Here is a 72,089-nt window from a genome sequence, read left to right as displayed (position 1 = left end):
TTATATTGTCTTGGCCAATGTATCTCAGTACCTAACAGAATTATCCACACTATTGTACAATAAATATAAATTGATCAATAAATGAATAAGTTAATAATTGTTTCAAGTGATATCACTGGTAATCTGTTGTACCTATAAAAGTATGATTTTTGCACTTTTTTTGCAGAGTGTCTTTACTAGAAGGTGGGGTAACACCTTTCTTTTGTGCTGTTTAAATTGAGCCATTTCATGTCTACCTTGGCTTTAAACTTTAATTGCATTACCAAAAATACTATCTCTTAAAGTGAGGTGAGTTTTACCAGTTCTGTTTAAAAAGTAAGGAAAAAAAAATAAAGGATACTAAATAATTTGTCTCCCAATTCAAAATTTGCAGAGTGTCTTTACTAGAAGGTGGGGTAACACCTTTCTTTTGTGGGGAAGGGGACAAGGTGATGGAAAGGTGGGAGGAGTACACAGCAGTGTTGAAGCCAGCTGTTGGTAGCTGTGCCAGCCAAGATTTTTAGAACTGTGTTCTAAAGGGTTGTGTGGGACACAGGCCCTTGGCCCCTGGCTGGTCCCTTCATGGCTGAGAGATCAAAGTTCCCATGCTCCAGCCTGCTCTCGCTCAGCCTCCATCCATGTTGGAGGCTTTCAAGATGATGAAGTGAAAGTTTGTGGATTCTACCAGCTCAAAGAAAACTGCTTTGGTTTTTTTTGTTTGTTTTCTGTGAATACTTATCACACCAAAATTGAATGATCTAGAAATCTAGCACCTACATCAAGGGCATATTTAGGAATTTCCTATTTATTTATTACCTTTGTTCTTTACCTCGAGACCCACCAGTTTGAACTATGCATTTATTAATGTCATATTTGCTCAAGTGTTATACATGTAAGCCTCAATTTGCTGTACATTTTCACAAGTTATGTTGACCCACTGCTCATTATTTTGAAAATATTAATATTGTCATAGTTAAATTGATGAGCACATACTATAAGTATTCTTTAAAACAAGTAAGGAACATCTTTAAAACACTTTATTTTTAAAAGGAGGAGAGAAATTGAGCCGTTTAATGTCTACCTTGGCTTTAAACTATAATTGCATTACCAAAAATACTATCTCTTAAAGTGAGGTGAGTTTTACCAGTTCTGTTTAAAAAGTAAGGAGAAAAAAATAAAGGATACTAAATAATTTGTCTCCCAATTCAAAATTTTAGGATTTAGTATTAAATACCACCACATATTATAAATCAGAGTATATTAATCATTTAAATCAGCCTCTTTATTTTTTGTACCATATAAGATCTAAATATATACAAGTATGTTGGTAATATGGGACATAATATATTTAGTTTATATACTTTTAACCTAATTTTCTTTTTCCTCATGTTCACTTAAACATATTATGAATCCCTTGAGTTCAGCACAGTAACATTTGTCTTGTTCAAAGATATATATATATATATATTTTAATTAGTTAATTAGTTTTTTGAGACAAAATCTCAAGCTATTGGCCCTAGCCAGAGTGCCATGCTGTCCTCATAGTTCACAACAACCTCCAACTCTTGGGCCCAAGTGATCATTTTGCCTTAATTCTTTTCTATTTTTAGTAGAAACAGGGGTCTCACTTTTTCTCAGGATGGTCTCAAACTCGTGAGCTCAAGCCATCCACCTGCCTCAGTCTCCAAGAGTGCTAGGATTACAGGAGTAAGACACTGTGCCTGGCTGAAGATATAATATTTTGACTATCAGTCTATGGGTATGTGATGCCCCAGAAAGCTGCTCGTAATTCTACAAATAGGACTATAATTTAAACTCCCATGTGTACTGATTCTAGGTTGTACCTTTTAACTCAACAAGTAAAATTTGTGTACATTGTACAACCTGATGCTCTGCAATACATATGCATTGTAGAACGGCTCACTCAAACTAATTAACATAAGCTTACCTCAATTATTCTCCAGGTATTTGTGGCGAGAACACTAAAATCTATTCTTTCTGCACTCTTCAAATATATAATATACTGTTATTAACTGTAGTCACTATAAGAGATAACAGGTCTCTTGAACTTATGCCTCCTGCCTAACCAAAATTTTGTCTCTTTTGACCAGTCTCTCCCATCTACCTTCTTCCTCCAGCTTCTGTTAACTTCTATGAACATCTGTGCTTCTATGAGTCCAGCCTTTTAGTTCTACATACAAGTGAGACTAAACTCTATTCATTTATCTTTTTCTGGTTTAGTTAGTACATTTTCCTCCATCTTCATCCATGCTATTGAAAACGATAGTATTTTTTTTTCTTTTCTAAGGCCACACTTTCCTCCACTGTGTAGATATACCACATTTTCTCTGTCCATTCATCTATCTCTAAACACAAAAACTGATTCCATGTCTTGGCTATCATGAATAGTGCTGCCATGAACATGGGAGTGAAAATGTCTTCAGACTGATTTCATTCCCTTTGTGTGTATACCCAGTAATGGATTTGCTGAATAATATTGCAATTCTATTTTTAATGTTTTGAGGAGCATCCGTGTTACTTTCCCTAATGACTATAGTAATTTATATTATGAAGAATAGTGGGCAAGAGTTCCCTTTTCCCCACAACTTTATTAAAACTTATTAACTTTTGCCTTTTTGACAATAGCCATTCTGAAATGATATCTCTTTATGACTTAAATTTGCATTTCCCAAATGATTGGTTCTATTGAACATTTTTTCAAGTAACATTGGATATTTGTACATTTTCTTTGAATTAATATACAATTCTCATTATTCAGTCCTTTGCTCATTTTTTTAAATCAGGTTATGTTTCTGCTATTGAATTGAATTTCTTTTACATTATGGATAATTAAGCACTTATCAGATGCATCGTTTCCAAATATTTTCTCCAAATTTGTAGGTTGTTTCTATATTTGTTGTTTCCTCTGTTGATCACAAATTTAAGATGAAATAAAGTGTAATAATACAGGGACATGGAGACAAACCACTCTGAGATATCACCTAACTCCAGTAAGACTAGCCTACATCACTAAGTCCCAAATCTGCAGATGCTGATGGGGATGTGAAGAGAAGGGAACAGTTTTACATTGCTGGTGGGTTGTAAACTAATACAACCTTTATGGAAAGAAGCAAAGAGAATTCTTACAGAATTAAAAGTCTACCTTGCATTTGATCCTGCATTCCATTAGTAGGCATTCACTCAGAAGAACAAAAATAATTTTACCACAAAGATATTTGAAGAATGTTTATTGCAGTTCAGTTCATAATTGCCAAATGGAGGAAGCAATCTAAATGCTCATCAACCTGTGCATATATTAAAAAACTGTGGAATATTTATACCATGGAATACTATTCAGCCATAAGACAGATGGATATTTTATATCTTTTATGTTTATCTGTATGGAGTTGAAACATATTCTTCTTAGTAAGTATCTAAGTATCTCAAGAATGGGGAAAAAAGTATCCAATGTACTCAAGACTAATATGAAACAAATATATAAATAATTACATGCCCACATGAGCTATAAAACACAAATATAGTCTAGCATGGGGAGGAGAGAGGAGGAAGAAGGGATTAGGGAAGAGAGAGAGGGTGATTGTTGGGGGGAGAAAGGGGAAATTGCAAGATTTCACCTAATGTACACAATGTGAGGGCATTCTGGGTAAAGAACTCTTCTATAACTTGAACTTTACCTTAGAAGGGAGAACACCTTAGAAGGGAGAACGATGTAACCTGAAACTTTGTATCTCATATTAATTTGACATAAAAAATAGAAAAAAAAAAACTTCTGGAAACTATTTTAATAGAAATATTTTGGTATTTTGTTAGGAATTGACTTATTAGGGCTTTAAATAATGAAGAAATAAATAGTAACATACGCTTCATCAAAATTCATCAAATGTTAAGAAAATTCTGCTCTTTGAGAAACATGATTTTTAAAAATGAAGACAAACTACATACTGAAAGAAAATATTTCCTTGAGATCAACCAAAATAAATTTAATTCAGAAAATATAATTAAAGACATAATATCATAACAAAATGGTAGGTATACCATAAGCAATGGTGTTATGGTTGCTATTTATATTGTTGTTGTTATTTTTATGAATTTACTTTCCAAATTAATTGAAACACTAGACTAATAAGCCAAATTATTTTCTGCTATTTTTTTCTATCTTACATAGTTTTACATGTAGGAATAACACCTTAAGCTACCCAGAATGAAAACTAGCATGAGTTAAATAAAAATAAATGATGGTTAATGTGTTAACTTGTATTTAAATTGATCTGGCTGAACTAAAGTCTGTATTTTTGCATTTTCTTAAATACATGACTGTGTTTTCATGTATTTCGGAAGTACGATGAGATTGCCCTTTTTAAAGAAGATACTTGAAGTACAAATTTTTTAACTCAAAACAAAATCTAGTCTCTTGTTTTCACACTCTTCCAACCATTCACACACAGAGACATAACCTAACTCAGACACAGTGCCGAATCTCAAGATGCATCTCGATATTTCCATTGAATAGAAGACTTTTTCTGTATTGGGAGAATGAAGGGACATTTATTGAGCTTTTCTTCTCACTTTTAGTTTCCCAATCTTATTCTCTCAGAGATTCTCTTATCTCCCAAGACATTTCAAAGCCTCTTCACTCCTCCAGGGATGTGGAATAGACAAATGGCCTATTAACTGCCTTTCACATTTTCAACCTGGAGAAGGGATAAATGTTCCAGCACTACCTCTGTTCCTGTCACATGCTACTATCTTCCTAAATGTCTTGGCCACAAATGTAAACTAGGACATTTCTAACTAGAATTTACAACGAAGGCCTGAAAGCAGTAAGTTGTTACAACTCAGAGAAGTTCTTGGAAGATGGGCATAGACTGGATAAAGCTGGCAGTTAAAACACTATTATAGTGGCTGAAATTGAGGTAATGAAATCATCAAGACTGATTATTCCTTCACATTGTCTTTCTTTCCTTTATCAGTTTTAACTCTTACTTTTTTTTCTTTCCATACTCTGATGCACTGCTTATTCTTTTTTTTTCTTTTTTGCCATGTCCATAGGCTTCTAATCATCCATTTTATCTTTTTTCAAACATTTTTATCTTTCCTATAGTAAATTCCTTATCATGGTGGAAACTGAGTTACTTTTTTTCTGAATTGTTTAAATATTAAATGCAAAACAGATTGTTTACAAAAGTACAACTTTTCCTCTTCTATGAAAGGATAGCAGATCCTCACATATTTTATTTTGTAGGGATACTTGAGGAAAACATAAGAAATGACACTTACTTGGTAATTTAGTCTTATTGCCTCTCATGCCAGATCCATGGCATAGTTCCTGCCTATTAACAATAACGAATTAAGACCTTCCTGTCTGCACACACCCAAGAATAATTCAGAGGACTCTTTACTCTATGAATCTAACTTCTTAAATTGACTCGTAAAAATATAGGGTCCCATATTTTAGTATATTCTTTTTAGTCAGCCTTCTTCACAGCAAATATGTGATACAGTATGTATTTTCTAAAAATTCAGGTATACTTTAGAAGAGAAATTTCTAAATTTCACATTTCCTTTGTGTGCAGTGACCAAAAGAAGATTTCAAAGTGATTGTTCTCTTGTAATCCACAGCAGAAGGGCTTTCCAGAATTAGAACTTGGAAAGGGAGACACTCTCTGATAAATGGCCTGCTCTTTCCCTAAATTCTACCCAGTTTACTTTGTTTGTTCTTCCCTACTTCCAATAGTGCAAACTCTGCTGTTCTTTTTAGTTTGAAGTCTTTCTCTAGGGACTGTGGAATAGAATCCAGATTATCCCTTTGCAGAGGATACTGAGGAGCAGATGAGTTAAAGAGCTACCCTGAAATCACCATCTCATATATTAGAGAAGATTGAAAAGCAGGATTCAGATTTCGGTATCTGACTTCAGAGCTTAACCTTGCAAACTCAACAACTTGCCTTTCTTATTCTGTTATTTTATTAAAAATCCTATAACTTATATACTAGAGTTTATATTTTTCTCCTACTGGTTTCTTACTCCCATTCACTAATAGATGCCGCATTTCATTCTTGTTCTCTGTGCAATATTCTCTGACAAATACTTTTTAACAACAACTTTTCTAATCACCAAGTGCAACATGGAGGTAATAGGGTTCATAGTTCTCCAATTGTATTATAGAACATTTACTTCCATTGACTATATCTTTATATCAAAACACTTTCATTTCTTTATTTCCAGGGCATTCCACTATTCAGTTATATTTTGTTCTTAATTTCCTATGATGTATCTTCTGTTTCGTTGCTCTTTTTCCTACTCCAAATACCTAACTGTGAGCATTTCTGAGCATCATTAGCTGTATTCTTCCTTCTTACCCTTTTCATTTTTGACATCACCTCTTCTGAACTACAGTTAATACCTCCACATGAGTTATATGTCCTCTTCACCATAGCTAACTTCTACCTCTCCATGCAATATGATGCTTCCAACAATCAATAAGCCATTAGAGATAATGCTAGCCAATAGGTTAAAATGTTTTCCATATATATATATATATATATATATTCTTTTTGCTAATTTTCTTTTGAAAAACATAGCTTCTCATTTGAATTGCCTAAAATGTTCTTTCATGTCATTCCATAAATCAAGATATCAGGCTCAAAATCTTGGTGTAAAATTAGGGAATGGGAAAATCCATCTTTACCTAGTTAATTAAATCTAACTTTTATTTTCTTGACAATGATGTTGTCTGTGTCTCTTGTGGATCAAACATTCTTGTTTAGGCACTTACCCCTTGACATCTTGGTTACTATCAGAGGTTCCAAGGGATTTGTCCTGGATCCAAACTCCCTTTCATGTTAGTGGATCTGTGTTGTGATACTTGGTAGAATCTTCACTGAACCATATTCTTATTTTTCTTGGCTTTCTGGTCTCCAACAAAAGCACAAACTTCTTATTCTGTCTTACTTTACCATTCCACGTTTTTACAACTCTTCATTCCATTCAGAAGAACATCCTTAATTCCCTTCCCTGCATGAGTCTTATTCTGATTTCCATATGTTTTCTCTTATGATGGAATTCCTGCTTTTTGTTCTTGAAATTGAAGTTTTTTATCACCCAATTTCTAGCTCATGTTCCATTTTCTCCTTGAAGTATTTCATGACTGTTCATGTTTTCTTGTACTGACTTTCACTGTATGACTACTATTTATGTATATATGTTAAACATTGGTTCATTCGATTTCTTACTTGCTTTGTTTTATTTTTATTTTGGTTTTGGTACAATAAACCTTGAAGGTTATGATCAAATGAAATAATATTGGAAGGAAAAACAATTAGTAAGTTTCTGTATAGTGTCTTTCCTTGTTCATAGTTTTTAACTTCCCAAAATAACATACACTATTTGGTACTTTAGAGCAAGAATAGTAAGTTATATGTCAAATGCATCAGCCACAAATCCCATTATACTTGGTACATATTCAGTGCTGATAAAAACATGGTGACTCTATGTTTCTTAACTTACTATTCTGTCTTTTATTACATAAAGAAAGGAGTTCTGGGTTTCTACTCTTTATTTCTGCTTTTTCAATTTTGGCTATATCAATCTTCTTTTATGGTTTTGTTTATTTAGGCATTTTGCTTCTATTTTTTAAGCAGATTCATGTTGTTATATATCCACACATATATGTATATATAACTGATAAAAAAACATATATTGAATTAGGAAACACGGGCTGAAAATTGTTCTTTGCCACAAGCAATTCATTGTTAAACAAATCACTTATACAGTACTCCCTCCTTATCCACAGGGAAATGTTTCAAAATCCCCAGTGGATGCCTCAAATCTTAGAAAGTCCTGAACACTATCACTATACCATTTTTCCCTGTAGATATATAATTATGGTAAAGTTTAATTTATAAATGAGACACAGAAGAATTAAAAATAATAATATAATATAACAATTATACCAATATGCTATGATTAAAGCTATTTGAATATTCTCTCTCTCTGTCTCTCAAGCACTGTAATATGTTCAGACTTAGTTGACTTTAGGTATTTTCAACTGTAGAAAGCAAAACCATCTATAAGATGAGGATAACTTTTTACTAGACCTCCATCACTTCATTCCTAAAATGAGAGTGGATTCTGTTCTATCTTCTAAGATGATGGATAAATGTCTGTTTCCATGTTATTTATAGGGGCTTCTTATATCACAATTCATGAATTTCATTGGTAATACTTGCTTATTTGTTTTTATTGCTTACCACACTCTGAACATTGGCACATGTGTAGACAGAAATTATATAGTTCACTGTATATCTTCACCAACAGTAATGAATGTGTATGTATGTTGAACTACTTGAGAATATTTAATTCAAGTACAAGAAACGAGACAAATAGAATAGGTGAAATTCATGATATGTCCAAAGTGAATAAACTAGCATTTTATGCTTCACATGTAAAATGCATGGCATTTATTAACTATAGAAGTAAAGAATAAACAAGTAGTTTGTAAAACAAAAGCAACATTATAATTTATGGTAATTATAGATAATGGGTAAACTGTAGAACATGTTACCATGTGTGAATGGAAGGTGATGTTAAACAGAGATGCATGAAATATAGAATAGAACAAACAAAAGTATTATTTATAGATAAAAAAGAGGCTAAATAAATAATTCCTAAAATACGGTAATGCCACATGTAACATGACAGATATGGTATACTCTTGCCATACTGTGAAAGTTTTGATACAAACTGCTGTTTGCCTGGGAAGGCATAATTTGTTTACAGCTGCCCAGATTTTATGTTTTTTTGATTTTAGTGTATTCCAAAACTTTCAGAATGATCCATGTACTACATAACCATTAATGACACCACTGTGGTTTTATTCTGACCCCATGTGTTTTCAGCATAAGAAATACAGGTAAACCTCATGTCTTATTGATGAATTAGACTTGCAGCCGTGCGTATATAATGCTCTGTGTCTGACACAGCAGGTGTGAATGTTGACCCCAGATACCTTGTTGGGATCCTCTTGCTCTAACCTTGACTCTGGTGCTTCTGACCACACCATCAACATCATGACAAAGACTATGGATACTGTGTAATCCAGGGGTTGTATCCTGTGGGCTCTCTTACACACTTGCTCACTATTTTAATGTGTTGACTAATCTACTCTTTGTCTCTCTGCTTTTCACTGAGTATTTTAAGTTGACGAATGAACGATGTTATTTGTGAATCTTAATTTGTTCTTTGAGAACTTGCATTCAAAATCCTTTGGCATTATAGTACTTGGTGGCCACCATTATAACTACACAAGTTTCTACAAGATAATAGTTATAAATCACCTAAAACAATTTCTCATATAAGCTTTTTTAACTAAACTTGATTTTAATTCTATTCAATTTCCTCTGTATACAACAGATATTGTGTTTGCCTTCATCTCTAGACTCTATTTGACCACTGAATGAAATTGAATTAAATTTACTGTTTATCATTCCCATTCATGTTATTTTTTATTTAGGTTTAATCAACATGTCTGTGCTCAATGACAGCCACTACCAGCCACCCTTCTTCCTTCTTTCGGGGATCCCAGGATTTGAGGATGCTCATATCTGGATCTCCATTCCATTAAGCATCATGTATGTGATTGCCATCTTGGGGAACAGTATCATCATTCACATAATACACAAGAATCCCAGCCTTCATGAGCCTCAGTATGTATTCTTGTCTATGTTGGAAGCCACTGACACAGGCATGTCAGCCTCTACACTGCCCACTGTACTTAATGTCTTTCTTTTCAACCACCGAGAGATTGAGTTCCATGGCTGCTTGGCACAAATGTTCTTTATCCACACCTTCTCTTCCATGGAGTCAGCCATTTTGCTGGCTATGGCCTTTGACCGCTTTGTGGCCATACACAACCCACTTCGCTACACTGTGATTCTGACCCGCTCCCGCATTGCTCAGATGGGAATGGCTGCTACCGCTCGAGGAGTGGCACTGATGGCCCCCTTGCCCATCTTGCTCAAACGGCTTCCCTTCTGTAAGAACATTGTCCTGTCCCACTCTTTCTGCTTCCACCCTGATGTGATGAAGCTAGCGTGTGGGTCTATTCGCATCAATATCATCTATGGGCTGGCGTTGGTCCTCTGTTCCTTTGGTGTTGACTCTATATTTATTGTTCTGTCTTATGCTTTAATCTTGAAGACAGTCCTGGGCATTGCTTCCAGGGAAGGACGTCTTAAGGCACTCAACACGTGTGTCTCCCACGTTCTCACTGTCCTCATTTTCTATGTTCCACTCATCGCCTTAGCCCTAATCCACAGGATAGGCAGGTACCACTCCCCTCTCCCCCATGTTACCATGTCCAATATTTTCCTCTTCCTCACACCAGTGCTCAACCCATTGGTATATAGTATGAAAACAAAACAGATTAGAAGTGCACTGCATAGATTGTTTGCATTTAAGAGAGCATGAGAAAAAGAGTGGATCTCTGAGAAACAGATTCAAAGGTACTGGGAATACTGACAAAAAATAAAAAAGAAAAGGAGGAACAGACATTATTTTCCAGTGTGCTGAAGTAGTTTCTTTAGTCCATCTCTGCATAGTTTCTACTACTACCTTTCTGGATGTAGGACATTCTCTTCTAGCAGTAGATCAGGAAATATATTTATAAACATATATCTACCTTCATTTTATGCATCTTATTTCTAGAGTTCATATAACTTAGTTACCTATGGGCACCCTTTTTAATTCAAATACTCTTATAAGAATTTCTACATGAGAACTCCTCATTTATGATTACATGGATAAAAACTAATTAAAAATAACATATTTTTATATGTTACTATAGGCATTTATTACCACTGGGAAAATGAAATATGATAGAGAAGATATTTTAAGTGCAATAAAAGGGTTTTTTCTTATAGTTTTTATTTAAATCTGTTTACATTTATAGTTCTTATTATGAAACAATCCCAATGTAAGTGTAAGCCTCATCTCACATAAAAATTAAGTGAGAGATTAAATCAAAAATACAACAAAGCAATGCACCTGAAGTTACCATCTAAGCAATATGCAAATGATTTTCTCAGGTTGTATTAAAGTGGGTTTTCCATTCAGTTGAAGAATGTATTGATTAAACTGAAAGCAGGACTCTTACTTCTCCGCTATATTGCCTTGAAAAATATAGTGACCCAGGACTTGTTACTTTAATTTAGCCAGTAGTGAAAAGGGATTAATAAGGATATCTGTTTTATAAGAAAAGACTTTATAATTAAGAATTAAATTATTAATCATTAACTTTTTCATTCAATAGTCATATATTATATTTATTATTCATCTTTGATCCTTTTTCCTTCCTTCCTTCCTTTATTTATTTATTTATTCCACAGTTTTTGGCCGGGGCTGGGTTTGAACAAGTCACCTCTGGCATATGGGGCCAGTGCCCTACTCCTTTGAGCCACAGCACCGCTCCTTTAATTCTTTCTTAGTTTACAAATTTATACAACTATTCTGAGCATTAACTGTATGCCATTCTTTAGGGGACATCAACTTAGACTGAAATGCCACTAGATAGAGAGTTATGGCCTAGTGAGTGATATTTATGTTGTTGTAAAGTGGAATTAAGTAAGTGATCCAATTCATCTAAACAGAACCTTATTTCATTTATAAGTAAAAAAAAAAAAAAAAAATGAAAATATCAGACTTGGTCCAGCATCAAAGGAAGTATTTCAGGACTTAATTTTATTAATATTTTTCTCTTTTTCTTCCAAAGCAGTCTCTCCTATTTGCTTCTCTTTGGGCGATACTCATTTTCTGACAATATAAATAGTCATTAGCTTCCATGTGATTAAAAAGGTGGAATGACTATAAGTGGTTTGGTATATTCTATTTGTACTTTCTATAATACAAATAGAAAGGAAAGTTTTTTGTATTCTAGCATAAAACTATTTCTAGCATAAAGCATCAAGGTAGAAAGATTTTATTTGATTTTTAATCTCTGTAGCTGAAAGAACAGGATGCGACTTTTTAGAATATTAATATTATTGATCTCACCCATACTATAAGAGAAGTGAGGAGTTCCTCAAGGGAAAACTGTTTGCTGTCTTCAAAAAAAAAAAAAAAATGGAAATGCAATAATAGCTCCCAGTTCCCTACAGACATGTTGGGGAAGTCAGTCAAGAGGCTACTGATCAGAAGGACTCACCATAAAGAAAATGATTGCCTTAGACCTTAAAATATAGAGGAACAATTTAAGATCCAGACTTTATTTAGAAATTATATATTTTACTTTTTGAGAGTGTTCATTATACTTTGGAAGTGATATCTCACTGAGAGCAAATAACATACTTCTTAAAAAATATATTTAATACCCTTCATCATGTTAATGGATACTAGGTCACAGCTAAGATAATATTTTTTTAAATTGAGACAGTTTTTAAATTTGCATAATATTTGTTCATGGACCATTCAGTCTTCCATGTAGTACTTAGCAATCCCAGGTCTCTTTGTCTTCTCTTCCTCTATATTCATATAGAAACTCACATGAATCCCCATCCCCACTAACTATATTGTATTACATGGTTCAGTGTTCTATTATTTTCAATAGTAGAATGTAAGTTACGTGAATATTATAATTATATCTTCTGCATTACTCTTTTGCCTATTATATTTGACGGTCAGATTTTTAAAATATTATTTCTTATTAATTACTTAAGTTGCCACTTAGGAATGAATCCTTTCATAATTTTCTTAAAGTAAATTCAAATTCTTTCTACTGCTACCACATATTTATTTATAACCGGAACAGTGAATTCTTTCTCTTTTACTTTCCTCCAACTCAATCAGAGGACTCTTCATGTGCTTATGACTCTAAATTTTAAAGATTTGTCCCTGAAAGATAACAGACCAATTTATTTTTCCTCTTATTTCAGAGGTCAGTATATAACTAAATCTATTCTCAACATGAAATTGAAAACAAAACCAAGTCTGAATGAAGTAACAAATTGGGTAAGAAAAACAATTTATCAGATTCTTATATATTATTTCTTTTCAGACTTCTCCTTTATCTGTTGCAATATTCAGAATGCTCAGAATATTACCCAATATCCAACTATAAGAGATAGAAATATCAAATATACAGACATAAATTTATTATCAATTTTGAATTTTTAATGCCCCAGCTTTCACAACATTGGAAATCGAGAATCAGGTGACATCTTGATTTATCTATAAAATCAGTGCCTCATAGATACTCTACAGTCCAAAGTAAGTTCCCTCAAGGTAGTAGCTGGGGCAATGTGATTTTCATCCAGCTCAGACACCAACAACATTGAGCTCATTTTATGGGCATTTCTCCTTGTTTCTACCAAGTAACCACAATGCATGGTCACAGTTAGGATCATTTATGTAAGCATTTGGCCTCTCCTTCTCTCCATACTTATTGTGAGTGCTTCTTGAGGAAAGTACCTGATAATTTTTTTTTTATTTTTATGTTCATAGTGCCTACTATACTATGGGACACATAGTAGATCCTGAACATCATTTTTTTAAATTGATTCCACCTTCTCATTTAGACAAACAAATCTCATTCTCCAGCAACCACACGTTGCACCCATAATCGCTTGCGCAAGGCAGCCTGGATCTGCCGGGATTTGAGACTATAGACCACAGGGTTTAGCAGTGGAGTCATGAGGAGGTAGGCATTACTCATGGTGGTGTATAAAATTGGGGAGGTTTCCTGTGTGTAACGATGTAGTACTGCGAGGCTGATGAGGGGCAGGTAAAACACAAGCACTGTGCAGAGGTGACAGACACAGGTGTGCAGTGATCTCCAGTTTCTGTCTCGGATCCCCAGTTTCATAATAGTGCTCAGAATCTTTGTGTATGAAGCTAGGATGAAGACAACATCCACTGCAAATGTGCATAGCACACAGACCAATCCATAGACACTGCTGAAAGTGACATCCCCACAGGCCAGGTTCAGCATGTCTGGGTAGTAACAATAAGAGTGTGAGAGGACGTTGGTCCCACAGAAAGGAAAGGTCCTGAGGAAAAAAGGCAGAGGAATCAGTAGAGTGGCACCTCGTATGAAGGCAGCCCCACTAAGGCAGGCAACCATGTAGTGGGTCAGGATCCTGGTATAGTTGAGTGGAGCACAGATAGCGACTAAGCGGTCAAAAGCCATTGCTACCAGTACACCTGATTCTACTGAGGACAGGGTATGGATGAAGAACATTTGGGTCAGGCAGGCGTCCAGGCCAATGTGGTGGATATTGAACCAAAATATAGCTAAGACACTAGGCATTGTGGACAATGAAAGGCCTAGGTCAGTAAGGGCTAAGATGGCCAAGAAATAAAACTGGGGTTCATGGAGATTCTGTTCAGTTTTAACTAGGATGAAGAGAAGAACATTACCAACAATGGCCACGAGGTACAGGAGAAAAAAGGGGACAGAGATCCATGTATGTGCAGTCTCCAGACCAGGAATACCAATGAAAGAAAAAGTGGGCCAATAAGTAAAGGTGTTATTAAATGCCAACATGGTGAAGTGTAGGTAGGGCTTTAGTCAAGGATGCTTGCAGACCTACAAAAGAAAAATTAAATGTTAGAGGAGGTAAAAAAAAATTAGAAGTAATTATTTTGTTTATGCCTAAACTTATAAAATTAGGATATGGGGAACTCAAAATTGAATTTATACTTTTAGCTTTATAATACCTGTAGGTTCTTTTGATATTTGGACATTAATTAAGTATTTAACAAAAGGTCCAACATTTTTACTTAGTCAAAAAAAGGTAAACAAGAAGCACAGTAAATTGTCATTACAATGACTATAATTTTGAAAGAAACTGAAAATACTAGGTTTGGGTGAAGATGTGGAACAACTGCAACTCTTACACGCATATCCCTGAGAGATATTGTAGGTTTGTATGGAGACCACCACAATAAAGTATTCATCACAATAAAATGAGTCACACAAACTCTTTTGTTTCCCTGGAAAAATAAATATATATTTACTTTTAGTAATATTTTAGTCTATCAAGTATGCATTAGCATTACGTCTAAAAGATAATGGCCATGCATTAATTAAAAATACTTTATTGCCAAAAAATGTTAATGACTATCTGAGGCTTCAGTGAGTTACACATTTCTGTTGGTGAAGGGTCTTGTTGATGGCTGCTGACTGACTGGGTGGTGGTTGCTAAAGGTTAGGGTGGCTGTAGCAATTTTTTTAAAATAATGCAACAAGGAAGTTGGCTTCCCTTTCTCTGTAGTATGCATAGCTGTTAGATAGCATTTTACCCACTGTAGAACTTTTAAAATAGGATCCAATCCTCTAAAATCCTTCTGCTTTACCAAAAAAGTTTATATGATATTCTAAATCCTTTGTTGTCATTTCAACAAAGTTCACAGCATCTTCTCCAGGATTGGTTTCCTTCTCAGTGAATCCCTCTCTTTGCTAATCCATAAGAAGCAACTCCTCATCCCTTAAGTTCTATCAGGAGACTGCAGCAGTTCTGTCACACATTCAGGCTCTACATATAATTCTAGTTCTTTTGCTATTTCTACATATCTTTAGCCATATCCTGCATAGCAATCTTAAACCCCTTAAAGTCACCCTTGAAGGTTGGAATCAATTTGTTCCAAACTTCTGTTAATGTTAATATTTTCATCTCTTCTCTGAATCATGAATGTTTCTAATGGTGTTTAGAATGATTAATCCTTCCCAGAAATTTTTCAACTTACTTTTGTTCAAATCCATTAGAGAACCCACTATGCCTTATGGCAGCTATAGCCCTAAACAATTTATTTATTAAATAATAAAACATGAAAGTCAAAATTACTCCTTGATCAATGGTCTAGAAAATTAATGTTATATTAACAGGCTTATATGAAAACAGCATGAACATCCTTGTACATCTCTATCAGAGATCTTAAGTGACTAAGTGCCTTGCCAAAGCACTGTAATTTTTTAGAAGAAATAATTTTTTTCCAGAGCAGTAGGTCTCAAAAGCAGTTTTAAAATATTCAGCAAACCATGCTATAAAGAAATGTATTGTCATCTAAGTTTATTGTTCCATTTATAGAGTACAAGTATGGTAGATTTAGAATAATTATTAAAGATGCTAGAATTTTCAGGATGGCAAATGAGCATTGGCTTCCAACCTAAGGTTACCAGATGCCTTAGCTACTAAAAAGACACTCTGTCTTTTAAAGTTTTGGCTTTTTCTTTCTAGCTATGAAAGTCCTGGCTGGCATCTTCTTCCAATAAAAGGTTGTTTTACCTACACATAAAATCTGCTGTTTACTGCAACCCCCTTCATCAACACTGTTAGCTAGAACTTCCAGATAACTTACTCTAGCTTCTACCTTAGCATTTGCTACTTCAATTTACACTTTCATGCTATCAAGATGGCTTGTTTCCCGAAACACCATGAATCAACCTCTGTTAGCTTCATACTTATTCTTCAATTCTTTTGGTCTTCACAGAATTAAAAAGAGTTGGGGCCTTGCTATTGGCTTAAGGGAATGTTGTGGCTGGTTTGATCTTCTCTCCAGACCACTAAATTCTTCTCCATGTCAGAAATAATATTGTTTTATTTTCTGATCATTCAGTGTACAATAGGTTTCATTGTTAAATTTCCTCTTAGAATAATTCCTTTGAATTCACAACTTGTCTAACTGTTTGGTAAATGGTCAGATTTTGGCTATTTTTGCTTGTCATGACTTCTTCAATAAGCTGAATCTTTTATTACTTTTGATTAAAGTGAGAAATGTGTAACCCATTTTTTCACTTGAACACTTAAAGGCCATTGTAGAATTATTCATTTTGATATTGTTGTGTTTCAGGGAATTGGAAAATCCAAGGAGAGGAAGATAGATGGGGGAATGGCTGGTTTTTGGACCAGAACATGTGCAACATAGTTTGTGGTACCCAAACAATTACAATAGTGACATGAACTATCATTTATTACAGATCACCATAACAAATATAACAATAATAATAATGAAGTTTGAAACATTGTGATAATTACTAAATATGACACAGAGACATGATGTTGGCTCATGTTGTTAGAAAAATGGTGTGTCCTAGCCTTGCTTGACACAGACTTACACAAACTACACATTTACATAAAATGCATTATCCATGAAGCACAATAAAGCAAAGCACAATGAAATATGTGTGTACACTGATCATGAAATAGAACTATATAGACTCATTTGAAATAGATTGGTAGTTTGTTTTAAAGTTAAATATGGATTTATCATCATGTTGCTATTACCCAGCAAAAAATAACTTTTGTCTGAGTGATTCACTTAGTTAAGAATGATTGAAAAAAGTTTCTTGATCTCACTAAATCTTATTTTCTTTCAGATAAATTTTTAATAATAGCACTATATTTAAATGGTACCAATGAAGATTAATTCCATAAAACAATGAAACAAAAGCACATAGCATACTACCAAAAGTTAATCAATTAGCATTTGTTTCTGAGCTTTCAGTCTTCAGTTCAATACAAATATGTACCTAAGTGAATTGTAAACATTATAAAATGAAATCCCATATTAACTTCACTAGAAAACACACTATGCATTGAGAAAATTGCAAATATTTTTTAGAACAGTAAAATCTTACATTGTATAGTTCCATATCTCATTTTAAAACCATATGTATTTTTTTTAATCAGAGCATAAATTTAATAGTATTCAATATAAGCAAATTGTATAAGTATGAATGAGATTATACATACACATATGTATCTCTCTACCTATTTATCTAAGCCCTTACATGTATTATTTATGTTTTTGAGAGCACTATAAAAATGTAAAATTATATTTTATGGAGTCAATGTTCCTGGTGAATAATAGTAGCTTAAACATCTTTTTAGATATTAGAATCTGACAGCATAAATGAACTGATGTATCAAGAAGATCAGAAACAGATGGAGATACAGGAAAAAGGAAGAAGGAAAGACAGAAATGGAATGGGGGGAGATAGAAGGAGAAAGAAAAGAAAGAAGGAAAGTTGTAGGAAAAATTAATTAAAGAGCACTTTGGTGCCTGACCCATCTCCATATGTTAGTGGTGAAATCAGGATATATTTAATAGATCATAGAACTTGCATTTCTAAGAGTGAATAGATGAAACAATAGATAAAAATATTAAATAATATACATCTAAATCATATTTAAATTATGAGTATAGTATGTCTGTGTATGTGCATATTTCTATAGGTGTGTGTATGTGCATTTTTCACCCTCAAGATCCAGCTGGTAGACAAGTTCTTACACAAATTTTTGAAAAAGTGTCACTCACTTTGATTTACTACAGATTTACCTTATGCTTTTTTAAGTGATGATCCCTCTGGTAGAGGTAAATTAAAACCACATAACAAAAGTTATCACAGAAATATTCTGCATATATGCGTAAGAATAAAGATATATAAATATATAAAAGTGCACTCTCTTATATACATCAGTTATGCTTGCCTCTTAGTTAACAGTATGAAGTTTCATCTTGTAAAGATAACTTCAGTTTCAAGCATGAAAATTGAATATCATGACTTTGACTCCAGCTTATTGACACTTTTTTTTTGTCAAGTCAAAGGCAAACACCTAGCTGTGAACTCATTTTTCTGTTAACTGCTGGATGGAAGGAAAGTTCTATTTCTGCTTCTCCCTTTAGGTTGTGTTCCATTTTATGTTATGTTTTATGTTATGTTATGTTATACCCTCTTCTGCCAAATATGCAATTTTCAATGAGAAGCTTGTTTGTGTCAGGCACCATTCTAAGCACTGGAGATTCGAATTTAAGTGAGAAAAAAAAACAAACCAATATTGTGAAAGAAGACTCAATGATTATAGCTTAAATATTGGCATTACCACTTATAAAGTTACTGTATTAAGATCTAATTTAGAGGTATATAACAAATTTATATCTGTATCTTGACCACTCTATGTATTTTAATTTCAGATATAGGGGAAAGATTCACTATTAAGTTGGAACTTAAGAAAAATTCTGAGAAGCATTAGTTGGGGAAAGGCAAGTACATTTCCTATATAAAGGAACATCTATAATGCTACAGAATCTTTAAAGATGTGAATTTAAAAACATAGCTATCTAGCATTATTAATTCAAGATAGAATAGTCTCAGAATACTAGCTGAACAGTTACTCACTAAGATCAAGTCTATATTTATTTTAATTCTGAAAATTTAAATTTGTTTTTGAATGGCCATTGTTCCAAAGCACAAATCCTCATTTGAATGTCTCAGAATTTATAAAGAAGATCAAAAATATCACCAGTAGTCATAAGCTCAAGGTTTATATTGGGTAAAACTCTTTTGCTTAATGGAAAAAAAATTAAAAAATTAAAAAACCTCTCTAAAATTTCCCAAAATGTATGGTGTACTCCATGGTTCTGAAGCTAATAGTAGAATGTTCTCATTCAGTTAAATTTAATACATGTTTACAAACATATTTATGAGATTCTGATTTTAGGACTCAGGGAAAAACTATTAAAACAAAACCCACAATCTATTAAACTGGGGATCTGAAATTTAAGGGGATCTATGTTTAAATATTATATGCACTTACAGCATTAATAAATAGTCCTTAAATTGTTGGTGAATACAATAATTACTACATACAAGAGAATATGTATAAAATTAACCACTAAACTTTAAAATATTATTGCTTTGCTAACAATTTAATCTCCAAATCCCACACATCCTAATTTAGCAACACTCGACATTTATGTTAGTCCCCTCAGCCTGGGAAATTGGTTATTATTATGCCAATTTGCTTGAATGGAAGTTCTCAGGGCTACATTGGTAGTTGCTATTACTTATCTCTGAAATGCTTCACTCACTGTCTGGGGAACGGCTTTTTCACTATCAGATGTATCTGTTGGCAGGATTGTTTTTCCTCGTAAGCCAAACTCCAGGGCTCAGGGTGGAGAAATACAGTCTTAGTTCAAAGAAGTGGTTTAAGATGCTTCACGGAACAACAAAAGAGGGTCTCCCAGGTGCCTAAAAAATTCCACTGAGATTAAAACAGCCTTGAGAGTTCCCAACTATCACAGGCAAGAAGCTTAAATATATTTTAGTCCCAAGGGATCTTAAAAAGGAGGGCACATATCTTTGTCACTACCTATCTTAAGAGTGTCCTTTTATACTGGAAAGAATGTGTTACCATTTTAACACAACTAGTGGCTCTGAGGAATTTCCTTCTTTACTGGATGGAAAGCAAGCTGAAATGAAAACATATAAATAGGAGCTATACTTAGATAAAAACCAACGTTTAGAAATTATTAAGCTATTTCGCATATAAATTAACTTCAAAATAGTTAATGCAAATATATGCAAACAGTTTGTCAACACTTATAATACACAGAAATTTTTCATGTAATTTTAGGGGAAAGACACTAACAAGTTCTTTCCTTAACTGGTAATATAATAAAATTGTGTCTTGTTTTTTCTCTCTGAATAAAAGTAAAATGTATTAACATAACTTGGTACATGACATCAGACTATCATTGTCTACCTTGTGTTTTTCTCTCAAGAATTTATCAAAGGTGTTTTTCTGTGGCAATACAAAAATCGGCCCTCTTAGTTTTCCAAAGCTACTTCATATTATATAAGGCAGTCGTCCCCAAACTTTATGGCATCAGAGACCTGTTACATACAGACAATTTTTCCATGGAAGTGGAGGATGGTTTAGGGATGATTCAAGTACATTACATTTATTGTATATTTTGTTTCTATTATTATTAAATTGCAACATATGATGAAATAATTATAGAACTCACCATAATACCAAATCAGTGGGACCCCAGAGCTTTTTTTCCTGCAGGTAGATGGTCCCAGACTAGCATCACCAGTGCAGCTCCATCTCAGGTCAAGCAGGCATTAGATTCTCAGAAGTGCACTCAACCTAGATCCTTGGGAGGCACAATTTATAGTAGGGCTTGTACTACTATGAGAATCTAATGCCATTGCTGATCTGATGCAAGGCAGAGCTCGGGGTGGGGGGATGCAAGCAATGGGGAGCAGCTATAAATACAGGTGAAGCTTCCCTCACATGCCTCCTCCTCACTTCCTGCTTTGTGGCCTTGTTCCTTAACAGGCCACCAACCAATACTGTCTGCCATCCTAGGGTTGGGGACCACAAGTATAATTGGAATGTGATATAATGTATTAGCTACCCATCTGATGAGCTTTAATTTTGTTTATTTTTCCATTTGTCATTTGTGAGTGTACTTCTATAGGAGAAAGAGCGCAAATTAATTGCTAGGCCAAAATCTATTCATTTTTTCATATGTAGTTATTGTCAAAATTCCTCTCAAAACTGTTAAATAAGTTTGTATCCACAAAAGTAAAAATAACATCTTTTTCTTTCATATTTGCCAATATGAAATTTTCTAACATGCTAGACAAAATGTATAGATTGTTATTCCTTTAATCTACATTGTTATATTGATTATTAATAATGGTAAGAATGTCACCTTCTGAATTGCTGGACATTTGTTCATTTTCTTTTGCAATTATCTAACCAGACTTTTTAAAACACTCTATCAGATACTTTTAGAGTCAATCCTAACTCAGGTTTATCATGATATTGCAAAATAGAAACAAGCTAATTATTTTTCAGAAAATCTTAGATCACATAGGAACTTCATAGAGAAACATTGTTAAATCCAAACTTCTAAGATAGGACACCATTCACAATAGCCCTCAAAACCATTTTTTTCTCTTTATATTCATGTCCTGTTTCACCAGCCAGTGTGTAATATGTCTTGCATCTAAGGTTATTGTGAAGAGAACCCGATGGTAAAACTCACTTATCTCTTTTTGAGGGATAAGTTTTGAGGTTTAACTTAAATACTGTTAATCTCACCATTTTTAGTGCACAATTTTGATATTTTTAACAAATAATTATGCAAATAGATTTATCACATCTATTTGGTAAAAATTTAACAAATCTTCACATAAGAACCCCTAAAATAAAAATGTAGATGTTTTAATCACTCCCAAAATGGTCCATGGGCTGCTCCACTTACTCTAGGCCCTAGGAACAACTTTACTGCTTTCAGACCCTATAGACTTAGCTTTTAAAGAATACCATAATCACTCAATTATACAATACAGAGTTAGTGTTTTGATACCTTAATTCAGTATTATCCCCAAGAGAGTCATCCATGTTGTTGCATCATGATAAATTCATTATTTTCTTCCTACAAATTATTTATTATAAAATTTTACAAAATTTATCTATGTGTTGGCCACCTCTTTATAAAATTTTGTACTAAGTATTTTGGAAATAAAGGTACATTTAGCTACAGTTTCCCATTTCACTATATATAGCAATTTTACCAGATATGCTCGATAAGCTATCTAATAATCTATTCTAACGATAGTATATGAATTTTTATTGAAGTTTACTCATCCAATTTAAAAAGTCATACTTTTTCCTCTTTAATGTGACATATGTCTCAAACAGATAATTCTTATCATGTTGAAAGTCTCTCAAAGACACCAATGCAATTGTAAATAATGTTTGATATAATTATGTGATTTGGAAAGATAATCTCATAAATTAGAGTTATAGTATATTTACTACTGAAATGCATAAATCTCTCATGGAAGGAGCACAAACTTAGATGGAGAAAAATCAATGAGTTTCTGGAAATACTTGAGAAATAAAATTGTTTATGGTCTTGTCTTGGGTCTTTAGTGTAATTCCTCCCTATCAAAATCATAGATTCAGCAAGTTGAAATTCCTGGTAAATGTAACACTTGGAGGAAGAACTTAATTCCACAATGAAACTATTATGAGAAAAAGGAGACAGGCTAAGACAAATTTTGTTTTGTTTCTAAAGTACTAGGATTTCAGGCATGAGCCATCACATTTCCCAGCCAAGACAAGTTGTTATGCAGCTTTTATTTTTTTAATTTATTTTTTATTTCAAATTAATATGAGAGTACAAATTTTTAGGTTACATTGTTTACATTTCCTGGATAAAGTTCTATTCATAAAAGAGGCCCTCACCCAGGGGGATGTTATGCACCCTCACAATATATGCATTATGTGAGATCTCACCTCATGCCCTCCCTCCTTCTGCCAAGCGTGCACATTTAGTAGGTTGTACTCCAGTAGGTTTAGAGCTTTTAGTAGGTTACTTAAAGTAAAACTTGTCCTTATCCTGTAGAACTTCTGATTTCTCCAATCCTTGGAGCCTTTTCAAGGACATACTTGTTAGTCCCACGTTTACCTTCTTCCTTATGAAGTTATACATATATACTCACAAAGATTATCAATGACAAGATAAAGTAAGCAAATCAAAATTGTTTTTATTATGAACTAAAATAAAATCTTAAGCTCCTCATCTGACCCAATGAATACCCTCTTGACCTTTGACTGAGAACAGACCAGAAAAACCTTCAAGTTGAGTTTCTGGCCATGAGAAGGAAGGTCAGACATGCCCCTTTATGCCCATCCCTCTCCTTTCTTGGAGATGGGTACTCTCCTTGGTAACAGTAAGATGCTAAATCATTAACAGGGATAAGGTTGTTAAGACAAATCTTAAATCACACTGGCAAACCATCAATTTACTAACCATATCATATGAGTTTTGGTAAATGTCTAGCAGCTTGTCTCTGATTAACAGGCTTCCTTATATTTAGTTAAAGCTTATATTTAGACAAAGCTTTATTTCTTTAGCCAACTACAAGTCAGAGACCCTTTAAACCCATTCATATTCTGTAAGTTTCTGCATTGAGATATCCAGCCCTTTCTGACCAAAACAACATCTCTCTTCCCTACCTTGATTTAGGGTTTTATGTGTAATTCCTGTCTCCATGAATGTACAAGGTAGACATAAAATTTGTATGCAGTTTAAAATACCTCAACATAGTAAATTGTACAAAAACCTTGTGGATACCCTATATATAACTACATTATAACTGAGCTACCACAGGCACATTTTTTCAGGACCTCTTGAAGCTAGGCTCCATTACACATATTTGGCTTACAGTAAATATCTTTAATTTATTTTACAGAGTTTCAGGAGTGTTGTTGTTAACATTGTTAAGAAGATAAATTTCACCAAGAGAAAGCTTTCTAATCTAATAAATGTGAAAGTTATTAATGAGCACTTCTTGTTAGTAATGAATCATAAATAAAGTCTGCATTCAGTAAATCAAAGAAAAAATTGGAGTTTGGATCCAATGTGAGATTTGTCTCATTGTGATTACAATTACTGAGACATCTATGCAAGAGACTCAAGAGTTATAAGTCTTGAACTAGAGGGGGGAGGGTAAATATAAATTAGATCAATATTTTATCACTTGCACCAAGAAAGAAGACTCCTTTTAAAATGTTCTTAGTCATGTTTGTGATGAAGAGTATCAGGATTTGGGGATCTGGCTTCAAGTAGTTTAAGATATTTCTTTGAAGATAGAAATTGAAAGGCAATGGATAAAATTTATGGGATAAAAGGAAAGTGAAGTGAAGGTCGTCTTGATGAGAAAACTTAGTTGACAAGTGAATTAAGCTGTTTCATCATGTGAGTGATCAATTATTCATGAATAATTTTCATGCTGATTGGCTGAATAAAGTTTGCAAAAATTTAATAAAATAAATGGTACAGTTAGTTATTGTTTAAAATCATTATCTCCTTCTACCACCTTTTATCACTTCTATTCTCCTTCTATCACAAGTAGCCTTCATCCACAGTCAAGATTTAATTCATCTGAGGATCTGGGTGTTCTCACCTCTATTTCACAAAAATAGAAATAGAAGAAATTTTTGCATTTAGTGAAGGTAGGGCTTGATGGTATGTGTTATCTGGTTCAAGTCTGAAGTTGTATATAAGTTTTAGTTATTCACAAACGTCCTCAGGGATAAAATTTATGGATAAATTCTGCAATATTATTTCACATAGTCATTGTTCACTTCTGTGTTTCATGTACAAAAGAAGTTATTAATACCTAAAGTTGTTCGATACTTATTTTGAATGAATAATGTATTTTTAGATTTATAAACATCGATACATTTACTTAATGTCCTCTCTATATTAGGTCTTGATATACTTTATATACCATCGGAAGAATAAAAAACAAGAAATACTCTTTTCTTCTGGAAGTGATCAAACTATGAAGTTCAATACCTCATCCAAGATCAGCTTTCACATTGTAGAAGTTATACCTATGGGAACATCTTTGTTTTCTGTCCCCAATTTAACCTTCACTTTTCTCAAAACCCATGGGGCTTTACACCTTTAAGTAGAAAAAAAAAATTGCTTGCAGGATTTTCTCCTTCATATTAACTTTGATGAAGTTAATTACAATGTGTCTAGAAGATGCTTTATTTGAGTTGAGTTATGTTGGGGTTCTGAAACTGTCTGCTATCTGAATTTCAGTGTCTCTTGCCATGCTTGGGAAGTTCTCTTCAATTATCTCTTGGAATAGAGTATCTGTGCCTTTTGGACCATCCTCTTCTCCTTCAGGGATTCCTATGAGGTGAATGTTTGCTCTTTTGGAGTGGTCCCACAATTCTCTCAGGGAATGATCCATTTCAGTCCAGGATCCTGTATCCAGCTAAATTGAGCTTCATTTATGACAGAGAAGTTAAATACTTTAATTACATACACATGTTGAAAAAATTTGCCATAACCAAATTAGCTCTTCAGGATATCCTCAGATCCATTCCCCATAATGACCAGCATAATACTCTACCACCAAAGTAAACTCACTCTGAAATTCTTGGTCAAAACTCAATTTCCAGTGATGAAAAAATATAAAATGTCCACTGGACTTTTGAAAAACTTGACACGGAAAATGCTACCAGGCTTATGAATACTCTCAATGAAACAGCTTAAACTGTCCTCTTAAGATGCACAGGTTGGCAGACTAGATACAAAAACTCAAGCCAGATATCTGTTGCATACAAGAATCTCATCTAACCCTAAAGATAAATATAGATTCAGGGAAAAGGGATGGGCATCTATAATCCAGGCAAATGGAAACCAGAAAAAAGCAGGGGTGGTAATTTTATTTGCAGATACCCTAGGCTTTAAACTAATAAAAGTAAGGAAAGACAGGATGGTCATTTCATATTTGTTAAAGGAAACACTTAACGTGATGAGATGTCAATTATTAACATTTATGCCCCCAACCAGAATGCTCTTCAATTTATAAAGGAGACCCTAACAGACATGAGCAATTTAATATCTTCCAGTGACATAATAGTTGGAAATTTTAACACCCCTTTGGCAGGATTGGATAGATCTTCGAATAAGAAACTCAGCAAAGAAATTTTGGACTTCAACTTCACCATACAATTGAATTTAATAGATATCTACAGAATATTTCATCCTAACAAGACTGAATACACATTCTTCTCATCAGCCCATGGATCATACTCCAAAATTGATCACATCTTAGGTCACAAGTCTAACCTCAACAAATTTAAAAATACAGAAATTATTTCTTGTATTTTCTCAGATTATCATACAATGAAAGTTGAAATTTTCAATAACAAGTGTCTGTATACTCCTACAAAGATGTGGAAACTAAATAACCATATGCTGAATGATAACTGAGTCATAGATGAGATTAAGAAGGAAATTGCTAAATTTTTGGAAGAAAACAATAATGAAGAAATGAATTATCAGAACCTGTGAGATACTGCAAAGGTGGTCCTAAGAGAAAAATTTATAACATTATAAGCCTTCCTCAAGAGAATGGAAAGAGAGGAAGTCAACAACTTAATGGGACATCTTAAGCAACTGGAAAAGGAAGAACATTCCAACCCCAAACCCAGAAGAAGAAAAGAAATAACTAAAATTAGAGCAGAAGTAAATGAAATAAAAAACAAAAGAGTTATTCAAAAGATCATTGAATCAAAAAGTTGGTTTTTTGAAAAATTCAACAAAATTGATAAAGCTTTGGCTAACCTAACCAAAAAGAGAAAACTAAAGTCCATAATATCATGAATCAGAAATGACAAAGGTGAAATACCAACAGACACCTCAGAAATTCAAAAAAATCCTTGATGAATACTACAAAAAATTTTATTCTCAGAAGTATAAAAATTTGAAAGAAATTGACCAATACTTGGAAGCATGCCAACTTCCTAGACTTAATCAGAAAGAATTGGAAATGCTGAACAGATCTATATCAAGTACTGAAATAAAATCAACTATATGAAATCTCCCAAGAAAGAAGAGTCCAGGACCAGATGGCTTCACATCAGAATTCTACCAAACCGTTAAAGAAGAACTAGTACCTATATTACTTAACCTTTCTCAAAACATCGAAAGAGAAGGAATACTTCCCAACACATTCTATGAAGCAAATATTACCCTGACCCTCAAACCAGGAAAAGACCCAATAAGAAAAGAAAACTATAGACCAATATCTATAATGAACATAGATGCAAAAATATTCAATAAGATCCTAGCAAACAGAATCCAGCAACACATCAAACAAATTATATACCACAACCAAGTGGGTTTTATGCCAGGATCTCAATGGTGGTTCAACATACGTAAATCTATAAACGTAATTCATGACATAAACAAATTAAGAAACAAAGACCATATGATTCTCTCAATGGATGCATACAAAGCTTTTCACAATATCCAGCATCCTTTCATGATCAGAACACTTAAGAAAATAGGTATAGAAGGGACTTGATAGAGGCCATCTACAGCAAACCCACAGCCAATATCATAAACATTTCCACTCAGATCAGGAATCAGGCAAGGTTGCCCATTGTCTCCACTGCTTTTTAACATTGTAGTGGAAGTCTTAGCCATCAAAATCTACCAAGAGAAGATGGACAAGGGTATACCAATAGGGTCAGAGGAGATCAAGCTTTCACTCTTTGCAGATGATATGATTTTATACTTGGAAAACCCCAGGGACTCAACCACAAAACTCTAAAAAGTGATCAAGGAATACAGTAGTGTCTCAGATTACAAAATCAATACTCACAAATCAGTAGCTTTTATATATACCAATAATAGTCAAGCCAAAGAAACAGTCAAGGACTGTATTCCCTTTGCAGTTGAGCCAAAGAAGATGAAATATTTTGGAATTTACCTAACAAAGAATGTGAAAGATCTCTATAAAGAGAATTATGAAACTCTGAGAAAAGAAATAGCTGAAGATGTTAACAAATGAAAAAACATACCATGCTCATGGCTATGAAGAATCAGCATTGTTAAAATGTCCTTATTACCCAAAGCAATTTACAAATTTAATGCAATACCTATCAAAGAAACACCGTCATACTTTAAAGATCTGGAAAAAACAGTACTTAATTTTATAATGAAGAAAAAACCTTGATTAGTCAAGATATTACTCAGAAATAAAAATAAATCAGGAAGAATCACCTATCAGACTTCAAACTATACTATAAATCTACAGTAATCAAAGCAGCATGGTATTGAAACAAAAATAGAAAGGTAGATGTATGGAACAGAATTGACAAGCAAGAGATGAACCTAGACGCTTATTGTCATTTGATCTTTGATAAGCCTATCCAAAATATAAATTGGGGGAAAGATTCCCTATTTAACAAACAAATGGTGCTAGGTGAATTGGCTGGTGACTTATAGAAGACTGAAACTGGGCCCACACCTTTCACCATTAACAAAAATTGACTCTCACTGGATAAAAGATTTAAACTTAAGACACGAAACTATAAAGGTTCTTGGAGAGAGCACAGGAGAAACATTTGAAGAAATTGGCCTAGGAGAATACTTTATGAGGATGACCCCTCGGGCAATTGAAGCAACATCAAAAATACGTTACTGGGAACTGATCAAACTAAAAAGTTTCTGCACAGCCAAGAACATAGTAAGTAAAGCAAGCAGACAGCCTTCAGAATGGGAGAGGATAGCTGCAGGTTATACTTCTGACAAAGATTTGATAACCAGAATCCACAGAGAACTCAAACTTAGTAATAAGAAAAGAACAAGTAATCCCATTTCATTGTGGGTAAGGGACTTGAACAGAAGTTTCTCTGAACAAGATAGGTGTATGGCCTGTAACAGACACATGAAAAAATGCTCATCATCTTTGATCATCTGAGAAATGCAAATCAAAACCACTTTGAGATATCATCTAACTCCCATAAGACTGGCTCACATAACAAAAATCCCACAACTACAGATGTGGAGAAAAGGGAACACTTCTGCACTGCTGGTAGGAGTGCAAGCTAATACATTCCTTTTTGAAAGAAATATGGAGAATACTTAGGGATCTAAAAGTCGACCTGCTGTTTGATCATGCAAATCCCTATTAGGTATATATCCAAAAGACCAAAAATCATTTTATAACAAAGATATTTGCACCAGATAGTTTATTGCAACTCAATTCATAATAGCCAAATCATGGGAGAAGCCCAAGTGCCCATTAACCCATGAATGGATTAATAAATTGTGGTAAATGTATACCATGGAATATTATGCAGCCTTAAAGAAGATGAAGACTTTACCTCTTTTATGTTTACATGGATGGAACTGGAACACATCCTTCTTAGAAATGTATCTCAAGAATGGAAGAAAAATTATTTCATGTACTCAGTACTATTATGAAACCAACTTACAATCACTCACACTTTCATAAGGAGAATAGATCACAACTATGGCCCAAGATGAAGGAGGGAGGAGGGGGGATGGGAAAGAAGGAGGGAGGTTATATTGAGGGTGAATAATGTGATCACACCAATGGTACATAATGCAAAGGTACATGTCAGATCTATTAGTATAGAGTATAAATGTCTTAACACAATAACTAAGTCAACGAGATAAGGTATATATTAACCAGTGTGATGTAAGCATTCCTAATTCTATATAAAATTAGCACCCTGTACCCCATAAATGTGTTAATGTATCCATGATCTATGTATTTATAATTTAATAAAAAATTTTTAAATATGCTTACTTCATCCTAATCTAATCAACAAATACAACTTGATAAAATAAAGGATTACAAATGTAAAATAATTTTCAATATTACCATCTTTGAACAAACAAAAAATAACTACAACGAACAACACCCATAAAAATGGCAAGCTATTCCCTCTGTTTGGATGACATACCTTTATCTGGAGTACTCTATTTAAAATACATGAGTGGCTTTAATTTCACAATATTATCACCACATAAATATAAAAAGCCTCAGGTTGAGCACAATCAATGAAGATCGATGGTCTACCCACATTTGCAATTTAGTGATTTCCACATGATTACTTCTCCTTCACAGAGAAGAAAAATACTTTGGATCAGAGAAAAGATGTTTTACCAATAAAAGTCAAACCCACAATGAGGTCAGATGCTCCCACCTGTAATGCTAGCACTCAGGGAGGCTGAGGTGCGTGGATTACTTGAGCTCACATGTTTGAGACCAGCCTGAGCTAGAGCAAGATCCTATCTCTAAAAATATCCAGGAGTTGTGGCAGGCACCTGTAGTTCCTTCTACTTGGGAGGCTGAGGCAAAAGAAATGCTTGAGCAGAAGAGTTTGAGGTTGCTGTGAGATATGACACCAAGGCCCTCTACCAAGGGCCACAAAGTGAGACTTTGCCTCAAGAAAAAAAAAAAGTCACACACACACACACAAATTATAAATTTGATGTTGCTTTGCCATGTATTTTGATGGGAGAATATACTAGTCAGGGTTCTCCAGAGGAACAGAAACAATAGGACACATATAGATATATCTAAGAAGAAATTTGTTTATTTTCTGAGTTGCGAATGACCTTTGAATTCTAGATTGCTTACATATTACTGATCTGACATGGAGTTCATAAAATTTCAGTTTTATCAAGGAAAACTAAAATTTATCTGGGTTGATGTCAGAAAAAATATGATTTTATTTGTGAAAAAGTAAATAATGACATATACATGAAAGTGATTTTCATATTCCCAAGCATGAGTCACCATCAGGGGTGACAACATTCCTTACTGCTTATTGAATTTTGACCACTCCTGGGAATGTAGATGAATTTGTGGACTTGGCTAACCTAAAAGATCATGTTCATTTTTTATTTGAAACTAAATGACAAGAAAGGTCCCTTGATATACAGGTATGTACGTATGTCTGATAAATTGAATATTATGTGTTGTGAATATAGTGGGAAAGGATAAGAGTAAAGCAGATATGGTTTATTATTTCCAGTTCTAAGGAAATTTCTACATGCATTTGGTAGTGATTGATATCTGAAATAAATAATAGTAACTCAATAACAGAATACAAAGGTATGCATGTGAAGCAGTGAACTTATGAATTCCTGAGATACATTTTATAAAATAGGTTTAATCCTGTGTCAACAAAAAATAATTGAAAATATTGACTTGAGAGTAAATTAGGATGACATCAAGATTTAACGGGTGAATCTGAAGTCACCCGTTGCAGAGCAGTATCTGGTACTTGGACCACTTATGGATCACTTCTAGAAAGAAATAAAAGGTACACTTCAAATGATAAAGAGAAAGAGAAAGCAGCTTTCCAAAGGATTACAATTCTCAAGAGAGAGCTGCATGAATAATAAGGAAGCAAAGACCACATCATAGGCATTCTTGATTTTGAACATGGAAGAGAAAGCTTCCCCTTTCTCTGTGGGACTTTAGCAAACCCTCTGCCTTAAAATGCCAGGTGAGAAAGAAAACACAGTTCTTTTGGAAAAGAACTAAGATCGAAGAGACTTCAGAAAATTGATAGAGACAGTCTAGCTTGTAATTTGAACCATCAAAGGCATCTAGAGGATCTTTCTTTCTGTGAAACTATTCCTAACTTATCATCCTCAAAAATTTGAGGTATAATGTTATTGAAGGAAATAAAAGAAAGTGAGGTTAATGTTCACCTGGCTTGGAAAAGTACAGAACTATCCTTGCCTGTGGAGACACTGACTAGGAAGTTTACCCTCATTCTTGTTAAGAGATAACCTTTGACACCAAAGAGTATAGATTCTGAAAATGGGTAAAATCCCATGAATGAGAAAACATATTGAGCAGAAACCTGGAAACAAAACCTTAACACTAGAAGACCCTGTGATTTGGACTAAGGTGAAGGTATTTTTATCACACAGGCAGTAAGTTTTCTAGACACCCTCCCCTCTTCTCAGTTCTTAAAACCAAATTCAAGAATTTTTTTTAAAGCCAAAAAATGTTCAGAGGCAAATATCAATTTTTAAAATCTCTTTTCATTTCTTTTGAAAGTCTCATCCAAATTGTTTCTCTCTGAAATTTTGAAAAATTTAAAACCTGCTGAGTGAAATCAGAAATGGGTAGACAGAGTCCTTAATTATTTAGTTCAGAATATCAGGTCAAAACAGAATGAATGTAAAGGGAGTCTTTCATTGTTGTTATTATTGTTTTTATTATTATTATTACGGCCTTTCTCTAACAATCTTCTAGTGAACCAAGATGAGACTAAGGTAGAATTTAAATAGGAGGAATTGGGAAATACTCACGCTACCACAACTAGGGTCTACATGCCCCAAGCAGGGAATACAGGTTTTTAGGTCATATCTTTATAAAGGTCTACTAACAATACCATGACTGATAACAGTAAGTAAAGAGGTGAGGAATTGGACTGCTTAATATTTGCAGACATTTGATGGCTTACTTTTTATGAGGATGACTGCATATGGATATGCAGAGTATTTATGTAGCACCTGTTTAGTTTCATAAATACAGAATGTGGTTGAGGGATAGACTCAGAAAAAAAAAAAATGTGTCCCCTGTTATTTGTGGTTAGGACACTATGTATCTTCAGCTGATTTTATCTGGATAGATAATTTTTGGTAACATATTGAGTGAAATTGTTTTACATCTCACATAGAGTCCATTTTAATTAATTATTTGGCAGGCATCTTACCTCTTCAATTAAAGCAGCTAATGTATTAGCTTAAATCTTTGCTACAATAAGAAACAGTTTAGAGCCAGACACATATAGAACCATAATTAATACTCAATGAATAGTTAGATAAATAAATAAATGAATGCCCTTAAATTAAATAAATAATATTGGCATTATAGGTTTATTAGAAATTAATGACAGGTCAACACAAATACACATACACACATTACAAAGTAAATTTATGAAAGATCCATATATCAGGTGGCACCTGTGGCTCAGTGAGTAGGGAGCCAGCCACATGTACTGAGGATGGAGAGTTCAGGCCCAGCCCAGCCAAACTGCAACAAAAAAATAGCAGGGCGTTGTGGCAGGCACCTGTGGTCCCAGATGCTTGGGAGTAGAGTGAGACTCTGTCTCTACAAAAAACAAAACAAAACAAAACAAAAAAACAGCTAAAAGATCCATATGTCATATTCAAATTAAAAACATTTATCCTTAATCACAAATAGAGCTTTTAATAATATAAAATCTCTATTCAGTGTTTTAGTATATTTTTTAAGTATAAAGAACAACATTTTTTTTTCAGATTATATATTGGTACAAACAATTAGGTCACATTATTTGTGTTTCTTAGGTAAAGTCCAAGTTGCAGCTGTGCCCTTCAATAGCCAGTGTGCCACATACACCTACACTGTGCCCCTTAGGTGGGAGCTTAGCAAATCCCCCCATACCTCTCCTCTCTTTTTATCTAAAATTTTAAAAAACTATGTTTACATTCAAAAATGAATCATTATCAAATAATGCTGCATAAAGTATGTGGTAAAGGGTCATTAACACTTTTTAATCTATCATGAAATACATTTTTCAAATAGCAAAATTATTTTTGACAAAAATGAAAAACCCCAAATACAATTGCATATTACAGACTAAGAGAAACTATTAGGTGAAAAAAGGTGCAGAGTAAGAGTAGCTCAAATTAGAATAAACCATTCTATATGTTCATTTTCAATTTCTGTATTCACTTCAAGTAGAAAATTAAGCATATTAAGATGTGTCCATGAACCCCATTTTGAGGAGCATTATCTAATAGGTATTATTTTAGGCCACTGCAGTAAGAAAAACATTGGTCATGATCTACTGCTATATTTACCATAATTACAGATTTTTCATTTGAAAATATCCTTCTATCAATTAAATGACAGGTAAATGAATATGAAGGCTTGAATTTTTTAAATTTTATTTCCATAAATCACAGTATATGACTCTGATAAACAGAGAAGGTCGTGTTTTCCACTCTAAATGATCAGATGGGAAACAGCATTCAATCTCATGTTAGATAAATATCATGGACAGTTCTAAAAAAGGGTATGATGATTAGTCAATTAAATGCCCAAGTCAAATTTTATCATCTGTGTCTAACAAAATTCAATTTGTTCTAGGAAAAGTATGCAGCCCTGGCACCTTGTCTCTTGTCAACAACAGCAGCTCATTCTTCTCCACCTTCCTGGTGACAGGCATTCCTGGGCTGGAGGCTGTGCACATCTGGATCTCCATACCCTTCTGTACCATGTTTTTCATTACCTTGGTGGGTAATGTGACCATCCTGACAGTTATCTGGAGGGAGCAGACCCTCCATGTGCCCATGTACCTCTTCCTGGCCATGCTAGCTGCCTCTGACCTGGGGCTGTCCCTTTTCACCTTCCCCACAATGCTGAGGATCTTCTGGCTGGATGCTCGAGAGCTGACCTCTTCTGCTTGCTTCACACAAATGTTCTTTATACACACCTTTCAGGATTTTGAGTCAGCCATTATACTGGCAATGGCCTTTGACCGCTATGTGGCCATTTCTCGTCCATTGCACTATTCTTCCATCCTCACTAATAGTGTGATTGCCAGAATAGGTTTGGCCATTGTTGTGCGAGCCATTATTGCCCAGGTGCCCCTGCCCATTCTCCTGAGGAGACTGTGCTTCTGTCGCTCCAATGTACTTTCTCATTCCTACTGTCTGCATCCTGACATCTTAAAGCTCTCCTGTTCTAACACTAGGGTTAATAGCATCTTTGGACTCTTTATGGTGCTTTCCAATATGGGACTTGATTTTCTTCTCATTCTCTTTTCGTATTTATTGATTCTGAAAACTGTACTGAGCATTGCTTCATATGGTGGCCGCCTCAAGGCTCTTAACACCTGTATTTCCCACCTCTGTGCTGTGGTTCTCTTTTTCACACCCATGATCTGTCTTTCTATACTTTATCGCTTTGGTCAAAAGTTTCCCCCAAACCTCTATGTACTTTTGGCCAACATGCATTTTCTCATTCCTCCTGTGATGAATCCCATTGTGTATGTGGTAAAAACCAAGCAGATAAGAGACAAAATCCTAAGACTCTTCATCAAAAAAGGAACTGAAAAGTCCTGAGTGGCATTACAACCTAAACCTGGAGAAACTAACGTAATAGTGATTGGTCACTCTTCCATCTAAAATAACTTTTGTCAATGACAAATAAATAAAATGTCCTAATATATCTTATTTTTCAACTTGTGCTTGCCATAATTTTGTTTCATTTATAGCCTTTAATGATTTATGAGTATTAATTTATAATAAAATTACTTTTCAGATTGACAATTATTTTTACCTCAAATTTTCAAAGTTGTTTGTGTGTTTTGTATTAATCCTCAGTTGTCTAAAGGACATTTTTTTCCACCATTAGATGTTGTCCCATGTTTATTCATCACAATAAATTACCAACAATCCCAGTAAATATGTCAGCATTTAGGTTGAGATTTTCTATACATGCAAGTCCCTCTTTCTTGAATTTTCATTATTGTGAATGTTAAACAAGTTTGAGACACCTTATAATTAAGTAACTCGGATTAGTTACATCAGGTTACTAGGAGGTTATGGAATTCCTAGTCCAATTAGGTATAAAAGAGTTGAAGTGATTAATCCTGATGAGAATAACTTAAGAAAAATGAAAGATGAAATTAACACACAACTCAGAGAATAGAAAGTGTTTTCTAAAGTGCTAATAAATTCAAATAATTGTACTATAGTCTGGGTCATTTCTTACTGAGTGATAGTAGTAATAGTGGAATCTTTGACCTGCACTTGAGGGGAGCCCATACATGTTGCAACTGTCAGGATGTCCAACCATGAAAATAAATGAAGACTGTTCAATTATTTAAGCGCAAACTGACTTCTTTTTGTTGTTGTTGTTGTTGTTGCATTTTTGCCGGGGCCGGGTTTGAAAATACCACCCTTGGCATATGGATCCAGCACCCTACTCACTGAGCCACAGGCGCTGCCCATCTTCTGACTTCTTTTAACATCAGGCAGAAATTATCCTTTTCTGTCTCATTTATACCCTTTGATAAATCATTAGTATTAATTTATGATATTGTTACTTTTTAGATTGAAAATTACTTTTTACCTCAAATTTTCAAAGTTGTTTGTAGACTGAGTGCTACTTTAAAGGCAAAGATGCATTTGTATGTTTATAATATAATGATGTGCTGCTGTTTTAAAAAATAATTATATTATTCAAATAATGATCCATATTCATATATCATCATAGAATGTAAACAGTCTTCATCCTGCCATGATTTGATTTCTTTCGTGCCACAGACAACCCATCATCTTTTCTGTCATTTACTTGTATTTATTATCATCATCATTCTGTTTTCATTTATTAGTAGTTCCCTCCTCTAGAAAACATGAAAATATTTTCTTTAAAAAAAAAAAATGTTCCTGGCTCTACACCTGTGCTCAGTGATTATAGCCACATACACCAGGGCTAACAGGTTCAACCCCAGCTGGGCCTGCTAAACAACAATGACAACTACAATTAAAAAAAAATAATAATAGCTGGGTACCTGCAGTCCCAGCTACTTGGGAAGCTGAGGCAAGAGAATCACTTATGCCCAAGAGTTTGAGGTTGTAGTGAGCTGTGATGCCACAGTACACTTCCAAGGGTGACATAGTGAGACTCTGTCTCAAAAAAAAAAAAAAAAAAAAAAAAATCCAAAAAAAAACCAATAAAAAAAAAAAAAACCTTCCTCCGCTATCAATTGGCAGTACATATTATCCATCCATTTATTATATTTCTGGATCAAAAGACAAATGTCTTTATCTAAAATGAGAAAGCAAAACAAAACAAAAAGCATTTCTTGGTTTATTTTATGTTTTGGTAACAGATAAGTAAAAGATTTGGGTAAAAATCTGGAAGAATTTTTATTTACTCAATTATTATCAAATTTATCATGCTTGTAATAATTCCCATCACTATTTTTGTCAGTATCACCACCAGCAGCATTGTGTTTGTGATGGTAACTGTCCACAATAATATCATCATCTTACCAATTTATCAACATTTTATATATTGAATGCCACACAAAATATTTGGAAGAACCACAATAAACAATTGTTAAAAGTTGATTTGTAGAAAATGATAAAATAATGATTTCATGAAATGTAAAAATTGCAGTGCTTTTAGTAAATTCATGTATGAGGCAAATTGATATTCAAAGGGAATCTTTTTAAAGGTAATATCAAACAGCACTAATTTATATGGAATAAAATTATTGAAAGGCATTAGAAATAAAGACATAATGTTTTTTACAGAAAGACAATTAAACTCTCCAGGGAAATACATAATTGTGAATCTATTAATTACCCATAATTTATAAAAATAAAGTTGTAAAATAGCTTGAGGCCATGAAGAGAGCTATAATGTGATAATCTGGAGAAATGTGATGTAGACAATATATTGTTTTCAATATACAAAATATTTTCATATGGTTTTGCTTCTTTTAATCAAAATAATTTCAAAATTATCTTAATCATATATCTTATTAGATATTGCATGATAAATTATATAGTTGTAGCAAAATTATTAATTTATCATGTAGTTCTTTTACATTTGATTTCTCACAGTTGTCATAAAGAATCTCAGCTTGAACTTTTAAAGACATTTTAATTTTCTATCTTGAAGGGAAGAAAACAAGCTGAAAACTTGCCACCTGACTTCATGGGCATTATATATAAATTTGGGCTAATTCCTCTTTTCCTGAGTTCCCCCAAACAGCCCGAGATCTCAGGCCTTTAAGAAAATGACTTTTCTTAATTAATGTGGATGCTTGCAAATCTTGTAAACCAAGAACCAAGCCAGTTTTCCCATGATGGCTCTGTGTGCATAGTGTATCTAAAGATGCCTTCAGATTCTTAAAAGCTTCTTTTCATACTTGAATAAATGAAAATCATCTCAAATATGACATTTCAAGCAAGGATCTTGTTCCAGAACCAATATGTCCAATTTTGTCATGGTTCAAAAAAGAATGAACTTTTTCTTTTTTTTCTTTTTTTATTAAATCATCACTGTGTACATTAATGCAGTCATAGGGTACAATGTGCTGGTTTTATATACAATTTTAAAGATTTTCATCAAACTGGTTAACATAGCCTTCATGGCATTTTCTTAGTAATTGTGTTGAGACATTTATATTCTACATTTAGTAAGTTTCTACATGTACCCTTGTAAGATTTACCATAGCTGTGGTCCCACCAATTATCTTCTCTCCACCTATCCTCCCCCCTTCCCTCCCCCTGCTTTCCCCTTTCCCCATATTTTGGGCTATAATTGGGTTATAGCTTTCATACAAAAGCTATAAATTAGTTTCATGGTAGGACTGAGTATATTGGATAATTTTCCTTCCATTCTTGAGATACTTTGCTAAGAAGAATATGTTCCAGCTCCATTCATGTAAACATGAACGAGGTAAGGTCTCCATCTTTCTTTAAGGCTGCCTAACATTCCATGGTGTACATATGCCATAATTTATTGATCCATTCATGGGTTGATGGGCATTTGGGCTTCTTCCATGATTTAGCAATTATGAATTGGGCTGCAGTAAACATTCTGGTACAAATATCTTTGTTATAATGTGATTTTTGGTCTTCTGGATATATACTTAGTAGAGGAATTGTAGGATTGAATGGCAGGTCTATTTTTAGTTCTCTAAGTGTTCTCCAAACATCTTTCCAAAAGGAACATATTAGTTTGCATTCCCACTAGCAGTGTAGAAGCGTCCTCTTTTCTCCACATCCACGCCAACATCTCTGGTTTGGGGATTTTGTGATATGGGCTAATCTTACTGGAGTTAGATCATATCTCAAAGTAGTTTTGATTTGCACTGTTCTGATGATTAAGGATGATGAGCATTTTTTCATATGTCTATAGGACATGCACCTGTTTTCTTCAGAGAATTTTCTCTTTAAGTTCTTTGCCCACTCTGAGATGGGGTCACTTGTTCTTTTCTTGCTAATATGTTTGAGTTCTCTGTGGATTCTTGTTATTAAATGTTTGTTGGAGACAAACCTACAAATATCTTCTTCCATTCTGAGGGCTGTCTGCTTGCTTTACATACTGTGTTCTTGGCTGTGCGAAGCTTTTTAGTTTGATCAGGTCCCAGTAGTGTATTTTGGATCCTGCTTCTATTGCCCAGTGCGAGGGGAGGGTCCTCTCTTCTGCTTGATACATTCTGTTACTGAGGCATTCTACTATATTTCTCAGATTGTTGAGGGCTGCAAATTCTTGTCTCAATGTGTCAAAATCTTTGATGATTTTGTCTTTGAATTCATTGAATTCTTGAGACAACTTTGAAGTTCTCCTTGAATTTCTAATTCCAACTTTGCCTCTATTTTATTATTTGCAATCACAATTCTGAATTTGATTTCTGACATCTTAGCCATCTATTTATGAATAGAATCTTCTGTTGTGTCTGCCATATCCTTCCTTGAGGGGGTTGATCTATTCTGGTTATTCATGCTACTGGAGTTTTTCTGCTGATTCTGAACCATGATAATTTTACACCATTTGGCTAGATGAGCAGATAAGGAGAAGTTGGGTGGGGGGCTCTGGGAGTAGTGATTAACCAGCCCTTTGCCCAAAAGCTGGGATTGGTGCCTATACCTTTTCCCCTAGGGTTTTACCAAGGACCTGTACAGTGCTATGGCCTGAGAAACTGGAGGCCTGCTTGGTGTGGTTGGGCTCAGTGGCTCTGTCTTATTTTCATGTGATCTCTGTCATACCCTAATGAATCAGTTACTCTGAGTAAGTCTCAGCTGTGGAGAAATGTCAGCAATTAAGTCTCCCTGCCCCCCACAGGCAACAATTGGAAAAGGAAAATCAAACTTTCCCACAACCAACCACCCAGGGTACCACTTTGGATAGTCCTCAGATGATTGGCCCAGTTCAAGAGGTCCAAATCAATTGTCCCAGTCAACACGGGTCTCAGGTGGGAGAGTTCAAAAGGTCTCCAGCAACTAGATAGCAGGGATCTGTTCGCAGCTCATGTATGACTCGCTCTAGTGCTCCATGAGGTCAGAAGGACCCACCTAGCAAACACATTAGTCTGGGAAGATCGATACCTCCTTCCCCACCTTGCACCTCTGTCACACCCAGTCACTGGTAACCCCGCAGGGCTGTGACCAAGTTCCCTCCAATAAGCAGATGCTCCAGGAGTTTGTGCCCACCTGAGTCAGAGGGAGATCTATGTCTCCTCAGCCAGGCCACTGCTCTCTGCCACTATCCGACAGGTGAAAGTGGGGCCTGACAACCTCCAGTACTTAATCGAGGCTGAAGCGGTTCACTCAGTTCCAGCCCCACCCCTTATTGATGTTGCTGGCAAAACAGAACAACTTCGCAGAATCTGTTTCTGTCCCTGTTATACTCTCCTGCAGATCAGACGCTGTTTGAAGTCACAGAAATTGCAACTCAGCCCCTATCAGTGCTGCTGTTGGTCTCTGGGTGGGTGCTGTTAGACCTCAGTTGTCAGTTCCAGCATCTGCCTGCCTGCCTTTGTTTCAGCTATGATCCCCTGAGGGCCATGTGCATCTTAGGCTCAGTAAAGCAGGCCTCTGGGTCAGCCCCACCCTGGGAGGCTGTCTCTGTGCGCACATATTCTAGTTCCCTCTCTCCACCCAGGCCAGTACCGCCACAGGCATTCCCTTTACTCACGGGGCCTGCATTTCCATTCCAGATCTGATCTGCCAGTGGCCGCCACCAGGGAAGATGTCCAGCTTCCTCTGGTTACCTAGAGAGACAGGGAGTGTTTGTCCAGAATATCCCTGGAGGGGATAGGGATAGGGATAGGGTGTGAGTCCTATTGTTCCCACCTGTGGCTGCTGCTCTGTGCCTCAGGGCATCATCGCTCCTGTATGATTCCCTCTCAGCTGACCATCTTCTCCTTACTCCACTGCTGCAAAATCAGCACAGACCAGCAACAGCCCTTTCCCTGTCCACACCTCTAAAAAAATGCCCAAGAATCTGGACTCCATGGGGGACAGGGTTCCAGACCTCAGGGTGAAAGTGGAGGGGAATGCTGGAAGTTCAAAATTGTAGGTAGAGAATAATGCTTTATACAGTTTTATACTGTTTTATGTCTGGCAAGAGAGTGTCATAGCACCCTATTACGGTAAGGAGGTCCAGTTTTTAGAGGGTCTCTCTTGTGGGATAAAATGGGAGAACGTTTGAACTCTGCTTGCTTGTTTGCATGGACGTGAGCCCTTCTCATGGGGGAGCAGACTCCCGCCTGCTTGACCATGGATTTTGCACCTTTTGTTCGTATCCTTGGGGTCTGTAGTTGCAGCTCACCTCAGCAGGGTTAATGCGCATTCTTTAACCTTCTCCCTTGGCTCCGGTCCAAACCATCAGCTTACCTGCTTGTCCTTTAACTCTACTTCTGGATGGAAGCCTCTGTGGAAAGCTGGCTCCAGTCAGCCATCTTGACTCTGCCCACCCCAACTCTCATCAAGAATAAACTTTTATTGAACCTTCACAAATAATGATATAGCAATGAAAATGAGGATATTCAGTAATATATCCTAAAATCTGGGAAAAAAATGCTGGGAAAGTAAAATTCCTTTTACAAATTAGGCTTGCAAAAGTAGGGTCTACTTAGTCTTTGCCTTTGGTCTTGGTAATAATTTCTTTTTGTTTTTCTTTTTTTTGAGATAGAGACTCAAGCTGTCCCCCTGGGTAGAGTGCCGTGGCATAGCTCACAGCAACCTCCAACTCCTGGGATCAAGCGAGTCTCCTGCCTCCGCCGCTCAAGTAGCTGGGACCACAGGCACCCACCACAATGCCCAGCTATGTTTTGGTTGCAGCCGTCATTGTTGATTGGCGGGCCCAGGCTGGATTCGAACCTGCCACCTTAGGTGTATGTGGCTGGCGCCTTAGCCACTTAAGCCACAGGCGCTGAGCTGGTAATAATTTCTTGAATGAGATACCAAAAGCAGAAGCAAAAACCAAATATAGACAAATAGGACCACATTAAACAAAAGGGCTTCACATAACAGATTTTAAAAACATGGAAAAGGCATCCAACAGAGTAGAAAAAGAATTATAAATCCTATATATATATATAAAATAAGGTACAAATTCAAGATATAGTATAAGAAACTCCTACGACCCAATAGCAGAAATGAAAATAACTCAATAAAAATGAAAACTTGTTTTTGCCTCAAATACTTATTCTGTATAAACGTGTGGCTTCATATTTTCTTACATTGTTATCAAATGAATATAGAATGCTTCAGGGAGGGAAGAACTCAATGTGACAGTTGGCCTAAACACATGTGAACTCAAATGTTCACATAATTGATTCTTCTTCTTTGAAACATATTTATCATTTCAGAGAAAACCAATTTACCAATCCCAATTAGAGTATATACAAGTTATAACTGGATGTTATTTTATAATGTATTGAATTGGAAGAAGAAGAAATACACTATCAGAACCAAAATGACCTTTCAATTCTAGATTATCTGTCTATCAAAATGAACTATCTTATTTGAGGTTAGTAAGTTAATTTACCTTTATATTAGTTTCTCCAAAGATAAAAGAGCTATTTTGTTTATTCAACATTATATTGGAAGTTATAGCCAAAGCAATTACACAAGAGAAAGAAATAAAGAACATTCAGTTTGGAAGTGAAGAAGTGAAATGTTCTCTTTTTTCAGATAGCATATTTTTTATATAAAGAGTCACTAAAGAATCCCTGCCTCACACACAGCTGTTAGAATTACTAAAAAAATTTATTCAACTTTATGATAGAAAATCAACATATAAAAATCAGTATTACCATTTCTATACACTAACAACAAGCCATCTGAAAAATAAATGAAGAAAAAAATTGCATTTTCCTTAGTGGGACACATACTCACAAATACTTAAGGAATAAATTTAACTTAGGCGGTGAAAGATCTGTATACTGAAAACCAGAAACATTCATGAAAATATATTTAAATTTAAGAACATAAAAATAAACAGAAAGATTGCAAATGTTCAGAAATTGGAAGAATTAGTATTGTTGAAATGTCAATACTATTTATTGATCTGAAGATTAAGTACAAGGCCAATCATAATACAAGTGTCATTTTGTCATAGAAATAGGGAAAAAATCTAAAATTCATTTGAAAGCACAATAAACCTCAAATAGTGAAAGCAAAAATAAGTTAGTTAATTAATTAATTGTTGGGAGTATCACATTACCTGTTTCTAAAGCTTTAATAATCAAAACAACATGGTAGGCTTGGCACCTGTAGGTCAGTAGCTCAGGCCCCAGCCACATACACAGGGGTTGGCAGTTGAACCCAGCCCTGGCCTACCAAACAACAATGAACAATTACAACAAAAACAATAATAAAAAAGGTGGGTGTTGGGGCAGGCACCTGTAGTCCCAGCTACTTGGGAGGCTGAGGCCAGAGAATCACTTAAGCCCAAGAGTTTGAGGTTGCTGTGAGTGGTGAAGTCATGGTGCTGTACTGAGGGTAATATAATGAGACTGTCTCAAAAAAAAAAAAAATGATACTTACATAAAAAGCAGACATATATACCAATGCAATAGAGTAGAGAGCCCAGAAATAAATCCCCACATTTACAAAGAGAATTGAGTTGATTTTTGACAAAGGCTCGAAAACGAAATAGCGAATGGCGAAAGCACATTGTCTTTAATAATGATGTTGGGAAACTGGATATCCTCATGCAGAATAATTAAATTAGACTTTTATTTCATACTCTATATAAAAATCAACATCACTTAAACCAAGAATTTAAGACTTAAACATAAGGACTGAAACAGTAAAACTGCTGGAAGAACACATGAGGGAATGCTCTGAACAATGTTTATTGTTGTTTGAGATAACCTAAGACCCCAGGAAATAACAGTAAAAACATGGACAAGTGAGATTACATCAAACTAAAAGCTTTTTCATAGAAAAAGAAACAATCAACACAGTGAAGAGATAACTTATGGAGTGGGAGAAAATATTTATAAACCATAAATTCTAATTAAGGGGCTAAAATGCAAACTATTTAAGAAACTCAGACAAATCAATCGTACAAACAACTAACTCTCTTAAAGATGGGCAAGAACCCTGAACAAATGCTTCAATGAAGACATACAGATTGCTAATAGGCATATGAAAAAATGCTCAATATTACTGATCATCAGGAAAATACAACTTTGTGTCATGTTTGTGTCTTCTCTGGCATGTGTTAGCCTCGTTGTTTTGGTGGTGATGACAGATCCTTCGCTGCCCCGTCTTGTGTAGTGTTTTGTGTCCATGCTTGTGGTGACATATTTGGTCCTGTTTTTCTTTACCTTGGCCATTTTGTTCCCTTTCTAGATGTTGTTCTCCAGTTGGGTGTCGGTGTATGTTTTGCTGGCGCAGGTGTTCTTCTTGCTCTTTTTTTCGATGTTGGAGTCTTCTTTTCTACTGCCGATGTCCTTTGTTCTTTTTTTGGTGCTTCGTTACTCCTTGTAGTCTGGCTTCGTCCTCACCTGTTTGTCTATCACCAGCTTGGGGGTGGCGATAGTGTTGTATATCTTCAGTCTTTACGTCCGCCCCGCCCTGATAGTGTAGCATTTTCTATTTTTTTTTATCTGTCGGCTCTTTCACTGTTGCTGTCTTCGGCCCAGTGTGCTGAATGTTGCTTGTGCTGGCTGCTGCATGGGGAGGTTGTGTGGCTTTTTGGTTGTTGTCTCCATTCTTGGTCTGGGCTTGGTACTTATCGTTGTTTCCTTTGGGCTGATCGTCCCTACTTTTTTTTTTCTTGCTTGTGGGGTTTAGTTTCTCTATGCTCTCTGTTCCTTTTTCTCGTTGCTCTGTGTTTTGGTGTTCTTCTCCTCAACTATTGTTGTCCTGTCTATGTTCCTTATCTTTGTTTAGCGGTTTTCGCCGTTCAGTCATTTTCTGTTTTTGTGTCTTTATTTTTTCGGCTCTCCTGTTTTGTATCCTATTTTTTTTCCTGTTATTTTTGAGCCGGTGTGTTTGTCTGTTCTGTGTGTCTTGTGAGGTGGTGTCGTTACTTTTGTGGGCCTGGAGCTCTTTTACTTTCTTTGTCTTCTTGCCTCAGGCTGGGGGGTGGTTTAGTCTCTGGTTTCGTTTCTCATTTTGCTCGGTTTTTTTTCTGTTTTTATTAGAGTGGTGGTTTTATTTTTGTTCTCGGTGATTTCACTCTCTTTTGGTCAGTTATTCCTCCTTCTTTTGCTTTTCATTGTACTCGTATTGTGGTTATTCGCTATTGCCTGTTTTTTGTTCATTTCTTTTTTTTCAGTTACTTTTTGGTGTTGTGTTTTTTGTTTGTGTTGTTTTCAATTGCTTTGTTTTTGTTATAGGAGAGTCCTGTTATGTTTTACTTTTTCCGTATTTGATTTGTGTTTTTCTCGTGCTCTGGGATTTTTCTCCTTTTTTTTTTTTTTTGTTTTGCGTTGTGTTCTCTTTGGATTCATTTTTATTTGTTTCTTTTTCTTTTTGCTTTTTTTGTTTTTTTTTTTGTTTCTTTTTTCTTTCTTTTGTTTCTTTTTTGGTTTTGTTTATTTTTCCTTTGTCCTGTTTGTGTCCTTGGTTTTATTATTTTCTGTTCTTTTGTGGCCTATTTTTTTTATTTCTTGTATTTTTATGTTTGCAGAGTGTTTTTCCCTTTCTCTGTGTGCTTTATTTCTTTTTATTGTTTTTTTCGTTGCCGGTAGGTGTCTTGTTTATAGATGTTTTCCCCTTTTCTGTCTCTCTTTAGTGCTTTGGGAACTTCCCATGTCACTCGGTTTGAGGTCTGCATCTGCCTCTATTGGTAGTGGCCTATGGGACCATTTTTGCCCTGTTGGTGATTTTGGCATCTCTTTTGGGTCTTTTGAACAGTTGTCTGGTGCTTGTTGGATTGTTTGCTAGTATGTTTTTTTTTTGATGCTGTTTTTCTGCTACTCCGTGTTTTTTGAATTGACCTGCCATTTGATTTTGTCATTCGTGTATTTGCAGTCTCTTCTTTAGTGCAGCTTTCTTTTTCATTGTGATATTTTGGCCAGATTCTTCGTTGCCGTTCACTGTTTAATGGCTTAGTCATTGGTGGTGTCTGTGTGCCCTTTAATCCTATTCTGGCTTATCAAATGGTGGTGTCTTTGTATCTTTTGTTTTTATGTGTCTTTATTTGGTGTGTATTCTCCGTCTTTTATTTTTTTGTGAGTGGACCTGTAAGCTTTTCTTGTGCTTAATGTTTTTTTGGAATTTGTGGATAAGTATCCACTTTCCTGAGTGCTTCTTTGAATTCTATTTATGTTTGGTTGGGCTTTCTTATGGTGTTCAGTTCCTTCCTATAGTGGAGTATTATTGTGAGAGCTTTTTTGTTGGTTGAGTTGTTTTGGAAGTTTTGATGGAGGGTTTGTAGCTTGGGTGCCTGTGCTTTTTGAGTCTTTTGCAAGGGTACGAATTGATTTTATTATGTGTGGAGTTTTGGTGTCTTTAGACATTATTCTGGTAGACGCGGAGTAAGCTATATTAATTAGTTTGGTTTCTGGTCGTCTATTTTTATTTTAGTTTTAGTGGTTTGTTTCCCACATATGTATGCTTGTCTTTATTATTTTTGTTTGTGTGGCTTACTTCCCCAGCTCCTTTGGTTTATTTTCTTTTCTTTGTTTTTTTCTGGTTCGTGTATATGCTTTTCTAATTTTTCCTGTTATTATGTTAGATTTTTTAATAGTTTTTTTTTTTTGGACATTGTTGTATTTTTTATATTTGTTTGTTTTTTTTTTATTTCTTTTATATCGTGTTTCATGTTTTATTGTATGTTTTAATAGGGTACCTTTGTTTATATTTTGTTTCCTGCTTTTCTGCTATTTTTTTCTGAAATTCTCATTTTGCGTAATTTTTTTAAAACTTGTTTTTCCCTTGTTCTTGCTTTGCTTTTGATTTATGGGTTGTTTTTTTTGTTTTGTGCTGTGTGTGGCTCTATTGTGAATTTGGTTTTTTTTTGATTGTTGTTGTTCCTAGAATACTTTGTTTTTGTTTTTTTTTTGTTGTTTTTTGCGTAGTATGATAGTTTCTTTTTGTGATTTCTGTCAGGTCTTGTTGACAGGGGCTCTTTCTGGTTTTGTTTTTTTGGGGGGTGTCTGTATTATGGGTATTGTACCTTAAATTTGGTTTGTTGCTTTTGTTATTTTGAATCTGGTGTCGAAATCTTTCTTTTTGTTATTTTCTGTGTTGTTTTGGTTTGCTCTTCTTGGTTAGCAATTAATGTTTTTTATTTGTGTAGTTTGCGCTCTGTTTTGAGCTTTTGTTTTTGAAGAGTATTTGGTTTAATTCTTGTGTGCTTGTATTCTGGTTAGTTATTGCTTTTGTTATTTTTCTTTTTCTGTCTCTGTGTGGAGTTGTGTTTTTTTTGTTGTGCTGGTCTTGTGGTATTTGTTTCTCTCTGTGTCTTCATTCTTTCTTTATTTTTTTCTCTCGCTTTGTATTTTTGGTGAATGGTTCTGTTGCGCCTGGTGTGTTCTTGTTGACGTAGGGGTGTAGGGTGCCGTTTATTCGTACGGTCTGTCTTGCTTTGCGATTCAATCTCCTGCCTTGGCCTTGTACGTCTCTGCTACCAAGTATGGATTTTTTAGTTTTTTGGACCTCTTGTGGTGTTCAGGTGTTTATACTCAAGTCGACTTCAGCCACTTTCCATTGTGTGGGCCATAAATTTGGCAGGCTTGGGTTTGCTCTCATTTGATAGAAGGTGAGTTTTGCGTGCGCCTTTTGTATCCCTGGGGTGGCTTTGTTTGTTTTTCTAGGTGCTGTTGGCAATAGATGTTCTTGGTTTATGTCATTTTTGCTTTTGGGGCTTTCTCTTGTTTTTTTTTTCTCCTTCTTTTGTTTTGTTTTGTTTTTTTTTCTTTTCAATATTCATGGCTTATTTTTTTTGCTTTTGTCATTTCTGTGAGTGTCTTCTGTGTTTGTGCATAGTGTGGTTTTGTTTATTTGATTGTTATTTTTAGTGGGGGATGAATTGTGTAGGTAGGATTCTTATTTTGCTTCTAGTTGATTGTCTAGTTATCTGGGTGAGGGTTGGAGGTTCCGTGTTTTTTTTTGCTTTTTTTCTCTCAGCCTTTTGCTTGATCAGAGGTTTTGTTTTTGTGATCTCTTGCTGGTTTGGTTCATGACATTGTTTGCTAGTTCTAGGGTTCCTTTGTTTCCATGCTTTGTTTTGCCCTTTGTGTGTTTTTCGAGTTCCACCTCAGACAGTCGGTTAGCTTTTATTGGCTTCTGTTTGTGGTGGTTTTGATGTGATTTGTATTTGCAAATTTTTTCCAATTGTTTTGGTTTGTGATTGTATTTGATTTTTGGAGTATATTCATCATGTTTTTTTGGTTTTCTGTTTTTAGTGGGTTGTGAGTGTGTATCTGTGAGGTGAAAGTATGTGATTTTTGATGTCTTTATGCTTTGGCTTCCTGGTTTTCTTTTTTCTTTTGTTTGGTATTACTAGATTTTTGTCAAATTGGTGTTTTTTTTGTTTTGTTCTTTTTGTTTTTGTGTTTTTTATTTAGATGTTTGTTCGATTTTTCTTCTTACCTTTGTCTTTGTTTATTTTGTTAGGTTTAATGTTTGTTCTATGCTTGACTGCTATTTTGGTTTCAGGATTTTGTCTAATATTATTTATCTTCTATTTGTTTTCGTATCGCGCTCTTGACCGGTTTTGGATGAGTTTCGTTAGTTTCCCGTTGTTTTGTTTTTTTCTATTTTATGGTTTGCTGTGACCTGTTTCCTACAATATTTCTTGGGTGCTTCCAGATTTTTTTTTATCTTTTTTTTTTATGATTTTTGAGTTAATCTTTGTGCTTGGTGAGTGTGTGTTATGTGCCATAGTATTCTTGTATGTCGATTTTTTTTGGTTGCTTGCCCTCAGGCGTTTCAGAGTTGCTTGTACCTTCGCATGACGCCATCTCTGAAAGTAGTCCCAGAGGGTTCCTTTGCTCTCTTGTGGCTGTTAGTTAGTGGTTGTTATGAGCTATTATGCCTTGGTCCTCTGTTTTTTATGCTTTGGTATTGTTTTGTCTTTGTTCTGTTACTGCTTAGATCTTGTTTCTGTACTGTTTTGTGGTGTCTGGTTAGTATTTAATCATCTTTTAGTTGCTTTTGAATGTTGACTTTTGTTTTATGATTTCTCTTTGCATATTATTTTTTTTTTTTTTGTATTTTGTTTATGCTGGGTGTATGTTTGTGTTGTTTTTTGCGTTGTTATGTCCTGTTTTTTTTGTTGATTTGTTTTGTGGTAAATTTCCAGTTGTTCCTTTTTGCATTTTGTCTCGGACGATTTTGTCATTGTATTCTTTGTTACTTTTGTTGTTGCTCTATAACAGTAGCTTTTTCTGTCGCTTTCGGCGTGTTTTTAGGGCGCGTCAACATCCTTGTTTTGTGTGGCATTTCTGTGTTTCTTGGTGTTTCTTTTCTGTTTCTGTTCTATTTTCTTTTTTTTTTCTTCTTCTTCTTTTTTCTTTGTTTTTTTATTGCTAGTGTCATACATGGTTGTTTTTGTTCCTTATTTTTTTTGCTTGTTCTAAATTATTTTGTTTGATACTGTGATGCTTCCAGTACACTATAGGTTTTTTATGTTTCTTCTTTTTTTTTGATTTTTCTTAGTTTGTTTTCTTTTAAATTTTGTGGTTTTTAGTTTCGTTTTTTCTATTTCATACTTTATTTCAGTTTGATGTTTTGCTAGCCAGATTCGGCACGTTTTGCGGGTTTTGATCCATCGTGGGGCCGGTCATGTGTCTTTTCTTCCTGCTTTGGACAATGCTTTTTGTTGCGTCAGGTTTTTGCTTTTTGTGGGGTTGTTGCTTGGGTATCACTTTGGCTCCTGGGTTTGTTTTTGTTGTGATCTGTGCTGCTGTTGTCTTCTTCCGTTTTGGACACAGTGTGTTTCTGTCTTTGTATAGGTTTTTTTTTTTTCCCTTTGCTTTAGCTTCTTTGTTTTTTGATTTTGTTCTTTGGTATATTTTTTGTTTTCTGTTGTTTTCTCATTTATATATTTTGATTTCGCTTTAGATTTTATTTATCGTCCTGCTTTGTTTCCTTGCAATGTTTTGTTAGGTTGTTATTTTTTTATAGTGGTGTATCCGTATTGTCTGTTTCTTTGTTATGTTGTCAAATTTTATTGTATATTTAAATGATTTATTTATTTGATTAACTTTGCTGTGTTTAATTCATGCATTTAATCATTTGTTTCTTTTTTTTGTTATTATTTATATTTTCTGTGCTTTTGTACTTTTTCTGTCACCTTCCTTTTTATTTTTGTTTTTCTGTATAATGCATGGCTTCTTAATCTGTGCTCATTGATTGCGTTTAGAGTTTGTTTTTCTGTTTGGTATTGTTATTTTTCTTGCTTTTGGTAATTTCTTTGTCTTTCTTTGTTGTCTATGCTTTTTTTGTTTTTTATGAATTTGTTTATATTCTGTATTTAGTTTTTTCTATTTTTTTTCGGTTTATTTTTTGTTTTCTTGCGGTTTTTGGGTGGTGTTGGGTTTTAACCTGCGTGCTCTGGCTTATTGGTCCTTTTCTTTAACTCTTTGTGCCTTGGGTTCTTGTCTTTTGGTTTTTTATTTGATTATTTTTTATTATTTTTTTAATGTGTTGGTTTTTTTATATATTACTTGTTTTTTTTTTTTTCTATTTTTTTGTTGGAGGTTTTCTCATTTTTTTGGCTCTTTGATCGGTATGTTGGTCTTGTTTTCTGGTTTTCATTGTCACGTTCTTTGTGCTTTGAAGTGGCTCTGGTTTTCATCTTAGTCAGATCTGCTGAATTTTTTGTTAGAGTATGTATGCTTAGTTTTTTAATTCCTCAAGTCCCATTTTTCCATTTGTTTCTCAGATTATGTTTTTCATTCTAGGAGAGGTATGCCGTCTTGGCATCATGCTTCCTGTGAATAGCACCAACTCCTTCTCCACCTTCCAGGTGACAGGCATTCCTGGGCTGGAGGCTGTGCACATCTGGATCTCCATACCCTTCTGTGCCATGTTCTTCATTACCTTGGTGGGTAACATGACCATCCTGACAGTTATCTGGAGGGAGCAGACCCTCCATGTGCCCATGTACCTCTTCCTGGCCATGCTAGCTGCCTCTGACCTGGGGCTGTCTCTCTTCACCTTCCCCACAATGCTGAGGGTCTTCTGGCTGGATGCAAGAGAGTTGACCTCTTCTGCTTGCTTTATACAAATGTTCTTTATACACACCTTTCAGGATTTTGAGTCAGCCATCATATTGGCAATGGCCTTTGACCGCTATGTGGCCATTTCTCGTCCATTGCACTATTCTTCCATCCTCACTAATAGTGTGATTGCCAGAATAAGTATAGCCATTGTCTTACGAACCTTAACTGTACAAGTGCCCCTCCCAGTTCTCTTGAGGAGACTGTGCTTCTGTCGCTCCAATGTACTTTCTCACTCCTACTGCCTGCATCCTGACATCTTAAAGCTCTCCTGTTCCAACACTAGGGTTAATAGCATCTTTGGGCTGTTTGTGGTGCTCTCCACTATGGGACTTGATTTTCTCCTCATTATTCTTTCTTATGCGCTGATTCTGAAAACAGTACTGAGCATTGCTTCCCATGGTGGCCGTCTCAAGGCCCTCAATACCTGCATCTCCCACATCAGCGCTGTGATCGTCTTCTTCACACCCATGATCTGCTTGTCGATGCTGCACCGCTTTGGCCCAAGGCTTCCTTCCCAAGTCTATGTGACCATAGCCAACATGCATTTCCTCATTCCTCCTGTGATGAACCCCATTGTGTATGTGGTGAAAACCAAGCAGATCCGAGAGAAAATTCTGAAACTCTTCAACAAAAAAAGACCACAAGAATCCCAAATAACATTTATAACATAAATATTGGCAAATGGAGGTAACACTAACAGACCAACTTTTCCATCTGAAAGGGTGTTCCAGATATGGAGGCAGCAGGTCTGAGTATGTTATATATTTTTTCAAAATGCTATAGTTTTCTCTTTCAGCTATAACTATTGTTTAAATTTTTTGTATATATTTTCTTTTTATGATAACTTTTCAGCTGAGATGACCAATGACCTTTTCATCTCAGTATTTGCTATATGAAACAGCTTGTGCTGTGTTCTGCTTTCTAAATGACAAAGCCTTAAGTAAACTTTATATCACATTCAGTCACCATTTCAGTTCAATAACTGCCTATTTGTTATCTGAATACTTAACTGAATTATATGTATACTGTGGGGAGCGTTCTGTGCTGGCAGGGCCCCCAAAGCCTGGGTAATGCTCAGGGAGTGACCCGCAACCACTTCTCCTCCCCTAGAAACATTATTTAAACCTACCAGAAGTCACATAGTCCGTGCATACTTTCCTTGTTGTCAGTAAGCACACTTTTTTTTTTTTTAATTACAGTTTTTGGCCGGGCCTGGGTTTGAACCTGCCACCTCCAGCATATGGGGTGGCGCTCTACTCCTTTGAGCCGTAGATGCTGCCCAAGCACAGTTTTTCCTCTTTATGCTTATTCTCCACCCCATGTGTTAAGATTTATGCCGTCTTGTTAAGATATTGTATAAATAAAGCTGTTTCCACAGCTCAGGGGCTGGCTGCAGTCATCAGATGCATCAGCCCTTCCGATGCTAGCCTAGCTTTCGGGTCCTATCTTTCTTTGTATCCCTCTCCCTGTTTTTCTGCCTTTGTATTTCTCAATTTCCCATCGTTTTCACCCAGATCAACTCTCCCCACTCTTCCTGGGTCATGAGAGGTACTTCTCTCAGGCCAGGACTCGACAGTACACAAGACAATATCTTTGTTATTTTTTCACAGTTCCTGCCAAATAGGTTGTAACTTCCTATAGAACAACATAGATTGGGATAGTAGGGACGAGTAGGAAGTAAGGCCTTTCCCACTTCAATTGGTTGCTCATAATATTGCTTATAAAAGGTAAATTTTAAAAATGGTGAGTTGTTGGTATGACTGACTAGGACGTGTCAGTCATACCAACAAGGGCGGCACCTGTGGCTCAGTAGGTAGTGTCCCAGCCCCATATATCAAGGGTGGTGGGTTTGAACCCAGACCGGGCCAAACTGCAACAAAAAATATCTGGGCCTTGTGGAAGGCGCCTGTAGCGCCAGGGAGGGTTGAGGCAAGAGAATCTCCTAAGCCCAAGAGTTGGTGGTTGCTGTGAGCTATGATGTCATGGCACCCTACGGAGGGTGATAAAGTGAGACTCTGTCTCTTAAAAAAAAAAAATGGAGTTGTTGTTGGTATGACTGATATCAGGATGTAAGAACATGAAAGCCATTTTTAGAATTAGTGTTCTCTTACCCATGGCAGACAGTAATAGTGGCAAACTTTACCTTTTCTTAGAAAAAGCCCTTCCATTTTGTAATTGTAGATATAAAATTGCTGGGTACCATATGAATAAACAAAGATCGTGTAATAATTTAAACCATAACTGTCTCACTTTTTGCCACACATACTTCTTTAAATAAAAACCTCAACATTCATGTTTCCTTATTTTTTAATATCTTTTGAATCTGCACGTTGAAATTAATTTAAATATCTCTGCATTTCCTACTCTTCTGCCTATACTTCTGAGTTCTAATTAAGAATAACACTTGACTGGCATTCTGGGAGGCTGAGGCAGCTTGATTGCCTGAGCTCAGGAGTTCAAGACTAACTTGAGCAAGAGCGATACACTGTCTAAAAAAAAAAAGAAAGCTCAGCATGGTGGTAGCTACTTGGAAGGCTCAGGAAAAAGGATCACTTGAGCCCAAGAGTTTGAGGTTGCTGTGAGGTATGATACCACAGCACATTACCAAGGGTGACAAAATGAGACTCTATCAGCTAAAATTTGATTTCATTTTATTTTATTTTGCAGTTTTTGGCAGGGGCTGGGTTTGAACCCGCCACCTCCAGCATATGGGGCCAGCACCCTACTCCTTTGAGCCACAGGCGCTGCCTTCAACTAACTTTTTTTAAAAAAATTCAGAATATTGCAAGTGTACATACATGTTTTGTTATATATTTTGTTTTGCACAATAGCACACTTCAAAGTTATAAAAGTGCCCTTCACCCACAATGTTATACCCATTCAGTTTAATTACTGAAACCTTCCTTTACTTCCTCTTGCTTGATTCCTGCTGAACTTTGTTTCCTTATGTGTACATAACTGTTGGTCAACTAGTTCCAATTTAGTATTGAATATATGTGGTATTTTTTCCCATTCTTGTTTTCCATTGTTTCCCCTGAAGTTACGCATGAGCAACACATTGCTCTAATGCACAGTGGCCGCTAGTCATAACCTAGTCATAGCTGCAACATATCAAACACTGGCAAGTAAATCATTTACGTTTCACACTATACTCTCCCTTTAATTTTACATGCATACAGTTATTTACTTCTATTTCTACCATCAAATTATTCCTTCTGATCTCAAAGAAAAAATCATCATCTCCTTTATTCAAACTATCTTCACGTTTAGTTAACTCCTCTGGATGTATGTGATTCTTCAATCCTAGCTGCAGCTCATTCTCTCTTTCTCTTTTGTTTACCTACCATCATTTCTCATTTGTTTACCTACCCATTCTTAGAAAATACGCCAATCACATAAAAATACAAGACACAATAAAACAAACATCCGTATACTTTTCAACGTGGGTTTGTTAAATTATAAGTTTTTGCCACCCAGAAGTTTTTAAGTAAAAGAGTTTGCAGTAAAAGCAATTATTTATTTATATGCTACTGAACCATAGACCTTAAACTAAAGCCCTGAATGTAACCAAACAGATGTGAATTTACTATTTATCTTTCCCTTCCTTGTTTCATTATATTTTATGCATATGCATATATGTGTATATAATAAGCCTATATTCAGTTACCTGAGATCAGAATTATTTTTAGGCCACAGTAGAGTCCAGCCATGTTTCACACATGCTGAATTCTAACTCTTTTCTAGTGGGGGCATGGCATACTTCTGAAAGTCACAGGACATGCCTACAATTAAAAATTAGTACAACACTGTTTATCTTTATAGCTGTATTGATGACCCTTACCAAACTGGAAAACTAAGTGTCCAGAATATTTAGATAGTTTCTGGGTAATGATGCTATCATCTGTGCTCAAAACAGGCCCCTCGAGAATAACCCAGGACAGTAGCCTATGTAAATGAACATGAAATTTGCTGTGTGCACCTGTTCCCTGGTATGAGGTCTACACATGCTGGGCACATTACAGAGGTCTCTTTAAGAACTCTGGAGTTCAAAACGTAAGCAGACTTTGTGGATAGGGACATCTCTTATGTGTGTCTGAGGTTCACATCTGGTATAACCATTGTAGAACCAGAGGAAATTCTTACAAGATGTCCTTGCTAGATTTTGCCTACATACGACTTTTTAATAATCATCCCACATAATGTCTTTTTGATTATTAGATTTAGGCCTTAGCTATAACTTTACAATGAATTGTGTGACTCCTTCAACAGAATAACTGTACTAGCGCAGTTTTGTTTCACCAGAGATGCCTTCGTGCTTCATTCCTAACTTGGTCCCTAACTCAATTTCACAGGCCATTTCTGTCCAGCTCCACACTTTTTGCAGACAGAATGTGTATCTTCTGTTACCCTCTTCTCAGCTTCAAAACAAGCTCTAGTTCCATTGCATCATTTTTTAATCTCTTCCACACATTAAAAATCATTATTTAGAAAAATAGGAAGAACTGACATTGAAACCGTTGGAGAGAGAGGGAAGAAGAGCACTAGTGAAAAAGTAAGCTGCATGCTATGGAAACTGTCTGCTGTTGTCTTGAAGACCAAACAGTGAAAAATGAATGTATGTTGGAGAACATCTACTAATATCATTATTCATAGGAACAGTGAAGTAGATGTTCCACGTCAACCCCCAACATATTTACAATTTAAGAAAAAATAACCACTGGATTTGGACAGAAAGAATCCTTTGGGGTTACAAAGGATTAAATGTCCTGGAGTTCTGAAAGCGATATAAGATGTTTCTTGAACCAGGTCAGTTAGGCTTCTATTTCAGAGTAGTGAAGACAGTCTTAGTCTAGGAATAGAAGGAAGGAAGCCTGACAGAAAACTGGTTGCATGTTCCAAGATTATACCATACCACGTATGAGTATTACTCTGGAGAGTTAGCAAAACCCCACAATAATTAGCAATAGTCAGCTCTGGTAGCCTATTCCATGGGGATTAGGTGTGGGTTTCCAAGAAGAGAAAGAACCAAGGATTTATAAACCTGCTCACTTGGCATTGCGCTCAAGGCAAGGAGCCTCTTGAGGCCCCAAGCTGTACCACCATCCACAGAACACTCTGTCCTGAATTTGGTGAGTGATGAAAAACTCTTAGGCTGGGTTAGACCAAGTCCTGTCATATATGTACCAGGACTAGGAGCTAAGGCAGGTCATCGGTTACCCCAAACATGGTTTCAAACTTTGTATAAGGATCTCAGAGGTAGAAAATACACTTGTTGAAGGTATGCAGCACCTTTAATCCTCTTTACGTGCCATATTCTACAATGTTCAGAAGCAAGCCCTGACTATTTTTTCTTCACTCACCAATCACTTAATCCTTGCCTTTGGAGTTTAAGATAAACTTCAAGTCAAACTGCATTTATGTGTAATGCATATTAGATAACTGATAAAAAATGATATAAGAAAGAAAATAAAGGAGGGAGGGAAGGAAAGAAGGGAGAAAAGGAGAGAAAAAAAAAGAAAATTGGAAATAACATTTTCTGTTTTTATAAAACATAGCAATAGAAATGACACCAAATAGCTACCACCGAGATTTCCAATATAAAGATGCCTAATGGAGATTTTGTCTTGCAAGGACTAGTTTTAAGTGATTGATGATATTTATCTTAGTCTATAAGTTTCACTTATAATAATAATGGCTCTACCTTTATCCTCTGAAGAACTTATAAAACTTAGTTTACATAGCACTTCTCAAGTCAACATAAGAAAATCCAGAAAGCCATTTTTGTGGCTTTTCTACCATTATCAACTGTGTAGATAAAAAGCCACCTAAAATATGGGCAATATAGCAATTTAAGTCTCAGAAAGCTCAGTATATTTCCTTTTTGAAGATGGGTCCCACTGTGTTTCCCAGGAATGGCTCAAATTTGGGGTTGAAGAAATCCTCGCACCTCAGCTTCCTGAGCAGCTGGGACTACAGGTATTTTGCTGAACACTTTTTGGAAAAAACAAACATACAAACAAATGAACATAGTCTTAGAATTAATAAGAGTTACACAATCTTCTTCAAATACTAGGCATTTTTTAACATGCCATTCATTCAGAGTTCAATATGAGACGGAAAAAAACTATGGAGGGATCATTATCAAGGGATAAGCATCCTTCTGGCCTTTGTCTAAAGGGTTTCTTATCTTCTATTCCTTGCTAACTTCAGGCATTTTAGCATTTCTGTATGACCAAGTTTGGGCGCAATGTGTATCTTTTCTCTGCAGGCAGATCAATCTCAAAGTTGTATTGTTACTTTTTAACATTAAACGACTAGACATTAAATATACAAAAATCTTTATAGGACTATAATATTAAGGAAAATATTCATGCGGCTCATATAACCAGACAAAAATTCAGACTGGAATAATCTAACACAGCGGAAATCTACATACTTAATTATTAAATGAGGACTGATAATACTTTATAATGTGCACAAATGACTTTGCAGAAAGGTAGATTTTCTAAATTACTTAAATGTGACAATTAAATGAACTGCTTTCTGCAACATGTAATTTGTAATCTCACTTTTTTTTTTTTTTAGGGATGATACAGTGTCAATTTAGCAGGTGGACAAATTACCTGAAAAAAATCAGCATTTTAAGAGTTTGTTGGCAAAGCTTAAATTAAGAAAATAGCAATTTCACTACTCTCTTTGTGACTGAAAACATCTTGTCAATGGTTCACGTGGGAGGAATAATTCCCTCATTTCTTCACATGAGAAACTGGGAAGCAAGGATAGGCAAACACAAGCTTCTGACCTCTGTTTAATTGTATCCACTGACTTCATAAACATTCAGGCCTACGTCTAGGTGCCCTAGGAATACTTTTTTCTCTTCATAACAAATTTACAGAAATAGTACAGGTAAATTCCTATTATTCTGATAATTATATACTTATCAGAATTTAGTTGTATACACACAAAATTTTCACAATTCACAAAAACTCAGCTTTTCTTTCCATTACTGTTCTTTCCTCAAATCTTATAGACCTGCCACTCCTTCTTATCTCTTTTATGGGTAGCTTTTATGAATCTTCTTTTGCCACTTTTCAAATAATTACTGCTAACATTTGTTTACTGCTTAATTGACATACTCATTTAAATTTTCACGCCTTTGCTCAACCTTCGCGTGATTTTTACCTTGAGCTTTCCTTAGATCAACATGTAACATGTGGAATGGGATTCATAGATGTCATTTAGGACTGTATGGGGCAGCATTAGAATTAGTTGGTGGAAAAGGATTAGAAAATAATGAAGATTGTTCTCTTGGTCACAGATGCTACATAATGGGTTTGCCAGGAAAATGCTGAGCTTGCCGTTTTATTAAAAAAATTCTAATGTATTGACAAGGGAAATAATCCAATAATGTGGAATTTAGATATGTTCCCCAAATTTCATTTGAACTCTACATACTCAAATTTCATACTTTCTTCCTTTCCTTAATGAGGGTCATCGATGAAATCCAGGATCATTCTTTACAAAGGTAATTTATGCAGAGCAGGATGTAGATTAACAGTTGAGTTCTCTTATCTGTCTATTCATAAGTATTCTCTTGAACTAGTTTACGTATATTCTCTGTGTTTTATCAGTGCAACATTAGATCTTTCAAGGCAGAAGCTATCTATGTCTGTGATTGCATTAATAACATCAAGTACATAGCCAGGTGCTCAGTACATGTGTGATGCCATTTGCAATATATTAATATTTTGATTCCAAATACAAATTATTTCCCAATATTTACCTCCTTCCTCTCACGTATGTCTACCAGCCATCCAAACACTTTTAGAAAGTATCATGTAGCAAATGCTAGAAAGAAATCAAATAAATATATACATCAAGCCCAAACTTTTCCTGGTGGCTTCTTGTCACAATTTTTACTTCTGATATCCTAGGGTCCCTTTCAGAACAACAACAACAAAAAATCTGAAAATAGCATGAATTTATAATTGACATTAATTACTTACACTTTACATTCTAACTCCCAATAATTCATTAAAATCAATTTTCCTTGTGGGAAGTTTTTAGAAACCTGATTCTATTCCGGAACTAAAAATAATCTAGCTCATGTATATATAGATGTTATTTTCCTAACTTAGAAGGTATGTGCCTTTTGCAGTTTTCAAACTTTGAAATGTCTTCAAGATGAGGAAGAAATTTCCTTATTTGAAAGACCCAAATATGTTATCAAAAATTAAAGGATACCACTAAGAAAGACAGAAATGTTTCATAGCAAAAACCTCTGAAGGAAAGAGATTCAGTGCTGAGAGAGAGGAAGGGCAATATTGCTGTACAGATAAGAGTAGTGTGATAAAAAACAGGCTGTGAAAAAAAATGTCTTTGTGATTGCTTTACAGTTTTTCAAAGGTAGTTCCTCCCCAGAGTTATGGAAATTACTAGCAACGTCAATGCCAGCAACTTCTTGTTCATACTGATGGATCTCCCAGGACTGGAGACTGCTCATTGCTGGACAGCTATTCCTATCTGCTCCATCTATGTTCTTTCTGTGATAGGCAATGTCACCATAATGTACATTGTCAAGTCTGCATCCAGTCTCCACACTCCCATGTACCTCTTCCTGTCCATGCTCTCCATGGCTGACCTAGGCCTCTCAGCTTCTACACTGCCTTCAATGGTAGCTGTCTTTCTCTTGGGCCAGAGAAAGATTGGAGCTGACACCTGCTTCGTGCAACTCTTCTTCATCCATACTTTCTCAGTCATTGAATCAGCTGTTCTGCTCTCCATGGCCTTTGACCGCTACGTGGCTATCCGAGAACCCCTTCGCTATGCCACCATTCTCACACCAAGGCGCCTTGGGGCCATTGGGCTAGCCGTTGTGACCCGCAGCACTGCCCTGCATTTACCCCTGCCTGTGCTCCTTGGAAGGCTGCAATTCCAGCCTGTGAATGCTCTGTCTCATTCGTATTGTGTTCATCCTGATATTCTGAGGCTGGCCAGGTCCAGCACTCTTGTGAACAGTAGCTTTGGGCTCTTTGTCATGCTCTCCACCCTGGGAATGGATGCTGTGCTCATCCTCATCTCCTATGTGCTGATCTTGAAGACAGTGTTGAGCATTGCTTCCAATACTGGGCGGCTCAAAGCTTTCAACACTTGCATTTCCCACATATGTGCAGTATTGCTTTTCTATACCCCGCTGGTTAGCCTGTCCATGATCCATCGTTTTGGTAAAAAAAAGCTACCAGCTCAGGTATATATGCTTCTCTCCTACCTCCACTTCCTTATGCCTCCAATGCTCAATCCAATTGTCTACAGCGTGAAAACCAAAGAGATTCGGGTACGAATTCTAAAGATGCTATGCCCCCAAAAGCTCTGAGTTACAGGAATAAGATATTGGTGTGTTACCTCAATCCTAGAGAAAGACTTGTGAATTGAGGACATCTCAAAGAGGGGACAGAGTCTAACTTCTATTTGATCTATTAACTATTATTCAATTAATTGTTCAAAGACACTGCGTGAAGTACAATGTGGTATTTCCCCAGTCATCAATGGGAAAAAAAAATTTCTTAGTCTGTAAAAGTCAATCTCAATCTTAAAATATCCACGTTATTATAAGGATAACTTTACAGATTCTTAAAAGAATATCTATTTACATGCCAAAGCAAGTAGATTATAAGAAGATTCAATAATAGCTTAGATCTGGACCAACCCAAAACCTAGAATCTTACAAAGTTAAGTTCAAGAAGGCATCACTTAGTTGTACATTCAAAACATGTGACATTATATCTGATCAAAATATGTTTTCTCTGGTTTGCATAATACATTTATTAAACATATGTAGATGTGGATTATACTGGAAATTATAAAACAAACATAAATACTTCAGAATTATACATGACTTTAAAAATAAAGATCCTAATTACTATAATATAGTTCCTCACAACATAAACATTATGCAGGGTGATATTTCCTTAAGCTCCATTACATATGAAAAGTTGGTATAGTCTCCCAATATTTCTAGCTCTCCAAGTGAAGCTAGCTCACCTAGCTTCCTAATATATACATTAGAAATTCTGTGCCTTCAAAAACTATCAAGATTCTGTAACTTTTTAATAAAAGACTTCATGTACAACTCAATTTCTCTCCTCTTTTAGAGAAGAGTTCTAAGGCATGTGGACATCATAAAAGACTATTTTAAGACAATTAGCTAACTCTTATGAACCAGAAAGAGAGAAACTGATTTTCTTAATATGTCATGGTTTCTTGCTTTCTAGACTAAATTTGTCATCTAACTTCTTTGATGAAATTTCTTCATTAATAATCTAAAAAATAATAGATCACACACATTTTTTAATGTGTTAAACTTTGAGTAAAACTGTGCTGTAAAGTTATTTTTAATGTTATGATAAAGAGAAAAAATATATATTTCCAATATTTATTTTGCATCTAAATAGTCATTAATTGAAAACATGTGTTCAATTACACTATGCCACTTCCTATTTAAAATATAAAGAAAACAAAACAGAATATTGTTTTCTCCATGTGAGAGGTTTAAATCATTAGCATACCACCCCAAACACACCATGTAAGATTCTCCAGTGTGTCACAGGTACTTCTGTAGCAGATGAAAGAATACATGAGAGGGTGGGTTTATTTGCTAGGTTGTATTTTGAAATAAGTTTCAAGTAGAGCTTAGCCAGTTGAAATATTTAAGCAAGGAAAATACAACCATCCTTGAGAGGACATCATTTCTCAATAGATCTTGCCTTCGTTTTCACATACCAAACCACTGACAACCGTCTAACTCCACCCCCTCCTAAACACAAATGTAAACTTGTATCAATGCACTGAAGAAGAGACCTTTTATTACCCTCTTACCATACTCTGCTATGTCAGGAAATCCTCCTTCGTGATCTCATAATATCTTATGCATTTCTATTTACTAGCATTTTACTTAAATTTTTACATGTATTAAGATATAATTGACATATAATACATAATTTGCATGTAGATATATCCTTGGAATCATTATCACAATCAAGGTGATAAACTGATCCATCACCCCTATAATTTTCCTGTTGATCTTTTGTCTCCTTCACTAACACCTTTCCCCATCCAACCTGTCACATATACTGACATGATTTTGTTAATACAGACTGGTTTGTACCTTTCTAGAACTTAAAATAAATGTATCTATGAAGTTGTATGTCCTTTAGTGGGTATGGCATTGCTATTTTTACTCCTCAGGACCATATTGAGATCCATCTATGTGGTACATATAATACTTCTTTGTATTTTTGAATAATGTTTCACTTCATCAATATGCCATGATTTGCATATAAGTACTTTATTAAATTAAAAAAATATATATTTACAGGCTGGTCTCACATCTGTAATTCTGGCACTCTAGAAGGCTGGGGAAGGTGGATTGATTGAGTTAATGAGTTTGAGACCAGCTTGCACAAGAATGAGACCCCATTTTGCTAAAATTAGAAGGAAAAAAGCTGAGAGTGGTGGTGCATGCCTGTTATCCCAGCAAATCAGGAGGCTGAGGCAAGGGATTACTTGAGCCCAAGAGTTTGAGGTTGCTGTGAGCTATTATGATGTCACAGTACTTTAGCCAGGATGATAGAATGAGACTGTCATACATAAATAAATAAATAAATATATTTATTATCTCTTTTGCCACTTGTAATACTTAGAGTTCTTTAGCATTTTCCCAAATTTATACCTCACATCATTTCTTTTCAGCCTTAGAAGCTTTGTTGTTTTTTATTATTATAAATAAATAATTGAAAATTATTTATTATAATTTCTATTATTTATCTATAATTTGATACAATTAATCTATCTAATTATAGATAAATAATAGAAATTTATTTCTCACAGCTCTGCAATCTGAGAAGTCCAAGCAAACTACACCAACAAATTTGGTGTCTTGTGAGGACCTGTCCCACTTTGTTTAACATTTATTTTAAGTGCAGTTTTGCTTATCTGAACAAATCATTATTTCTCCTTCAATTGGGAAGAAAAATTATACTAAATTAGAACTGTGAATTGCACAGACTTATTTTTCTTATACCAGTTTAAAAATATTGCCCATTATTTGTAATTTTTTCCTCTGTCAGTCAGAAATAGGAATCCCACTTTTTACAGTTTATTTTCTCAGTTCATCTTTGTTTCAAAATTGTTGATCTATACCTCCCTTGGAAATAAATTTACCAGCTCAAGTACAATGTAGAGTTCTTTTCATCTGTAAACCTACAGTACAAATGTACTTAAATCAGTCTCATATGTCAAGATGGCCCTTAATATTGAATGTAATTATAGCCTTTCACCACATAGTGCTACCCCCCTACCACCTAGAGGGGGGTCAAGATATTCAAAGAAATCTCTCCACTCCATCTCATTTAAACCCCCAGGTATCTCAGTACTGTAGAAGATCCAGAACCTCTACTCAACTTATAGCCCAGTTCTTTACCTTGTTGTTGTTCTTTGGTAATTTTTTTTTTTTTTTAATTCTTACCCTGTGAATTTTCAGCTTAGTATCTGGAAAACAAAAGCAAAAACAAAAGTAAAAACAAACACATACAAAATAAAACCACCAGTTGATACCTAAGTAGCAGGTTTCTAGGAATTCTTCCTTCTGGATACTTGTCTTCTTATCTAGTAGTTCCCGCAAATTTTGATCTATCTTACCCTATCTGCCTGTCCAGGAAAGAGATTTTAATTTGCATTCAACTATCTTTGTGTTTAAAGGGTTGTCAGAGAGAAACCCTGAATAAACAAGGAGTTGACCTACTGCTTACTGTATTATAGGGCATTGCAGTTCTGTACTCTCTGTTTCCCAATGCTTCTGCTTCACATGCACGTATCTTCTCTAGATTTGTGGTTGTTTATGTGTTAGGATATGTTCAAGGTCTATTATTTCTTTATGACACACATCACTGTTGTGGAAAGATTTCTAGTCCTCTCTATTCTTTTGCTTTCATGGTCAGGGAGTTGGCAAATGATTGTGCATATAACTAAAACTGAGTTTCTGGCTTTGTTTTGTTCTTATATTGTGAAACAGATGATTTTAAAAACATTATTTTAGGGGTATGAATTGTCTGCCTTTGTATTAAATTCTATGGTTAATTTTGTGATTTCTAATCAATTGAAGAGATCTGTCTTCAAAATTGGAAAGTGCTTCATTTTATTGAATATTTATCATTTATGTGGTAACAATAAAAGGTTTCTTTTCCTGAATTTATTTAAAAGTAATAATAATAAAAATGACTCATGTAATGCATAATGTGTTCTTCTTAAAGAAGTATAAAAAACATTTGCATATACTATTATATTTCATGTTCACCATATTGTTATAGTAAATAATCATATTGAAATAATATCTAATTATCTGAGTATTTACAAGCATTGTTCTAACATTTTTAGTGGGTAATCCTCATAACAACTCTATGCATTGGTTTCTTTCATTATTTTCATTTCACAGATTGGGAAACTGAATCATTCAGAGGCTAAATAATCTACCACAATACTCAAGAGCCCTTATGATAGAGTTGAGGTCCAAATCCACACAGTTTAACCGTACGGCCATTTTTATTAACCAAATATCCATTATCTCCCAAAGATTACATTGTACGACCATGTTTTCCATGGGGAAATAAAGAGACTGAAAGAGCTTATTCAGCTTATATAAGTGGTAGAGACCACTTCTAACTCAGGGCTTTGTCATCTTAGAACTTGAACTCTTATCAAGCCAATTAATTTTAACCAAATGATAAGAGGAAATCAGTAACTGAATAAACTCTGACTTGTATGGGGCCAAAATATTCTTAATCACAATGGAGTCTCTTTAACACACTGTAAAACTTGTTTTTGAAGTTACATGGTTAAAGGCAATGGCTCCAAAGCCCATGGTGCATGTTGTGTTCACCAGGGAATACAGTCCTGGCATGTACTTGGACTTGTCTGATTGGTTGATTTACTGTAAAATCACTCTTCATTGTAGCTTCCTTAGCAGTGGACTCCTGATGATGTCCTCAGCTCCTGTCTCCTTGTGGGTGAGTCAAGAACGTGGGGTTTAGAGAAGAATGGTGAAAAGTCACCTCCAGAAGTTCTTGTTAGTGGTCAATTTAAAATAGCCTTTATATATTTTGAGTTGACACTAGAAAAGGATAGTAGATAGAAGATTACTAGGAAGAAAGAAGCTCTCCATCTTTAAGTACCACCTGGGAACTATCTGTAGAGTTTCCCGAAGAATTCTTAAAATGTGCTGTCATAATAAAGTTAATTAAACGGTAGATTAGGAGCTTGACTAGTAACTAACCAACAATGTCTCCCCTTGTTGTAAACACCGCTTGATATTTTTGTGCCTGAATCTCCAAGAAGACTGATTCTGTGCCTCCTAAGGTAGAAAAACTAAAGTGAGGGAAAGTCTGAGGGGTGGAATGGCATGAGGAGTTGCTGATTTGTGAAGACCATTTGATTTCTTTTTCTTCTCACAAGACGGAAGATAAAAGAAAGATGATATAAATTGATAAACCCTGGGCAATCATGATAAATTGAAATTCTTTCTAAATCTTTGAAGAATCCTCTTTGAAAAAGTTCCTTTCATTTTGCATGGTGAGTATACTTATCATGATAATTTTGCATGGTAAATACATTTCAGAAAAAATAATGAAGGACAGACAAATGTTAACAATTATTATTGGCTTTGTAAGCACTTTAAGAAATGAAATTAAGAAAGCTCCCATCCACTTTCTTGTCATTAAATAAATCTGTAAGATCTATATGCTGTGAATATTAGTATATTTCACCAATTTCTCTTTTTTGATGGTAGGAAAACTGAAGTCATCATGGTATAAGTGAGTATGGATACAGTGTGAAAGGAATGATTTGTCAACATGAAACTTATGCTCTTATCATATTCTTTTCACTATCATGACAGAATATCAGCTCTTAATACTGCTGTTCTTAATTCTACCATGATTATAGAAGAAACCACACGTTCATGTTGGAAATTCCAACGTGGCATTGCACTTTGCTCCATGATGCCATAGACTCACAAATGAAAGGAAATCTACTGACCATCCTCTCCCCCACAAAAATAAAAATAGTTCCCTAGAGCAAGAAGCTCATAGTGTATTTTTGACTTCTTTGTAGAAATCGGTAATGCTTAAGTCCAAGTTAGATCTCAATTTTGTCCAAGCCTTTTTTCCCCCAGTGTTTTTGTGAGGAAGCCTGGACTAGAAACAAATGTCTTGACTTGTTAACTATAGTCCTTTGCCTGTTATTACTGAATTCTTTCACTGAATAAATATATTTTAAAAAATTAAAACAAGAAAAATAAACACATACACTCACAAAACCATTCCTTTCCTAGGCAATGATCTGAGTTTGATATATACAAAAATAATGTGCTCCACATATATGAGCACCTCGGTTTTTTTAATATGTCCTTTTTAAAAAAATGTTAAACGAGGCTCAGCTTCTGTAGTGCAGTGGTTACAGTGTCAGCAACATGCACCCAGGCTGTAGGGTTCAAACCCAGCCTGGGCCAGCTAGGCAACAATGACAACTGCAACAACAACAACAACAAAAATAGCTGGACGTTGTGGCAGGTGCCGGTAGTCCCAGCTACTTGGGAGGCTGAGGCAATAGAATCACTTAAGCCCAAGAGTTAGAGGTTGCTGTGAGCTGTGACACCATAGCACTCTACCGAGGGGGATATTGTAAAACTCTGTCTGAAAAAAAAAAAAAGTGAAATCAAGTCAGAAATTCTGAATTGCATTAACAACATTAACTGTGCTTGTTTCTCTGCATCTGTGATCAATGGCTGAAGTGAAAAACTTTTCAGTTTATTAAAAAAAAAAATGTATGCGCTTTCTTCTGATTTAAAGAGACCATGCAGGATGAATGTAAAATGGAGAATTCATAGACAGAGTGTTCAAAGAAGTAATTTGAATGTACAGTTTTTCCCAATTCTCCAAATCATTTTTTTCAACTCATTGCACATTTACTCTGTCATCAACTGACTAGGAGGTTCTAAATCTGTGACAGATGCAGAAAGGGTGAAACAACTTGCTCAACTTTCTACAGCAAGAGAGTTCGGCTGCCATACAGATCACCTTACTAACCTTGTGATACTTTTCACAATAAATTGTCAGGAGAAACATAGTGATCTTGTTTTTTTATCATAGTGGTCATATACTCTTTGATGCTTTTTTTATTTGTGTTAAAATCCTTTATGGAATCCTAGTCAAAGAACCTGGGTTTGTGCCTGAGCATGCTTACTGAAATCATCTCTGAGCTCAGCACTGAGGAGTGAAGTGTCTAAGGATTTCCCTTTTATCTTAATTTGCAGGGCTTTCAACACATTGCAGTAAGCTGTGTATAGAGAAATACTATACCTAACAGTGTATAGTAGCGGTTTTCAGACTTGGATGTACATCAGAATTGTCTTAAGAGATTATTAAGCTTCAGTCTGAGAAATCATGATTCAGAAGGGTTTGGATGGTACCTACTAATTTGCATTACTTGTCCCCATGTACTATTGAGGTCACTAGCCCAGATGCTATACTTTCCTGGCCACTAGATATATATTCAGCATAAAAAGAAATTGGTCCTGCCATGGCAGGTAAAAGGGAGTTTACATGAGTGAGCTGGCTCTGGCTCTCCGTGTTTTCTTACCTCTCTCATTTCTACCACAACTCCAGCCATATCAGACATTTGTCTCGCTCCTAGTTAACTTGTGTGCTAATAATTTGATGTTTTTCCTGAATCATCTCTACGCATGCCCTAACACATGCACACACAGATCTCCAGCTGTCTTGCTCCTTCTTGCTATTTTGCTCTTACCTAAAATGTTCCCTCCTCAGGGAGCTATTCCATAACATCTCGTACTAATGCCCCTTCTTCTTTCAACATTGATTTGTTTTCTTCACATATGTGAAATAATACTGGCTCTGATGAGTCTTTTATTACCGAAACCCTATTCTTAGTATCTCTCATAGCACCGATTCTTGTATCTTGAATAGCAGTTCAGAAAATTTAATTATTGAATAAAAATGCAAAAGTATAATTTGGAGGTAGTAAGGTAGATTACAAAAAGGAAGTCAGAAGTAATCATAAAGAAACTGGGAAAAAAAAATTCGAGGGAATTTTTAGTTTGATTTGATTTAAAGGTAAGTTTATGAGTATCTACAGTCTGTTTGTTAATAGCTGGTGTTTGTCTTCAGCTACAGGGTACAGTATTCAGAGTTCAGAGCATAATATCAGCCAGAACTATTTCCAGTCTTGCAGCCTCCTTTTATGATCTAAAATACTCTGACAATGTTTAGAATTGAATTCTTGATGAGTAAGTTTCTTAGGAAAAACTGATCCTCCAACTTCTGAGAGTTGAGATGCTCTAAACTAGTATATGTGAAAATGCTTGGTAAAATACTGTGAGAGAAATACAAGTGTACTAAATTATACTTGTACATTTTTACCTAAAGAAACAAATGACAGAATTCATCATGTAAACTCATTTTTTCAAAGGTAGGTTTGCCTATGCATAGGACAAAAGAAAGGGAAGGTGATAAAATGAAGAAAAGCTGATGTCATCACAGAAAAAAAACTGAATGTATGGTTAAATAAGAGCCCTCAAAACTAAGTTTTCTTTTTTGGTTGTTGTGTAATGGTTTGCATGCCTGGAGAACTACAGAAATATCTCCCATTCATGTATGATTTGGAAGGAAATAGAAAAACCAGCATTGTGTTCTCAAATATGAAACTTGCAATGAGTTAAATAAAGAAAGGTAGCTGAGATAGCTGGTGGTGAAACAGTGAGCAAAACTCAAGAGAAGGGGACAACACAGGAAAAACAGAAGGTCTACTCCAAGATAATTGTACACATCTAAAAATTGGTGTATATAGATCTAAAGTCTTATTATTTGGCAACTAAAATTTATTTTCTCATTTCTATATTCTTAGTCATGAGGGAGAATTATTTGTTTCACTAATGAGAATGAATCATGTTTAGGTTGGCCTTTTAAATTGCATGTGCTATCAGATGGTATTTGTGTGCTTACACAGATAGAATAACACATTAAGAGATATTTTTTTGTTTGTTTTTCATTGTTTTAATCATGAAAAAAAACCATGTTTCTGGAGAATTCGCATACTCCACAAATTGAAGAAGTATCTAATGAAGGTGATGTGAAGAAGAAAGTGACAGGAAGGGAGGACACCTGGATTCTGAAAGAAAACTATATTAGAAACTAGAATTTACTTCCTAATACATTTAATGAAGAGTTAGGATCAACACTGCTATTGTCCCTTTATGGAGTCATGAGTCCAACTGATGTGGGGGCACATTTTGTTGTGTGACTTGAAAACCAGGATTACTATGCATAAAATATTTCTTTTAATAATTAAAAACTTTTTATAAGAATTCTTATGCATAGTATATTAATTAAGAAAAGGTTTTGGATAAATTATAGGGCCAGGGCTATCAGAGAAACATTTTGGAAAATCCTTGTGAGGTTATGGTACAAGAAGTTCTGACCCAGCCACCCGTCTGACTGCAGGGCCTGTGACAGCACTTCTTCCTGGCGCTCTGCCCCTGGGGTCATCATGTCAGACTCCAACCACACCAGCACCTCCTTCTTCTTGACCGGCCTCCCTGGGCTCGAGGCTGTGCAAGCCTGGCTCTCCATCCCTCTGTGTGCCATGTATGTGGCTTCTCTGGCAGGAAACAGCCTCATCCTGTGGGTGGTGAGGACAGAGCCCTCCCTGCACCAGCCCATGTACTACTTCCTGTCCATGCTGGCGGTGACAGATCTGGGCCTGTCTGTCTCCACACTGCCCACCATGCTTCCGCTCTACATGCTGGGTTTCAGGAGGGTGGCAGTGGACGTGTGCCTGGCCCAGCTGTTCTTCATCCACACCTTCTCCATCATGGAGTCCTCTGTGCTGTTGACCATGGCCTTTGACCGTTTTGTGGCCATTAGCAACCCTCTGCGCTATGGCACCATCCTCACCAGTCCCCGCATCACCAGCTTGGCCCTGGCCATCGTGGTGCGCAGCGTCAGTCTGCACGTCCCTGCCCCCATCATGCTGAAGAAGCTGCCTTACTGCCGCAACCACCAGCTCTCGCACTCTTACTGCCTTCACCCCGATGTCATGAAGCTGGCCTGTGCTGACACCCGCGTCAACAGTGCCTATGGTCTCTTCGTGGTTCTCTCCACGTTGGGTGTGGACTCGGTGCTCATTGTTCTGTCCTATGGGCTGATCCTCCAAACTGTGCTGTCCATCGCCTCCAAGGCCGAGCGCCTCAAAGCCCTCAACACCTGTGTCTCCCACATCTGTGTAGTGCTGCTCTTCTACTCATCTATGATCGGCCTGTCCATGATCCACAGATTTGGGAAGCGGGCTTCACTGCGTGGACGTGTGCTGCTCTCCTATCTTCACTTTCTTACACCTCCAGTGCTCAACCCAGTTGTTTACACCATCAAGACCAAACAGATCAGACTGAGGATGCTACGCCTCTTCCGGTCAGGTGAGGCCGGCATCAGACCTACCCAGGGTCACTAAATCTTTGGTGAAAAGACAAAAATCAATAGAGTCTTCAGTCTATTGTATTCTTTTGATTCTATATCAATGCTTGGTGTTTAGTGAGCTATGGACACAGTGAGTTCCATACTGAGGAGTAGAATGTAAGAAAGAGATACCATCTTTCTTCATGTTACTTCCACATGTTGTCACATTATAGGAGGAAATGATCCACATTCTCCTCCACCTAGGTTTTCATGAAACAACCTATAGTTAAACATTTGTCATTCAACACACTATTATATTATCTAAATATAAAAATATATCCCAAGGTATAGCCTCTGTTTTGGAGAAAAGAGACATGTTTTTCTTAACAGCTTAAAAGAAAAAAAAAAGTATCCCCAATAGATTTGGAATTTAGTGATATTAGAAGCATTTCAAAAATATACTAAAATATATAAATATGACATAAAAATCCTAAAATATATTATGGATGAACACAGGAAGTATTTCTTTCTAATAGCCATTGCAATTCTTTTTCTGATCATTTACTATGTTAGGTCTACAGTTTGTATTTTCTGGTTGAAAGAGTGGATAAATGGGTTACAATGGTGAAAATTTTCTGGCAAGGATAAAAATTCTTATAAGAAAATGGATATAATGTGAAAGTTACAGCTGTGAGGATTTTTAATTTAACTCTTAGAGCATTTCAGAATTTTTACTGTTTTCTTCTCTTGTTCAAAAGAAATGTGAAAGATGTCACAGTTATTCAATTCTTAAACTTCTGGTATCTTTGATTGAGACTTTTAAATAAATCACAACAATGAAAACAAGTTTAATGAAAATTCTCTTAGCTTTCAGCTTATTAAAACCAATAGACAGACAAAAATTATCATCGATCTAGAATGTGTTCTATTTTAGCACATAATGTTTTGAAAGTAAAATTCATGAAAAAAAATTTACAGTAGCCCTAACAGTGTAAACAATAGCTCTTTTATTGTATCTATTTCATAAAACTTCCTCATTTTGGCTTCTTCATCTATGTAAGATTATAAGAGAACTTATTGGGACTACTCAGACAAGATAGAATGGAAGAATCAAAATGACAAATAACAGCACAGAAAACATAATTACAATTTTTTTAAATCTAATGAAAGTAAAAGAAAGAATTAGCAGATC

General features: G+C 35.3%; 6 protein-coding genes across 6 annotated transcripts; 5 read left to right on the top strand and 1 right to left on the bottom strand.

Moving 5' to 3' along the window:
• Nucleotides 1–9,522: 9,522 nt before the first annotated feature.
• Nucleotides 9,523–10,467, top strand: LOC100948021 (olfactory receptor 51I2-like). Its single transcript, XM_003781425.1, has one exon. The coding sequence runs from the start codon at nt 9,523–9,525 to the stop codon at nt 10,465–10,467; it is 945 nt and encodes a 314-aa protein (XP_003781473.1).
• A 3,112-nt stretch (nt 10,468–13,579) lies between these two features.
• On the bottom strand, nt 13,580–14,536 carry LOC100947699 (olfactory receptor 51G2-like). The gene has a single exon (XM_003781424.1). It carries the CDS (start codon nt 14,534–14,536, stop codon nt 13,580–13,582), a length of 957 nt encoding a protein of 318 aa, XP_003781472.1.
• Nucleotides 14,537–32,559: 18,023 nt separating this feature from the next.
• On the top strand, nt 32,560–35,280 carry LOC100947381 (olfactory receptor 51G2-like). The gene is made up of 2 exons (XM_012806195.1): nt 32,560–32,572; nt 34,304–35,280. The coding sequence occupies exons 1-2, from the start codon at nt 32,560–32,562 to the stop codon at nt 35,278–35,280; spliced, it is 990 nt and encodes a 329-aa protein (XP_012661649.1).
• A 15,799-nt stretch (nt 35,281–51,079) lies between these two features.
• On the top strand, nt 51,080–52,048 carry LOC100947069 (olfactory receptor 51G2-like). Its single transcript, XM_003781422.1, has one exon. The coding sequence runs from the start codon at nt 51,080–51,082 to the stop codon at nt 52,046–52,048; it is 969 nt and encodes a 322-aa protein (XP_003781470.1).
• Nucleotides 52,049–59,802: 7,754 nt separating this feature from the next.
• Nucleotides 59,803–60,750, top strand: LOC100959888 (olfactory receptor 51G2-like). Its single transcript, XM_003780970.1, has one exon. It carries the CDS (start codon nt 59,803–59,805, stop codon nt 60,748–60,750), a length of 948 nt encoding a protein of 315 aa, XP_003781018.1.
• A 9,242-nt stretch (nt 60,751–69,992) lies between these two features.
• Nucleotides 69,993–70,952, top strand: LOC100946760 (olfactory receptor 51G2-like). The gene has a single exon (XM_003781421.1). It carries the CDS (start codon nt 69,993–69,995, stop codon nt 70,950–70,952), a length of 960 nt encoding a protein of 319 aa, XP_003781469.1.
• Nucleotides 70,953–72,089: the final 1,137 nt, after the last annotated feature.

The sequence above is a fragment of the Otolemur garnettii genome, unplaced genomic scaffold, assembly GCF_000181295.1.
Source record: "Otolemur garnettii isolate 467f Iridium unplaced genomic scaffold, OtoGar3 scaffold00001, whole genome shotgun sequence".
In the NCBI taxonomy this organism is placed as follows: domain Eukaryota; kingdom Metazoa; phylum Chordata; class Mammalia; order Primates; family Galagidae; genus Otolemur; species Otolemur garnettii.
Note: the sequence above shows the minus strand (reverse complement) of the source record. Positions and strands in the feature narration are given on the sequence as shown.

Excerpts from the sequence above, each read along its gene's own strand:
- LOC100947069 (XM_003781422.1), top strand. The coding sequence starts at position 51,080 with ATGCTTCCTGTGAATAGCACCAACTCCTTCTCCACCTTCCAGGTGACA.
- LOC100946760 (XM_003781421.1), top strand. The coding sequence starts at position 69,993 with ATGTCAGACTCCAACCACACCAGCACCTCCTTCTTCTTGACCGGCCTC.
- LOC100959888 (XM_003780970.1), top strand. The coding sequence starts at position 59,803 with ATGGAAATTACTAGCAACGTCAATGCCAGCAACTTCTTGTTCATACTG.
- LOC100947699 (XM_003781424.1), bottom strand. The coding sequence starts at position 14,536 with ATGTTGGCATTTAATAACACCTTTACTTATTGGCCCACTTTTTCTTTC.
- LOC100948021 (XM_003781425.1), top strand. The coding sequence starts at position 9,523 with ATGTCTGTGCTCAATGACAGCCACTACCAGCCACCCTTCTTCCTTCTT.